General features: G+C 47.3%; 1 protein-coding gene across 1 annotated transcript; it reads right to left on the bottom strand.

The window, feature by feature from the left end:
* Positions 1-49,635: 49,635 nt before the first annotated feature.
* C17H16orf78 (chromosome 17 C16orf78 homolog) lies at positions 49,636-66,602 on the bottom strand. Its single transcript, XM_028477528.1, has 5 exons — positions 66,453-66,602; positions 62,544-62,657; positions 61,876-62,011; positions 52,183-52,435; positions 49,636-49,783 (listed from the first exon to the last, which is right to left on the bottom strand). Exons 1-5 carry the CDS (start codon positions 66,600-66,602, stop codon positions 49,636-49,638), a joined length of 801 nt encoding a protein of 266 aa, XP_028333329.1.
* Between the last annotated feature and the right edge of the window lie 4,963 nt (positions 66,603-71,565).

Raw genomic sequence — 71,565 nt, 5'->3', positions numbered from 1 at the left:
TGGCCTGAAACTGATGTTGCTAATGAATGGTTTGATCGGATTCTGCCAGGTCACACGGCCTAAGGCCATAAAAGGGCCTTTATGATAAAGGACTTTAGGATAAAGGGCAATAATGATACATGTTTACCTGTTTTTTGCTCTCACCTGATATGGCAGGGCTCCCAGAACCCTGTCAAACTGTCACTCGATTGTTTTGGGGACTCTCCAGACTTGTCTCACGTGGGCTCATAAACAAACCTGTCAGCTACCAAGTGACGTGGGACAGGCCTCTCCATTATGCTTTGGGTCATCTGCCTGAGAAGCTGTTTGGAGTGACCCAGCCCTGCATCTGGAAGCCCTGCTGTCCAGTCCCTTGTTCTCTGTGCCTGCACTGGCTTCTATCCCTTTTAGGCACCATGGTGTCTGCTGAACACATCTTAGACCCTCTGCTGGGCCCAGCCACCTCGATTAGTCCATTCCGTCTGCTGGTGCCACAGCTGCCTCTGAGCCTCATGTCTCTAATGCCGATTGGCTGAGCTCAAGCTGCCAAAGCATCCCCACATTTTGGAGTCCTCCCAGCCCCGAGCTGCAGTGAGGCATGCTTTTCTCCCCCAATCTCTGCTGCTCTCTGTCATTGGTCTTGGTGTCTTCTGAGTTTCCATAAAAACCATTCTTTCCATTTTTGTTGACAGCTTTTCTCTCTCCCGATTTGGAACGTGAATCTAGGGGGCATAGTCAGGAGAAAAATCTACAAGCCAGACACTAGAATCCTGGCCCCCTCACTGCCTCATGCTTGAACCTTGGCTGTAAGTCTAAGCTGGGTTCTGGTTCTCCCTTTAGAAGGAATTCTAAGGACTTCTCTGGTGGTCCAGTGGTTAAGACTCCATACTTCCATTGCAGGGGGTACGGATGCGATCCCTGGTCGGGGAAATAAGATCCCGCATGCCAGGCAGTGTGGCCTAAATAAATAAATAAATAAATAAATAAATAGAAGGAATTCTATTCAAGGGGCTTCTCAAATCATCATTCAGGTGGACTTCTGGTCTACCCCAAACCCAGCTATGTCCAGTTTCCATTAGGAGACATGATTCAGGTTCAAGCTGTCCCTTCAAGATCCCTATCTAGCTTGCATCATTGCCCATTCCTACCATGCCTTGTGCAGGCCCTTTCCATCTCTTTATGCTACCATCATCCTCAGGCTGGCTGTGTGGACTTGCAGGTAGAGATGATTACCCCCCGAGAAAGAAGAAGGTGTCCCCCACCACATCTACCCCACAGCACCAGGCCCTGGTGAAGACAGTGAAAACTCATGAAAATCTCCCTCCACACTTTTGCATACTTGTATTAGTTTCCTGAGTCTGCTGTAACAAATTACTACAAGCTTAGTGACTTAAATCAGCAGGAATTTATTCTTGCAGTTCTGGAGGCCAGAAGTCTAGAATCAAAGTTTTAGAAGGGCTGCGCTCCCTCCGAAAGCTCTAGGGAACAATCCGTTCCATGCCTCTTCCAGCTTCTGGTGGCCCCAGGTGTTCCTTGACTTATGGCCACATCGCTCCACTGTCTGCCTCTGTGGTCACATGGCTTCCTCCTCTCCTCTGTGTGTCTCTCAAAAAGACACTAGACCTTGCATTTAGGTGCACCTGACTAATCCAGGATGCTCCCGTCATCTTAAGATCCTTAACTTCATTATGTCTGCAAAGAGCCTTTTCCCAAATAAGGTTGATTAACAGATTCCAGGGGTGGGGGGATGTGGACATATCTATTGGAAGGCCACAATTCAACCCACTCTAATGTCCTTTAGCTGTGTCAGCAGTTGTGTCACCACAAGGGTGGTGGGGAAACTGCCCTTGTAGACAAACCAGACACCTGAGCATCTAACAAAGGGGAATCCATGTGACACCCTGGAGATGAAGCCACCACCCGGCCATGCAGAGCCTGCTTGGAGGAGGAAGATTTAGGTCTGCTTTGGGGTTTACTTCTAACGTTCTCTCCCGTTCATTTCCCCACTGTCCCATTTGGTCTTGATTACCTGAATTTTTCTGTGATTGCAGAATTCTGTCGTTGTGCCTTGTCCAACATCTGAAACAGCAAGTGACCTGCCAGGTATTGAAAAGGAAAAAGTTTCTGGAGGACCCACCTGGGGCTAGAAGCCTTGAAATGCTGTGGGTCTGGGGCTTGTGAAGGGAAGCTGCAATGGGGGAGGGCTGGGTGAAGGCAGGGACTGGCCCCAAAGGCCAGAGATGGTCTCCTGAGCCAGACTCCCAGCCCTCGGGGGTAGGGGGAGATGGTATGTGTGTGGGCGCACATGAGTTGCCCACCCTGGGCACTTGGGGTCCTCTCGGGCCCCAACTGAGAAACCCCTATTACAGCCTTTCCCGAGCCCCCAGGCCTGAAAGCTCGAGGCCCAGGGAGAATAAAACAGCCTGGGCAAAAAGGCTCCAAGGCAGTTCAAAGACAGAGAGAGACTGGAGATGAAGTTTTCAAGCCACATCCAAGGGGAGGGCTTTTCATCTGCCAGGCTTTGAATCGGGAATCAAGGCAGCAAAGTTACTACCAGGTTAAAGTTTAAATGGCACAGAAAGGGGAGACGGGAAGATGAAACAACGGCCGTCTGGCCAGGGGAACAAAGCCGGAACCCAGCCTGGGCACCCGGCCGCAGAGGTGCTGAGTTGCAGCAGTCCCAGCAAGGAGGGGCCGTGACGCTGCCATTGTTCAGATTAAGAAGGAAAGTAATTGAAAGGAAAGGTGAGCCAAGGAGAGGCAGCCTGTGCGTGCGACTGCCTGGATCGTTAGAAAATAATTTAAAGGGAACAGGCCTATCAAGCAGTTTCTCTTATGGAAATGCCATCATTGAAGAGAAAGGAAGGGGAGGGTGGGGGAAGCCTTTTCATTCTTTGAAAAAGAGTGAGTTTTTTTCCACTCACCAAGTGCAGACTTGAAATCTCTTTAGTTTGCAAACTTGCTTTACTCCCTAACTGCCTGGGCTCCGGGTGGGTTGGGGAGGGTGTCTTCTGGTCTTCTCCAGAACCTTGGGGGTTTGGGGAGCTGGGAATTTTGGAGGGACCACATGGCTGCATCTGTACAGGCATTTCATTCCAAGACAGACTTCCTGATTCCTTGGGAAGCTTAGCCCTTTGTGCAGCCTTCTCCCTGGTTCTGAACGCTCCCCTTGCATCTGAATTGCCCCTAGTGTACTGCTGCTTAACTGGCTACCAACTCTGACTTCTTGAAGTTAAGGACAGGTGAGTTAGTATCCTCCCCCAGAGGACACAGGTGTACCTTACACCCACACTTTTCTAGATGAAACTTCCCTGTCTCCATTATCTGACTGGACACAAGAGGAACCTCCCTGATAATGGTGTTTCAGCCTGCTGGAGCTAAAACACATTAAAAAATGTCAACATTCATCAAGCACCTATTCTGTGCCAGATAAAGTTTAGTGAGTAAGACACAGATCTTTATGTTTAGGAACCTATAGTCTAACAGGGGAGGTGTGCAAATAAACAATAACAATACAGACTGATAAGAACTATGACAGAGGAAGCATTGTAGCAGGAGTGCTTAATCTGGTCTGTGGGCCATCAGGGAAGGCTGCCTGAAGAAGCATATTTGAGTGGCGTTGTGAAGATTCACTTGCTGTTAGTAAGGAACTTCTACTTCCAGCCAAGATGGAGTAATATGCACTAAATCTACTTCCTGCCTGAAACAATCAAAAGATGGTTTGCAAGACATTGGACATTAAGAAATGAAGGACAGTTTTCCCTGAGAGATGGGAACCAAATGTGGTGAGCGCCATGATTGCTCCAGCTTATTGCCTTGAGAGAGTTTCCAGGCTATGGCACAGGAGGGGGAACCTGGAGAAGACTGGTAGACTCCCTCTGCTGAGGAGACAGAGCTGAGAATCTGGAAGCCAAGGTGGCTGGAGTTTGCAGGAGAGACAATCTGAAAGGAGAAAGTGGCACAGAGAACTCAAGATCTGCAGGGAGCCCTCCTCAAGTATTTAGCAGAACATCAATCAGCACATACATGTGGGAAAGGTAACTGAAGCCTAGGAATGAACCATCCAAAGGGTCAGAGTGAAGAGTGCTCTAACTGTGCCCAGAGTAAGGCACAAGATTATTTATAGGAACACAAAAACATCCACCATACAAAAAGATAAAATTTATTATGTCTGGCATCCCTTTACAAATGACCAGCCGTGTAAAGAAGCAGGAAAATATGACCCAGGATGAAGAGAAAAATGACTCAATCAAAACTGACCTAGAACTGGTGCAGGTGTTAGAATTATCAGGTAAGGATATTAAAACAGTTCTGATGATATTCCATATATTCAAAAACTTAATTAGAGACATGGAAGACGTGAAAAAGACCTAGATCAAGCTACTAGAAACGAAGACTACACTTACTGAGACTGAAAAGTATGCTGGATGGGATTAAGGGAGGAGGTTACACGTTGCAGAATAAAAGTTTAGTGAACTTAAAGAGAGCAATAGAAACTTTCTAAAAGGAAAGAAAGAGAGAAAAAAATAGTAAAGACAGTAAATAGCATAAATGAGTTGTGGGATAGTATTCAGTGGCCTAAAATACATGTAATTAGAGTTCCTTAAGGAGGTGGGTGCAGTAAACACAGATGAAGTAATAGTAGCTAAAATTTCCCAAAATTTTATGACAACTATAAACCCACAGATCCAAACAGCTCAATGAACTCCAAGCACAAGAAGCATGAAGAAAACTACACCAAGGCACATCATAACCAAATTATTCAAAATCACTCTTAAAGAGAAAAATTTTAGAGCCAAAGAAAAAAACACATTATGTATAGAGGATTACAGCAGATTTCTCACCAGAAACAATGCAAATGAGAAGACAGTGGAGCAACATCTTTAAAACATTGAAAGACTGTCAACTCAATTCTCTACCTAGTGAAAATATTTTTCAAAAATGAAGACAAAATAGAGAGAAGATTCTGAATATATGGTGGAGTAGGAAGCACCAGGAATCTGTTTCTCTACCTGGACAATAATTACATTGACAGAATCTGTCTGATGTAATTATTTTGGAATTGTGCAGTCTATTGAAAGCTTGCAACTTCCAAGGGAAGGCTCTGGTGGTAAACTGCAGTTAGTTTTGGTCAGTTTCAGCTTGTAGCATGGTAGCAGCTCTCTACCTCTCATCCCCATGCAGCCATGCTTGTATTCCTGGAGCAGCTTGAATGCAGCTTGTGGGAGTCAGGATGGGCAAAAAAGACCTATCCTCCAAATATAGGGAATCTGTGCTCTGATTGATTGCTGATTGGTGCTTTTAATCACAGGGAGGCAGACAAAGAGGTGGGCATTTTTGTTGCACCATCATCCATTGTGATAAGCACCTTCCCCTCCAGCTGAAGTGACTTCCAGGGGCTTTAAAGGGCCAACACACTTTCCTCCTTCATTTTTCTCTTTTTCCTTTTTTTGGAGCCAGACATTAAATTCTAGGACATTTATAAGCAACTGCACACATAGGGAAAATTAGAAAGTGACCACATACGGTTAGGGAAAGACATAGGCTCAGAAAATACCTGGGAAGACCTTAAGTTTTCACCTCAGGCTGATCCTTGGTACAGATAGAGTCTACTATTTAAAAAAAAAAAACTAAACAAAAAACCCAGTAAACAAAATAATGACAAAGCAAATCCTGAGGACAGGAGAGAATCTGATTTCTAGAGTTACTACATTATTAGATTTAAACATCCACTTTTCAACATAAACATTACAAGGTAAACAAAGAAATAGGAAAGTATGATCTGTTCAATGGAAAAAAATAACTCACCAGAAACTGTCCTTGACAAAGATATGAAGGCAGATCTACTAGACAAAGAGTTTAAAACAACTGTCATGAAGACGTTCAAAGAACTAAAGGAAGATGTGGAAAAAGTCAAGAAAACGATGTATAAACAAAGTAGAAATATCAAAAAGAGACAGAAAACCTAAAAAGGAAACAAAAAGAAATTCTGAAGCTGAAAAACACAATAACTGAAATGAGAAATTCACTAGAGGGGCTCAAAGGCATATCTGAGGAGGTAGAAGAAAGAATCAGCAAACCTGAAGATAGGACAATGGAAATGATCAAATCTGAGGAACTGAAAGAGTGAAGAAAAGTGAACAGAGCCTAGAGGACCTGTGGAGCACCATCAAACAGATCAACATACATACGATACACACTGTTGGCGGGAGTCCCAGAAGGAAGAGAGAGGGAGAGGGGCAGAAAGAATATTTGAAGAAATAAGGGCTGAAAACGTCTCCAATTTAATGAGAGATATGAATATAAACATCCAAGAAGCTCAACAAACTCCAAGTAAGATGAACTCAAAGAGACCCACAGCAGGCACACTGTATTTAAACTTTCAAAAACCAAAGACAAAGAGAGAATCTAGAAAGCAAACAGACAGAGGTGAATCATCACATACAAAGGATCCTCAATAAGAATTTAAGCAGATTTCTCATCAGAAACTTTGGATGCCAAAAACAGTGGAACAATCTATTCAAAGTGCTAAAAGAAAAACTGTCAGCTGAGAATCTTATATCCAGCCAAACTGTCCTTCAAAAGTGAGGGAGAAATTTATACATTCCCTGATGAACAAAAAGTGAGGGAGTTTCTTTCCACTAGGCCTGCCCTGCAAGAAATGCTCAAGGGAGTCCTGCAAGGAGTAATGAAGGACACTAGACAGTAACTTGAAGCCATATGGAGAAACAAAGATCTTAGTAAAGGGTAAATACATGGGAAATTGTAAAAGCTAGTATTACTTTTTATAACTACTTTTTGCTTTATATTTTATTTAAGACATTAATGCATTAAAAAAACAAAGGTAGCATTATCATAACTTTGGTTTGTAACTCCATATTTTGTATTCTATGTGACTTAAAAGACTAACACATTTAAAATAATTATTAGTTTATGTTTTGGGGCACACAATGTTTAAAGATGTAATTTTGTGACATCAGTAACCATAAAGGGTGGGGATGGAGTTAAAAAGTAGCAGAGTTTTTGTATGTTATTGAAGTTAAAGGTGGTATAATTTCAAACTGGAGTGTTAACTAGAGTGTTAAAGCTTTAAGGTGTTAAATGGAATCCCTATGGTAACCACAAAGAAAATAGCTATAGAATATACACAAAAGGAAATAAGAAAGGAGTTCAAACATTTTACTACAAAAAATCAATTAAACATGAAAGAACAGTAATGCAGGAAATGAGGGACCAACCCCCCCCAAACTATAAGGCATACAGAAAACAAAAAGCAAAACCACAGAAGTCCCTCTTGTCAGTGATTACTTTAAATATGAATAAATTAAACTCTCCAGTTAAAAGACAGAGATTGGCAAAATGGATAAAAACACATGTTTCAACTATATGCTGTCTACAGGAGACTCACTTTAGATCCAAAGACAAAAAAATAGATTGAAAGTGAAAAAATGGAAATAAAAAATATTCCATGCAAACAGAAGGGAAAGAGAGCAGGGGTGGCTATACTAACACTGGACAAAATAGATTTAAAACAAAAAAGGTTATAAGAGAGAAAGAAGTACATTATATATTAAGAGGTTGAACATAGATATAACATTTACAAACATTTATGTACCTAATGACAAACCATCAAAATATATGAAGAAAAAACTGATAGAATTTAGGGGAGAAATAGACAGCTCTACAATAAGAGTTGGAGTCTACAATACCCAACTCTCAATAATGGATAGGACAACCAGATTGAAGATAAATAAGGGAACACGGGACTTAAACAACACGATAAACGAACTAGATAAAACTGACATACACAGAACACTCAAGCCAACAACAACAACAACAACAACAGCATATATATTCTTCTCAAGTGCACATGGGACATTTTCCAGGATAGACCATATGTTAGACCACAAATTAAGTCCAATAGATTTTAAATGATAGATATTATACAGGGTATCTTCTTCCACCACAACAGGACGAAGTCAGAAATCAATAACAGAAGTAAAACTGGAAAATCCACGAATTTGTGGAAATTAAACAACACACTCTTAAACAACCAATGGATCAAAGAAGAAATCACAGGGGAAATTAAAAAATATAGAGAGACAAATGAAAATGAAAACACAACATACCAAAACTTATGGAACACAGTGAAAGCAGTGTTAAGGGGGGAAATTTATAGCTACAAACACTTGCATTAAAAAAAAAAAGAAACTAGACAGATCTCAAATCAACAAACAACTTAACTTTACAACTTAAGGGACTAAAAAAAACAAGAACAAACTAAACTCAGCAGAAGGAAGGAAATAATAAAGATTAGAGCAAAGATAAACTGAAAAACAGAAAAACAACAGAGAAAATCAATGAAACCACAAGTTGGTTCTTTGAGAAGATCAACAAAATTGATAAAGCTTTATTCTGATTGACTAAGAAAAAAGAGAGAAGACTCAAATTACTAAAATCAGAAATGAAAATGGGGACATTACTACTGATTTTACAGAAATAAAAAGGATTATAAGAAAGAACAATTGTACACCAACAAATTGGATTATCTAGATGAAAAGGAAAAATTCCTAGGGCTACAAACCTACCAAGACTAAATCACAAAGAAATAGAAAATCTGAATAGACCTATAATTGGTAAGGAGATTGAATCAGTAATCAGAAATCTCCTGGCAAATAAAAGCCCTGGACTTGGTGCTTCACTGGTGAATTATACCAAATGTTTAAGGAAGAACTAATAGCAATATTTCTCAAACTTTTCCAAAATACTGAAGAGGCGGGAACATTTCCTAACTCTCTCTATAAGGCTGGTATTACTTTGATACCCAAACCAGACAGTCACTACAAGAAAACTACAGACCAATATTCCTTATGAATATTTATGCAAAAACCTCAACAAAATACTAGCAAGTCAAATGCAGTAGCATATCAAAAGGACTATAACCAAGTGGCATTTATACCTGGAGCTGCAAGGATGAGCCAACATATGACAATAGATCAGTGTGATACACCACATTAACAGAATGAAGGAAAAAACACATGATCCTCTCAACTGATGTAGAAAAAACACTTAACAAAACTCAACACCATTTCTTGATAAAAACATTCAGTAACCTACGAATAGAAGGAAACCACCTCAACAAAATAAAAGCCAGATCTGAAAATGATCACCTTATGAGACACAGAAAAAGCATTTGATAAAATTTAATATCCTTTCCTGATAAAAATCTCTTAACAAATTACAAATAGAAGGCAACTTCTTTATCTTGAAAAACTTACAGCTAACATCATATTTAATGATGAAAGACAATGCATTCCTCCTAAAATAAGGAGCAAGACAAGGATGTACACTCTCACTGCTTCTATTCAATACTGTACTGGAGGCTCTAGCAGTGAAATAGTGGGGAAAGAATGAAAAAGAAAGAAAGAAAGGGGGGAAGATGGGGAGAGAGAGAGAGAGAGAGAGAGAGAGAGAGAACAGGAGGATCTATATTGAAAAAGAAGTAAAAATATCTTTATTGCAAATGATATAGTTGTATATATAGAAAATCTGATGGAATCTATAAAACAAGTACTGGAATTAATAAAGATGTTTAGAAGGGTTGCAGGAAACAAGATCAATACACAAAAATCAATTGTATTTTTGTATACTAGCAAGGAACAATAAGAAATTAAAATTAAAAATACCATTTATAGTAATACCAAAAAATATGAAACAGAAATCCATCTGACAAAAGGTATGCAAGAGCTGTACATTGAAAACCACAAAACACTGCTGAGAGAAATTAAAGAAGTAAATAAATAGAGAGATATGTCTTGTTTACAGGTCAGAAGACTCAGTATTTTTAGAATGTCAAATCTTCCCAAATTTATCTACAGGTTCAAAGCAATCCTGATTAAAATCCTGCAGACTTTTTTGTTGAAACTAACAAGGCAATTCTAAAATTCATTTGGAAAAGCAAAGGGAGGACACAGAACAGCCAAAACAACTTTGCAAAAGACAAAGTTGGGGAGTATGATGACCTGATTTCAAGGCTTACAGAAAAGCCACAGTAATGAAGAGAGTGTGATACTGGTGTAAAGATCAAGAGATGAATGAAACAGACAAACCAGAAATAGGGCTCTTTCCATATATGTGGAAAACTGGTTTTTGACTAAGGTGCAAAGGTAGAGAAAAGATAGTTGTTTCAACAAATAGTGTTGAAACAGTTGGATATCCATATGCAAAAAATGAGCTCTGATTCATACCTCTCATCATATACAAAGTTTAACACAAAATGGATCATAAACCTAAATGTAGAAAATGTAGCAGAAAATTTGTGAGCTTGGGTTTGGCAAAGATTTCTCAGAAATGACATCAAAACCATGATGTCTAAAAGCACACACTCGATAAATCGGACTTTAAATTAAAAACCTCTGTGCTTTGAAAAAACACCATTAAAAGAAGGAACAAAATAAAATCATATATATGATAAAGGATTTGTTTCTAGAATATATAAAGAACTTTCAAAATTTAATAATAAGAACACTAATAAACCAATAGAAAATGGCAAATGATTCGAATGGACACTTTACCAAGGAAGATGCATGGATGGCAAATAAGCCAAAGAAAAGATGCTCAGCACCATTTGTCATTAGAGAAATGCAAATTCACTACCACCAATCATCTATTAGAATGTTTAAAATGAACAAGGCTGACCATACCAAGTGCTGGTGAGGATGTGGAAAAACTAGAACTCCCTTCTATTGCTGATTTGAAAAACTGTTTAGTGATTTCTTAAAAATTTAAACATGTGCCTGTCATAATATCCAGCCCCTCTACTCTAAGAGATTTATCATGGGGAATGAAAGCATAGGTCCAACCAAAAACTTGTACATGAATGTCCATTGCAGCTTTATTTTTAATATCAATAGACTGGCAGCAAACAGCCGGGTGAAGGGATAAACAAAGTATGGTATATCCATACAATGGAATATTCCTTAGCAGTAGAAAGAAATGAGCTACTGATACACACAACAGAATCTCAAAATAATCATGCCAAGTGAAAGAAGCCAGACATAAAAGAGTATATATCATATGATTCAATGTATGTGAAACTCTAGAAACAGCAAACTCATCTACAGAGACAGAAAGCTGATCAGTGGTTGCCTGGGTACCGGGGCAAGGGTGAGTAGGAGGAATTAGAGAGTCAAGAGGAAACTTGGGGGATGATGGACAGGTTCACTACCTTGACTGTGGTGATGGTTTCAGAGGCATATACATGGGTCAAATCTTGACACAATGTACACTTTAAATGTGTGTGGTTTTTTGCATTTAAATTATTTCTCAATATCATTGTTTTTTTTTTTAAAAAAGGAGGTAGTGGGCTTCCCTGGTGGTGCAGTGGTTGAGAGTCCGCCTGCCGATGCGGGGGACACGGGTTCGTGGAAAAAAGAAAAATAAAGAAGGTAGTGAGGGAGAAAGAAGGGGAAAATGCTCCGGGCAGAGGTGACAGCTTGTGTAAAGCCTGGAGATGAGAACGAGAGGGCTACTACGAAGTGAAAAGGGTTCAGCATGGCTGGAGAACGGGGTAGGAGACGTGAAGCGATTATTGGTTCCTTGTTATCTGCTTCTAATACATTCTGTGCCTCACTCAAGAATCTCTGGGAAGCTTCAGACAGTTCCCAGTCCTGGCCCACTGTGCTCCGGCCTTTTCTGCTTCTTACACATTCTCGTGACACTTGGCCACTCTGTGGAGATGTTCAAATAAGCCCCATCCTGGAAGTCAGAGCTCAGAAGAGTTAGGCAGGGCCTGAAGGAAGGAGGCTATCAGCTGAAAGAAGACGATGGGAGGTGCCCGGGTCAGGAGGCCAGAGGCGGGAGGGCATGGCCTGAGAGGTCAGGGAGATGGGTCCCAGATCACGTCCCATTGTGGCTTCAGAACTTCTTCTCCAGCCCAGGGAGGACCTACGTCAATTCACGAAAGCCGATGTGCGGCAAATTCATTTAACAAGTCCAGTTTGCTGAATGAGCTGTTAGACATACCTCTTAGACATGGTCTAGCAGAGTTCTCTGTAGCAATTCCAAGTCCAAAGGGGTGCGTGGTGGAGGGGGTGGGACAGGCGCTCAGCAAGCAGTGTTTAGCACAGCTGGTGCGTTTGCATGAGAGTGACAGAAGCGGGGCGAAGACTGGAGTGGGGGAACTGAAACTCCCGGAGCACCCCTCCGTTGCTAGGTCGGCTGGCCACTCGGTGAACTGGTCTTCTGCAACCTGGTTTCTGCAAATCAGCCCTTGGCTCCTGGAGGAAGTGGCCCGCACTGATGTGATTCTCTGAGGGAGAGCAGACATCCAGACCTTGTTCACAGCCCACAGCTGAAGCCAGAAGATGTTCTGGGAGGTTCTGGGTTTGGGGTGCTCTCTGGAGCCCACTGTGGGCCTGCACTCGGCCCGAGGCAGATGGAGGCAAAAAAGGACAAGGCAGGGTCCTCCATGGGAATGAGAAGACAGGAAGAGTCAACATGCAGCACGGCCAGCAAACAAGATGGTCTAAAGATGAACCACAGTGTGGCGATATGGGGATTCAGCTGAGGGAGAGACTGGGCCAGAGGGCAGCAGGCCCCTACAAGTGGCTTTCTGGGGGGACAGGATTGAAATGGGTCTACAAGACGAACTTAGATTTGGATCAGGATACGAAAAGAAGATGTTTCAGGCAGAGGGCAAGTTCCCAAGCTGAGGGTAAGGGACAAGACATACAATGGCCAGCATGTTCCAGATCATGTCAGAAGGGAGTAGAACTACAGAATATGAAAACCACCCCTTGATAAGTGGTATGCCGCCAGTCTGGAAATGCCTACTGTGGTTGAGATTATGGGTGGCAGGGTTTGCATGTTCGTCAATCTGTTTTCTTCTGATATTCCACCACGACTGTATATTAGTTGTGCATTTCAAAAATGTGATGAATCTGCAAACTAACAAAACTAGCTGGTTTCCCTTCAGTCTAATAATCCCAAGACCTGCCAGGGACAATAGCTTGAAGACAGACCACTCTCTCTGAGAGATGGAAGCCCAGGGGTGTCCAGCCTCCATCTGTCTGTGAGGACTCCTAGGGGCCTTGGATGCTCCTACCAGGCCATGGGCTTGACTGGATGTAGGCCAGGGGCAGGAGAACCTGCTCTGGCTGGCGTTGCTAGGTGCCAGGCGCACCTGAGCAGGCGGGCAGGTGTGACAGTTGCCCTGGACCACATGGAGCTGGCTGTACCTTGTGCGCGCACAACAGTCCCACCCCGCCTCCCCTCCCCAAACCTCCCTCTGCTTCCTGGCTAGCTCAGGTGTGGTGCATCTGTGGCCCGTTGGCAGCTTTCTGCCCGCAGTGCTGGGGAGCTGTCAGGTTAAGAGCTGGCTTTCTCCATTTGATCCCACGTGTGAGCTGTTTTATTTCCCTCTCTCTCCTTTACATGGCTTCGGTGTGCTTTTATAAATATTTCACTAGCCTTGCTAAAGTCTATTTCATCTCTCTCTTAAATTTATTAAATATAAATGCAGCAACAACTCTACCATAAGTCTCTCTTTGCTGTCAAAATCTCAGGCTCCTGTGGAAGTAAATATAATTTGCTTTGTTTACCCTGGGTAATTTGGAGCCCTATCTGTTGTATCAACACTTCCAGTGCCCCCCAAGTCTCCCTGCTTTCATTAGTGGGGGGTCTGCCATATCCCCGTGTAGGACACAGGGACACGGTTCCCACTTTGAAGATGGCATGACAAAGAACCAGTAGGGGCTGTTCTCTGAGACTTGCATGGTCTTGGTCCCTTGGTCTCCCAATGGCACCCTCGATGAATAAGGGGGAGTCTGTACTTGTCACCCCAGACCTGAGTGGGCCTGGAGGTCTGTTTGAGTGGGGCCTCGCCCCTGGCCTCTCTTGGAGAATAGGCCCATCTGCCGCAGCTGGTGACCTGGCCAAAAAAGATGCAGACAGCTGTGAAATGATGAAGGGTATGGACACCCCTCCCACCCCCGGACCTGCAATCAAAAGAACCTGGGGCAAGGCAGGGATTTTGGTCCCCCAAAGCCAGCCACAAGCCCCCTGCCACTTCCTTTGTTCTTTGTTAATTGCAAAATAAACACAACCCTGCCCACCGACCGGGAAAAGAGATTTCTGCCAATCGGGGTCACCAGCAGGCAATGGGCAGGGGCTGCCTCTGGTTCTGGCGCTTGACCTCCGTTGGCTACATGTGATTTCTCGGAGGACACCAGGGCCTGAGAGAATCGCGGTGTCAGATTTGGGAAGCGCCCAACCCTAAACAGGGCTTGCTGGGTCAGGTAAGGGGAATGAGTGAAGTGGGAGTCCCAGTGGATGGGCAGGCACCTATTGGCATCTGAGATCAGCGAGAAGAGTTTCCTCTTTCACAAAGAAATGTGCCTTTTCCCATTTTTTATTTAATAAGAAAGGTCCTCTCAGTCCATCCTGTGTTTCTCTGCTTTCAGTGGTGACATTGGTGCAGAGAGTGTTGCATTTCCTTTGCCTATAAGGAAATGCAAAGGAACCCCGGCTCCTGACTCCCAGCCTGGAACCTTCCACCAGACTTGCCGAGTTGAAGGCAGGTGATGACAAGGCTCTGATGACTTGGGCTGGGGAGACAGGTCAGGATGCTCCTAGGAGTTCAGATCCGTGCTGAAGCTCTCCATAGCTCCAGAACACCGGTTCCCACCTTGCCTGTGCCCTGGGGTCTCTGAGGCTATCCTGCAGATTCCAGAGGAGGAGGGCTGAGTGGGCTCAGAGACTCTCTGCTTCCATGTCCCATTCACACTCCGCAAGGTAAGAGAACGTTTACCCCCGGGAGGGGAAAGGAGTATGTTCCAGGGGCCAATTTAAGACCTCTGCGAGTCCCTCCTGCTTATCAACATATTAAAATCTACTCAGCTTACATTGAATGTAATTATTTCCAAAATTATTTTGCTTAAAAATATTAAAAGGGTTTGGAATCTTGCTTGTGAAATTATTAGTAATTTTGATTTTACAGTTTTCTTCTCATATTTTAGAGTCAATGCCCTTTTTTTTGCCTTCTCGGGTCTCAAGCATGTTTAATGGCCCCTGAAACACCTGTTGACTCCGCTCCTTATGGGGTATACCCAGCTGAGCCCCTGGGTCTGGGATGGCAGAGCCACAGTTGGGGGTTTCGGTGGGGGCAGGGGAGAAGCCCCTTGCCCTAGAACTGATCCCTTCTTTCATTCCGCCTTCCCTGAAATGTCTCCAGGGAGCACACCCTGGCGGACCCCTGCCAGCCTCCCCTCCCTGGCTGGGTGGGGGGCTTCGAGCCCCTGGAGGTGAATGACAGGGCAGCGGCCGGCTCTCTGTGGCAATTGCATGAGAGCTGTCAGTCGTGGGGCTGGGGCCTTCCTGCCTCACCATTGGGAGCGAGACTATTTTAGGCTCTCGCTGCTTCTCTTCTGTTCCAGGGAGGGAAGGATGGAGGGCAGGCGGTGGAGGAAGGCGGAGCCTGTGTCTCTGCTTCCGCCAGGTGTTTCAGAGGCAAACTTTTCCTGCTTCTGCCGCCCACTGCTGGTGGGATGGGTTTGTCACGTCGGCATAACTTTTTTTGATATGCGTTTTACTTTTCTGGAGTTAAAAAAAAAAAAAAAAAAAAAAGCCCAGTTGCATTCGACTCAAGGTTAGGAAAGTTGCCATAGTAGGCAAGATCTGTACATTTTACCAAGTGAAATTTACCTTGAAAATCCTGTAAATCAGTAGGACCTGGCGGCTCCTGAGAATTTAACTGATTTTGTTTCTTGGGCATGTTAGCAGTGACTTCTGTCCCCCTGGGGCAGTGGGGACAAATGAAGAGTGACGGTGTAAGTAAAGGCCCCTCTGTCTGTCTACCTTTCTGTTCCTCTCTTTGGGTAAGTCGATGGTTTATATGAGTCAATTTTATTGCTCCACACAATACTTTATTTTGTCAAAATGCTCTCCCACCCACCGAACCAAACGTTTTTACACCCCCCACCCTCGGGAGGTCGGCAGGACTGAACTGATAGCTCTATTCTTCATACAAGGCCACTGAGGCGGGGAGAAGAGACGCCCTTCCTGGGTTGCATTCTGAGTCGCTGGGACTTGAAGCAGTGTCTCTGGCCCCTGTGTGGGCTCCTCCCACTCCCCCATAGCACCTTGGCCTGGGTTCCCTGTTCCCTGTGGACGAGGCCTGGGAAAAGCTCCTTGGTCAACTTTTTAGAGCTGGGATCTCCCCCAGCTGCAGCTTGAGGAACTCTGATGGCTCTGGGCAGTGGCTCTCACCTGGGAGGAATTTTGCCTCTCAGGGGACATTTGGTCATGTATAGAAACATTTTTGGTTCTCACGGCTGGGGGTTGCTACTGGCATCTAGGGGGCAGAGGCTGTTAAAAATCTGCAACACAGCACAAGCCCCTCCTCCCCCACGTTAGAGAGCGATCAGGCCCTGAGTACCAATCGTGGCAGGTGAAGCTCTGCCTTAGGGAATAAATCCCGTGTGGTTAGTAACAATAGCCACACACTTACCGCCTTCTCCTGTGAACTCAATCCACGACGCACAGTGAGCATTTATTGAGCGCCTGCAGCATGCACGGTGCCTTCCTGACTCTGCCACCTCCACCTCCATCAACTCGTTACAACCTCGTAAGATGTGATAAGACGAGTGATTCCCTCCATGGGACCGATGAGGAAATTAGGGTTTAAGAGGGCGTCACAGTTGGGTTTCCTCAGGTGCATTGGTAGCTTGTGGGATCAGTACTTGTAGGGAATGAGGGAAGCAAGGCTAGGCAGAAGTAGAAACCGGGCCATGACACAATCACAGCAAAGGCCTCAGATGGTCCTGCTGGGAGCCCTAGAGCAGGTGTGGGCCTTCAGAGATGCTCCCAGTTGGGGTGACAAGTCCAGGCCCGTATACCGCCCGCTCCCACAACATCAGCCAATAAGTGCGGGCTACCCCAGGGGGGCGGCGTCCATACGTGAGGTGTCTCTTTTGGCCCAGGCAACACCCTGAGATGGCCCAGCAGAGAGCAAAGCGCCAACACTCCTAGTAGCCAGTTGCTGAGTGTTCGGCCCTGGAGGGGGCACAGGCACTCGGGCATCCACTGTGAGGGCCCGAGCTCTTGCCCAGGCTGCTCCGGAGCCGAGTTGCCGCCCCTGCCTCACTGTGGTATTGGGAGCTCATGGGAGACCAAGGTCTCCTAACTCAGGGCCTTCCATTCCCAGCAGGGTATCAGCCTTTCTTGACCCTGTAAGTCACAAATCGGCAACACCAAGACGTGTTTTGTCGTGTAGACACTATAGCCCTAACTATCTTTGTTTGGTTGCCACCGTCCTTAAATAAGGAGACTTCACATACAGTCCTGAGTTTCTACTTTTCACGGAAACATTGGCAGATCTTTCAAAGCCGGGCCGCGGTCCTGCTGTGCAGCTGGGGGCTGGCCTGGGCAACAGTGGTCCCTTTACCAAGTGGGCGTCTCGCCATTCCACTGTCCCACACCTGACCCACGACCCCGGTTTCCTCACTTGTGTCACGACTCTTCCTGTCTACACAGGCTGCTGTCGGAGCTGACTTCTGGGCAAGTGCTGGTTGTTGCTTCCCTTAACCCGTCTTCCCCGACAGATGGAGCATTGGGTTTTGTCTGTTCTACGACCTCAGGACCTTAGGGCCCTTGGCTCTGCCCGTTTCCCATTGTGGTTTTTAAAGCAAATCTCCAAAATCACAGAGAAAGCTTCTGGATGAAAACCAACAGGATGGAAATTGGCCCTTTGTCCTGGGACACCCCCGCCCTTCTGGCTGGCCCTGAGGCTGCAGGCACCAAAGCCGGGCCCTACTCCAGCACATGGCTCCCTCTTCAAGGGGGCTTTGGTTTCCGTGGGCGACTCCATTGTTCCGAGCCAGCCCCATTTTTTAGGACCACGGGACGAGGACGCTGACAGGCTTCTGAGCGCGTTCGCGATCGTGTGAGGTAACAGCTTCATTACTCGGTGATGAGTGACCCATATTCCTAACATGATTTCCCTGCTGTAACTCAAATTGAGTTCATGTTATTCTAATGATATCAGTTGACCTTGAGAATTAGACCAAGAAGCCTGGGGTTATTCTTCCAACTTCCACTGCAGATTCTTGTGATGTGTTTGGAAGCACAATCTGCTCCTCATTGCCCTGAAGTGGGCAGGGGAAAAATAGAAAACAAAGGTCCCGAACGGCGCTGATTTTTAGAAAATGCATCTGGGCAATTTCAGACCACGGGAGGCTCCTTCTCTCTCGGTCCCGCTCCCGCCGCAGCACCCAGCTGGCGTCTTGTCCGCACCCATGTACTGCGGGCTACAGACTCGCCTGGGCCTCCTCTGCCCCTGCCTCTTCCCCAGGGCCTGGGTCTCCCCGGCCAGGAAGAGCCCTCAGCTAGGTCTGATCGGGCGTCCTGCCCCAGCCTCTCCCTGCCCACCCACCCTGCCAGGTCATTCTCCCCAGACCACAGCGGGCGTGCTGCCACCTCTCCAGCTCCCTCACTAGCTCCCCGTTGCCTGCTGGTAAAGCCCAAGCTCCTTAGCCTGACATTCAAGGCCCTCAATTCTAGCCCATCTACCTCCCATCCTCCCAGCCAATAGTACCCTGAAGCACATGGCACAGAATGTCTACGTGCCTGCATATGCACCGGGTTCTTATACCTCTATACCCTTGTTCAGCTGTCCTTTCCTTCTGAAACAACCTTGATAACCTCTCTCATCGTATCTGTACGAGCCCAAATCTCACTCTTTTTTGCGTTTACTTGTTTATTCAATCTTTCTGGAGCTCTGACTCTGTTCTGGATAGTGGGGTTTAATCTGGGGAGAAAAGAGGGAGAGAGTGACCAAGACTACAGATAAAGCATAGCCATGAAATGCCCAGTGCTCAGCTTTGGAGGAAATAAATAGTGTGACGTCCTGGGCGTCCTGGGGAGGGGGTCTCCTTTACTGAGGGGGCTCAGGGAAGGCCTGAGAAGGGTGAGAAGGAAGCAGCCCTGCAGAAAAATGAGGGAAATGGAACCCAGGCCCAGAGCCCCGGAGAGAGAAAGGGCGAGGCTGTTGTAGGAACCGACATGGTCAGTTTCCCTGTCATCCTGAGGCGGGGACAGCTCTGCACAGAGGGCACCTGTGTCCCTGCAGGTGGGCTGGAGGGCGGTATAGGAGTAAGAGCCCAAACTCCAGGGTTGAACGACTGGGTTCAAATCCACACTGGGTGGCTGTGTGACCTTGGCAATTGTCTGATCTCTCCGTGCCACAATTTCCTCATCTGTAAAATGAGGATTCATTATAAGGAGTCAATGAATTCAGATTTGTAAACTGCTTAGAATTTTGCGTGTGTGTATACATTCACATGAATAGTCAAAGCACTTTTACCTATTTTATTTAGGTTTTCATTTTTTTCGAATTGTAACAGAACAAAAAATAATTGGAAACCAGTGAGTACTTGTTCTTAGAATGGAACAGAACAAAATAAAGAGCATGGATGGACCCTCAGAAAATCTGAGCTGACCCACCCTTCCGGAGCCCAGGCTCACTCTCTGGGTGGTGAGGAGGTGAGGGTCCTGCCTAGAATTTCCCAAGCTTCTCCTCCACGTGTCCCTCACAGAGGGAGGAAAACCACTGAGAAGACCCCTAAAATATGCCCCCTTCTCGGACGGAATGGCCAAGCCCCCATCTGGGAGGAGAGGAGAGCGGTTTCTCCAGGGCTGGTGGGGAGCGTGCGATAAGCCAGGATACAGTGTGGCTGGAATCTTCGCCCTTGTGGAGCGGGAGTGTGAAATTAAACGCTCAGACCTGGAAACCCCGTGTCTCCCGAGGATTCCACTCTGTTGGAAGACAGCTCCTCTCCCAGCACAAAGGAGCAGGAAGCAGCCCGGGGGGGCGCTGGAAGAAAAGGCTGTCTTGGGATGAAGGAAGAGACATGATTGTTAGGGGAAGAGATGAGAAGAGATGCGTGGAGGGAGAGAGGAACGGAGTCCAAAAGAGATAGAGTGATAAACAGGGAGAGACAGAGACACAGACAAAGAGATGGGGACAGAGACTGGGAGGCAGGGGGGCAGAGAGACAGAGACAGAGACAGACAGAAAGAAACTGAGAAAAAAAGGCCTTGAGACAGAGAAAGGGAGAGATAGAGGAGAAATACTAGAGATGAATACAGACCAAGGAGGGAAGGTCAAGGGTGAAAAGTTCTGATGGGTCTCTTTGCCTCCTATCATTTGTGTGAAATAAAGCACACACCCCCCTTCCAAGCTTGTGTTTGGGGTAAGTTCCCTCTTTCACTGCCGCATCCAGCACCCTCCCCCGGCTCACGCCTGCACATACATGTGCCCCAACACACTCATCACACCCAGAGTCCCACTCCTGTCCCCCCAAACCCGGGATCATGTGCCCCTGGGTTTCCTGTCCTCCTTTGCACCATCTGTATTTGAAATGCTTTTGCTCCAGTCTGGAGAGCAGGTGCCGTCTTCTTAAAGAGGCTTTGCATTTCTTATTTTGATTTTAACAAACAGCAAGAACTCGGGTCCTGGAGTCTTTCCACTTGCCTTCGTCGCCCTCTTCGCTGAGGTTTGCGTGCAACCTCGGCTGAGACTGTCCTCAGCAGGGCCCGCTGGGCCGGCTCAGCTGCTACCGCCGCCTACATTTTCCTCCCGTTTCCAGCTCCTGGAATTATTGTGGCAGATTTAGCCTGAGGCTGGTTCTATGGGGAGCTCAGAACCTGGGGTGTCACAGTGAGGCTCAGCCAGATAAGAGGCAGTGGGGGATCGCTATAAGCTAAAACCGTGGAATCAGCCCTTCCCTCCAGCTTTCTTGAGGTAGGCATGCCTAGGCCCCTCTGCCACCCCTCACTCCCCCTACCCCATTCTTTACGTTGGCTGTTAAATCGGGATGCAGCGGGTGGGGCCGGGGGGCACTTTGTTTGCTCCGGACTGGCCTCTGCCAGGCTCGGAAATGTCAGATCTGGGGGGAATCAGATCACAATAACGATCACCAATATTGATGTTTCCTTACTGTAAGCTGAAGGCTCCACGTGCACCATTTTGTTTAATCCTCACCGTAACCCATGGGATGGGTACCATTCCTATCCCCATTTTACAGATGCAGAAACTGAGGCTCAGAAAGGTAGAGCCATTTGCCCAAAGTGACCTTGCTCTGATTCTGAAATGTGTGCTCCTAGATAGTCTGCGTTACGATGAGTTCTGCTTCTGTTGGGGCTTCCTTGCTCAGTGAACACCAGCAGGAAGGTTTGGGAACCCGTCGTTAAAGGACAGCACAGCCTCCAGGTGCTCCTGGTTCCAAGTGCTGGGCTGTTTGTTAAAAGTGCGCTTTTTCAAAGTGTGTTCATGCCGTTACCTTACTCCGTCTCCATGAAATACGTGCTAGTGGTTCATGTTCTCTGTCCATTTGAAAGAGGGGGAGCCTGAGGCTCAGAAAGGGCCACCCTCTGAGCGGAAGGAAAAGCCTGGGCCTGAACAACAGCTCCTGTGTCCAGACCTGTGAGAGGTGGTCTTCTCTGTGTTGAGGCAGATATCTTCCCTCCCCAAAACCTTTTTCTTTCTTTTAAGAAACATGTTTCTGGGCTTCCCTGGTGGCGCAGTGGTTGAGAATCCGCCTGTCGATGCAGGGGACACGGGTTCGTGCCCCGGTCCGGGAAGATCCCACATGCCGCGGAGCGGCTGGGCCCGTGAGCCACGGCCGCTGAGCCTGCGCGTCCGGAGCCTGTGCTCCGCAACGGGAGAGGCCACAGCAGTGAGAGGCCCGCGTACCGCAAAAAAAAAAAAAAAAAAAAAAAAAAACATGTTTCTAAGACTCCTGACTGGACCATGCTGGGGGCGGGCCTCCATGGTGGTGGTGGGGACGCTGGCTTCTGCGTTTGGGCTGAACTTGAACTCATTTCCTCTTCCCGGTTTGAAGGCAGCGACTTGGCACGTGTTGTCCTGGGATCTGACCCCCACCGCCTCCCCAACACTCCTCCAGCCTCTCCTCGTTCCTTCCCACTTGCCTGTGATGCCTCAGATTAAGACGTCTCCTTTCCCAAGAGATGATCTATACCAGACCCCCGAGATAAACTGCCTTACCATCCTCATCTTTCCCTTTGAACTCTTCCGAGTGTTAAATGATACATGTGTGTGATCATTTGTTCAGTATCTGACTCTCCTGCCAAAGTAGAGCCCCGTGAGGTCAGGGGCCATGCTGTGTCCTCACTGTGGATCCCCCCCGCTGGGCCTGGCCTGTATGGATTTACCAGTCGAATGAGCTGCAGTCCTGCCGGGCGGATCTCTGTCAGCGACGGGTGAATGTGGGTGGCACAGAGGTTGGGGGGAGGCAGCGCCATTGGAAGGAGGCGGCGGCTCTGAGAAGGGTCAGGAGGAAGCATCGGGAGGGCGGAAAGCAGAGCCTTGGAGTGTGTGTCCGCGTCTGGGCTCAGCGGACACGCCCGGCTGGTCAGAGCGAGAGGCCAGAGCCGGGCAAGGCTGGCTGGATGTTGTCCACGCATCAGCCAGGTTTTTATTTGCTTAGTTTCCAACTGAATGGTGAGCTCCTTGGGGAAAGAAGCTGGTTTTATTTGACATGGAATCCTTAATGCAAGGCACAGGGTAAGTCGCTGAAGGAGAAGTAACAGCGAAAACAGCGGATTCCAGTCCAACAGTTGGTCAGTACATGGTTACCAACAGAGATCAACTGTTCAACCAGGTCTCGACCCAGCTGCGAGGAAGGGTACAATCTGCGAGCCGGTGGCTGGCTCTGGGCAGCCCAGCACCTGGTTTGATGGAACGGATCGGATACTTTGGCATCCAATCTGGGCTGTCTCCATGATGCCAAAACAATCAATCACTTCGGGTGACAAAGGAAACGGAATGGCCAAGTCCATTTACAGGGCTGTGTAGACTGAACATCTGGTCACTGTTTTCCTCTTTTGCCTTTTCATTGTATTGGGTGTCACATACACAGCTCAGGTGAGGTGAAGGCAATGTGCCACTGCCTTTCCTCTAGTGGAAATGAAGAGCGGAAGTTCTCCCGGGACAACTCTGATTGGGCCACATGGTACCGCTGGGTGCTCCTGACACTTTTCTGGTAATCCTCCCTGAAGCATCTGTAACAGCCTGTCTTACGGGTCAGGAGCCAAGTCACATGACGGTGTGGTCCAGCTAAGACCTGGAGCTGGTTCTTCTGACTCTAAGTCCTAGCCCCTTCCATCACAACCCATATCTTGGGGTGCCAAGTGTTTAAAATTATCTGGTTAGATATCAGGCTAAAATGATGGTGTAAATTACATCTCCATGACCAATGAATCTATCACCCACTCAAGTCCTAAGGTGTTTTCTGTGCTCATACATGTGCACAAGTGAATTGGTCGAGAGTGGACCAGGTGGACATAGACCACCTGGGTTGGAATCCCAGTTCAACCACTTAGAAGCTGTATAGCCTAACTTCCCTGTGCTTTCCTTTCCTAACATGTAAAAGGGGACTCATCATAGCTTATCCAATGGATTGCTGTCAAGGTTAAATGAGACAAGCCATGCTGTGTTGCCCACAGAAAACACTCAACACATTTGGCTCTTAACTTGGGGCCCAGTACCATACACACACTGGGGATGCAGCACCGGGCCACCTGCCCACAAAGAACCTGCCATCAGTCCAGAGGAGGACTCGCACGCGTGACTAGCCTTCTCCAGGCGTTTGTGTGTGTGTGGTCATGTAAGTCAGGATACTCGGAGGTATTTTGTTACAGTGATTATGACGCGATTTGGGATGCTGTGGGTAGCTCACCAACCCGCAGGAACCACGACCTGAAAGTATGGAAAGAGTAGTAACTAGGGATGGAAACCTGAATTCACAGATGGGTTGAAAACCAGACATTGTAGAAAATGGTTAATTTTTAATAAACTCGTTCAGACATACATTTAATAAGTTCCACGTGTCGGTTGCCATGTGGCAGACACACTGGAAATGCCAGGGTGGCAGGGGAAGCTCACGATCAGAAAGGAGAGAAGGACATGAGGCGTGTCATTAGCCTTCAGTGGGGTGAGTGCAGTGTTGGAGATTTGCATGGGGAACTTGGAGGATGGGTGTCCAATCCACCAGTGTGTGTGTGTGTGTGTGTGTGTGTGTGTGTGTGTGTGTGTGTGTGTGTTGGTGGTAGTGATGACAAGGGAGGTCTTCCTGGAGGAGATGATATCTGGGTGGAGTGTTAAAAAGCAAGTAGGGGGGCTTCCCTGGTGGCGCAGTGGTTGAGAGTCCGCCTGACGATGCGGGGGACGCGGCTTCGTGCCCCGGTCCGGGAGGATCCCACGTGCCGCGGAGCGGCTGGGGCCCGTGAGCCACGGCCGCTGAGCCTGCGCGTCCGGAGCCTGTGCTCCGCAGCGGGAGGGGCCGCAACAGTGAGAGGCCCGCGTACCGCAAAATAAATAAATAAATAAATAAAGCAAGTAGGACTTACTCAGGGCACAGGTGGGAGGATGCTGGTTCAAAACAGTCCAGATAGAGGGGGAGCAGGACTGGAGGCAATGGGACAAGTTCCCAGCATGTGCAGTCGTGAGGGTGGGGTGAGTGAGGGGGACCTTATGGGTCTTGGTGAGGAGTTCACATTATGTCGCAGGCAATGGGAACCTTGGCAGATATAAGCAGATCAGCCTGGCCAGAGGTGTACTTTTGATAGTTAGTTCTCGCACCATTGCCAAAAGGAGTTCTGGTCTGGGCTGGGTAGCAGAAGGTGGGATTTGGGGGAATGGTAGAGATTATCAGAGGTCATGGGAACAGTGGTTGGTGGCTGGCACCAAGGAAGTGACAGTAGAACAAATAGGAGGGGAGGAGGGGATGGATTGGGGACATCAAATGTGCTATGTTATTCAATTGCTGGGATGTACCAAAGAAGAGTGGGACGTCAAGGACAGCTTGGGGAGTAAATGGACAAAGGAGCTACCAGTGGAGATCTCAAGTGGGGAGAAGGGGTAGGTTTAGGGGTACCTGTGAAACATCCAGGGAGATATACTCAGTTTAGAAGACTAAACTTCTGAGAATGAAGCTTGGGGGATGGATCTGGGCTGAAGATATGGACGCAGGAGTCTTTGGAGAGACAGTGAAATCAGGGAGCGTGGAGAGCAAGAAAAACAGTAGGCCAAACACAGAACCGTGGGGACACCAATATTTTTAGCGCGGGCAGAGGAAGAGGGGAGAAGAGAGTAAAAGAAGGTGCAGAGAGAGTGGTAGGTGGGAAACGGAAAGAGAGCGGTGCTATAGAAGCCGTGGGAATTCTGTATCAGTCAGGTTGTGCTACGTTCTGCCGTAGCTGGAACAAACAAGCCCCAATCTCAGTGGCTTTTGCCAAAACAAGATTTACAGCATAAGCTACTTGATCATCTCAAGTCAGCTACTGGCCTCTGCCAGGACCCAGGTGGATGGTATAGCCTTCAACATCACCAGTCTCAAGGCAGAGATAAAAGGGGACATTGCAACCGTGAACTGCCTCTTGAAACTTTCACTCCAAAGTGACAGATATCAGTCCTGTTCAGATTTCATTGACCAGAGTCAGTCCCAGACCAAGCCTGAGGTCAACACCGCCAGGAAGTATAATCCTCCCCAGAATGAAGGCACAGATATCCTGAACAATGATACACTTGACCACAGATAGTTTCGAGAAGGAAGGAAGGATCCACTGTGTAAAACACAGCCGAGAGAGCCAGGATGATGAAAAATCAAGGGCACTGTCCGGATTTGGCAGTCAGTGGCTCTCCACTACAGGAAAGCAGCCAGGGCAAAGACAGCAAGTGTCAGCTGGTCTTTTGAGAAGTTCCCAGTGTGAAGAAGGGTAGTGGCTGGAAAGAAATGCTGAACAAAGGAGATGGGTTTCATCTGTTCTCCTGATTCTGTGTTTTCTCTCAAACCAGACACATACATGTGGCGGATGGCAAAAGTGGCCACAAATTCTTCCCCTGTTTCATATTTACAAAAATCATCTGAAGTTTCATATCCTTGCCAATCTTGTAGCTCCTCCCACAAGAAGGGGAGTTTTTCTCCGTCTCTTGAATCAGGCTGGCTTGTAACTTGCTGTCTTCAGCGGGACAAGAGCAAACCTGACACAAGAGCTTGAAAAGCACTTTTCCTCTCTCCCTGCTCTTGGAACCCAGAGACACCTGTGCATGAGCCTGGGCTAGCCTGCTGGGTGATGAAAGACCTGTAGTCCGGCTGTCCCTTTCTCTACTCCACGTTGCCCCAGCCAGGGGCCAATTAACCTCCAGGAGCCTCCACCCTGCCGACCTGAAGCTGACCACAGACACACGATGGAGCCCAGCTGAAATCAGAGGGCCTGCCCAGCTGAGTCCAGCCCAGAGTGCCAATTTATGGAATCATGAGCTAAATAAATGGTTATTTTAAGTCACTAAGTCTTGGGGTGGTTTGTTATGCAAAAAAAGCTAAATGATAACACTCTGTGTATGATGGTAACCGCTTTAGGGTAGGAAGCACATGTTATTTGCTTTTGTTTCTTTTAACCCCTAAACTGGAGCTCGGCGTGTAGTAGGTGCTTAATAAGTGTTTACGGAAAGAATGAGCGAGTGCATCCCATTTACAAACACACCACCAGGCTATGGGCTTTGGGTGATAAGGATGTGTCGATGTAGGTTCAACAACCGTAACAAATGTACTAGTTTGGTGTGGGACATGGACGGCTGGGGAGGGTGTGCGTGTGTGGGGCAGGGGGGATATGGGAACTCTCTACTCTGCTTAGTTTTGCTGGGGACCTGAAATTGCTCTAAAAATAAAGTTTATTAATTAAACACACACACACGTACACACACACATCACCAGAGCTTCCGGCTGGGTGTTGGGAGCTGGATGGAGTAAGCAATCGACTAAGTCTCCACTTTATTTATGGGTAAAGACAGAACCAGACAGACCCAGGTCTTCCGTCCCAGCGCAGAGCCCTGGTCGACCTCGACCTCCATCTCTATATTTAACTTCTGTCCAGTCCTCTCGGCAAGGGTACCAAGGTGGCACGCACTCATGGTGAAGAGGTGATGAACATGAATATTTTATCTTCTCTCCATCTCGTCAAAACCCACAATATTGCTTTCCATAAATCATTTCCACTCTAGCACTCTGTTTGGGGGTGCGCGTGCCTTTATGTATTTAGTCTTTGCTTTGGTCTCTGGGCTGCCTTTATGAACAGCCTTGCACTCAGAGACCCTTCAGGGCAGCGACACGCTGATGGTAAGTGGGCGGCTGCTTAACTTGGGCAACTTCCCATCAACTTCATTGCTTTTACATGAAAATAATCATTTCAGCTGGGGCGGTGGGGGCTGAAAGTGAGCCTCTTAGTTGCACCCACCCTTTAGCTGTCTTCTCAGAGATTGATTCTGGGGCTTTCTTAGCATAATACATGCCAGGGTCTGTAAAGGCGGAAAGCGGCGGCCCTCTTAACCAGAGCCAATTGATGCGTTTCTCCTGTTAAATTTACTGGTCTTTGGGGAGTTGCTTGCTCATTAAATACACCAAATACAAAATCTCTTAATACAGTATTATCTAGGTAATATAGAAGACTTCCCCAGTGTGAGCCCAGAGAGATGGAATCGTCAAAGCTTTTCGGAGGCCACCTCGTAAAGCTCGCATTTCTCCTCTTAAGCATCCACTGTGCGCCTCTGAGATTCAGGGTGTCCTACTCTGCCTACTCTTGTCCAATCCATCAACCTCATTGCCTTGTCCCAACCCCATCATGGTCCAGGTCAAAGTGTGGCAAGAGCTATGGCAGCTCCCAGAATCGTAGCAAAGGTAACGTCAGATCTCCTCAATGACTTTAAAACTGAGGAGTAGGAAATGATTTAGAAGCAGCCACCCTTTAGCCAGGTGTCGGCTCTGGCTTCAGGTAGTGGCGAGAGGATTCATTGGTGCTGGGAGTGGGGGAGAGGACAGTGGCTGGCTAGTCCCACCCCAGATGCTCTGGGACCCCAACCCTAGGGAGAATGTGGGGCATGCTCTCCTGAGTTAGACCCCGGCCGCAGCCAGCTGAATTCTGCTTCCAGGGGGACATGGTGGCGGCGCGACCAGGACCACTCCCCCGGGTGGTCCTTACTTGATGTGAGATCTTTACCAAGTCAATTCCCAAGTTCTGACTGTCAGTTTCTCTCTGAGTAAAATCAGGTTAAAAATGCCTTTCCCTCTTCACAAGTTTGGTTCAAAAAAAAAAAAAAAAAAGATTCCATCACTTTCCTAAAAGGATATGGGTCAGCTAACAGCACAGGAAGTCTCAGATAATTTTAACAGAACAGAGATGGAAGGGAAAGCCCAGAGCGAAGGGGAGGAAGGGGAGCCTGCACATGCTTAGTCAGGGGAGGCACAGGGGCACTACAGGCTGTGTGAGCAGAGGACCGGCCAGTGCCGGCGGAGGGGATGTTACCAGGTCTTCTTGGTACACGGCACACACATTTGCCTGCCTATAACACTAATATCCCTGCCCGCCTCCTCCTTCCTTTCAGACGCCAGTTTTGCTTCAGGCACTGTACTCACCGACTGGGGATGGGGATCTTAACCTCCATTGTGCCAGGGACCCCCTTGGCAGTCTCGGAATGACGCTTTTAAATGCGTAAAATAGAAGATAGAACCTTGCAAGGGCAGCCAATTATATTAAAATCCAGTTATTAAAATATCTTAAACATTGCTATTTAGTGCTGTGCTTTGTTGGCACATTATGTAATACTCACGGCAGGTCTAATGATGACTGTCTTTTGAAGCAGTGGTGAGCAGAAACGCTATTTTGATGTATCTGTAGTAACTCTGACATGATTAGAAAAATGCCTTGCTTTCTTTTGGTGACAAAGTCACAGGGACTGATCACACGATTGTAATTTGTGGCCTACATTTGTAATTTAAGGGATGGTAGAGTTTAGAGGTTAGTAAAAATAAAAATGTCATTTTTTTTTCCATCCACGCTCACAAACTCCAAGGAATTGAGCCTCAGTCTCCTCCTGTTGAAGGGTGGGTCATAGTACCAGCCTCAAGGGCTGTTAGGAGATTTGAGAACAAACTAACTGCAGGTAGGAGCCCTGATCTGGAGGAACCCAGATGAGTCTGGGTTCCTCGCCTCCCCTCTGAATCTTGTTTCTGCAAGTTGACCATCACCCCTGGCGCCTTCTGAGTCCCCGCACTCACTGCTCAACCGCGGTGGGCAATGCCATCAACAGCCTTCTAAACTGCTCACCTCTCCAGGTGTGCCAGGACCTATCGGGATGTTCAGCCGTCCTCGGGATACAGGCTTCCTGCCTTTGGTAAATCCATCTGGAGGGAGGAGCAGCGTCCTGGAATTTAAGGATGGATAGGCATGAACCCAGGTGCACGTCTTGTCCTGTGACCAGATTAGGCTTTCCAGAAAGTGGAAGGGATGCCCTTCTCATTTCAAAACCTTTCTGTGATTCGCATCTCACTCAGCAATACACAGCAGCCTCTCTCCTCACTTATACTTTCCCTGCTGCCTTTCACAGTCATTTCAGCCACAGGGCCTTTGCACCTGCCATCCCTCTGCCTGGCACACCATCCATGCACGTGTCTCATGCCTTGTTCCTTCTTTAGTTTTCTTCCTGGTCTGTATTGCTCTTTGAAATTACTGTGTTCACTTTTCTCTAGGGTGTGATCCACCTCCCCAGCAGTGACGTGTGCCCCACGAGGGCCGGGACCCTGTCTCTTGCTTGCTACCCTCTCAGCGCCTGCCACTGAGCCTCGAGTGTAGCTGGTGCCTGAAAATATTTGTTGACTGTGAAAAGGCATTTTGGAGAAGAACTGAATAAGAACTGGGTCTTAGACAATAGTAAGAAATTATTGTTAATTTGACTGAGTGTGATAGTGGTATCGAGGTTAGGGTGAAAAAAAAAAAAAGAGGCTGAAGTATTTATGGGTAAAATGACAGCCTGGGATTTGCTTTAAAATAGTCCAGTTTAAGGAAAAAGTGGGAGTTGATGAAGCACAAATGGCCAAATGTTGAGAACTGTTAAAATTAGAAAATGAGTACATTTGGGTTAATTACATTCTTCTCTCTTTCGGGTGGGTTTGAACAGCTCCATGATGAAGAGCTAAACATATTTGTCGACCTCATGGGCGAGTGAACAAATAGTGTATAGGATGTACTTAGTCCAGAGCCTAGCACGTAACACATACTTACTAATATTAGCTTGTAAAATTATCCATAAAAATGATGAGGGAACAGATAAGAAAGTGCACTGGAGACTGGAACACAGTGAACTCGGAGGGGGGATTACAGATACTGTTGTTGCTTATGTTCTTGAAAAGCAGCCCTCTGACGGCCGCACCCACACCGGGGCCTGGGCAGGCGGTGTTAAGCGCATCTTGTGCCTGCAGCCATTTCACCCCCCGCGGCGCGGCTCCCGAGGGAATGTGTTGCTGCTGGGCTGAGCCCCGGGCCAGGCTGAGCAGACTTTGAGGGTCCCTGCCCACCCGGGGAGTCAGGCACCCCGGAGGGAGTGGCATGTCCTGCTTGTGGTCAGATGTGCAGAGGGGCCCCCGGTGGCTCTCAGTGGGGGCAGGGCTGCCAGCAAGACAGGACTGGATCCATCACCTGGAGTGTCCTGCAGGTCGGAGCTGCGGGCGCAGGATCTGTGCTCCAGGAGCTGGGCAGAGGGCAGGGGCCTGGCTGCACAGCCCACCTGGCTCAGGGCCCCCTCCTCTTTGTGGATGTCCTGCCCGGCAGCAGAGCACTGATGGTTACGAGCCCAGGTCTTGAGACCAACAGCGCTGGGGGCGGGGGACATCAGCTCTGCCACCTATCAGCTCTGCAAACTTGGGCAAGCCACTTACCTTCTCTGAGCCTGTTTCCTAGTCTAGGAAATGGGGCTAATGATAGTCCCCACTTAATCAGGCACCGTGCTTAAGTGAGGTAATGTGTGTGCCATGCCGGGGGTAGTACCTGGCCCATCCTAGGAGTCCACAGACAGTAGCTATTCATTATTGCTGGCTTGGGGTGGGGGGTGGACCTTCACAGATATTCCTCAAATGATCAAATCTGGCCTGTAGTCCACTGTCTCCCTAGAGCGGCAGAGGGTTGGTTTTTACTGATAAAATTTGGGAGCAGTTACCAGGAGAAGGTTGAAGGATGCCGGGGCACTGCTCTCCAGCTGGCTCATCCTCCAGCCCCTTCTGGCCAACTCTCCCTTGTCGTAATGGACAGCTTTGGCCCTGTAAGACGCACAGCAGAGACACCCTTCTGCACGAGTACTGTTTTTAAAAAAAATTTATTTATTTAATTAATTAATTTTTGGGGCTGCGTTGGGTCTTCGTTGCTGCATGCAGGCTTTCTCTAGTTGTGGCCAACGGGGCTACTCTTCGTTGTGGTGCGTAGGCTTCTCATTGCAATGGCTTCTTTTGTTGCAGAGCACAGGGTCTAGGCATGCAGGCTTCAGTAGTTGTGGCCCGTGGGCTCAGTGGTTGTGGCGCATGGGCTTAGTTGTTCCGCGGCATGTGGGATCTTCCCGGACCAGGGCTCGAACCCGTGTCCCCTGCATTGGCAGGCGGATTCTTAACCACTGCACCACCAGGGAAGTCCCACGAGTACTACTTTTTGAGTGCTTAATCCACAATGGCGTTGGGCTAGGTGCTTCATATGTGTGATCTTATTGAATTCTCCCTTAAACTTAGATATTTGTATTATCCCCATTTTAGAAAGGAAGAAACTGAGGCTGCTGGAGGTGAAATAACTTTTCCTGGTAGAACCAAGACTTGACCGTAGATAAATCAACTATATCTCAATATAAAATAAAAATTACATTAAAAACTTTTTTTAAAAAGAGACTTGACCATAGAGTCTGAGCGATCAACCACTTGTTCTCTTTCCTCTGGGCTAACTTACAGGGGAGACTCTGTGCCTGGGGTTGGGTGGGGGGGTCCACCCTACAGGGCCTTGGATAGGTGAAAGCATGAAAGTAGCCTCACCTTGGCACCTTTTTCTTGGAGGGGAAAGAGGACTGATCCAGACAAATAAAAGAACTCCTGCCTCACCCCCTGGAAAATAATGTTATCCTAAGGTACAGTGGGCCTGGCTAAAAGCATAAACTGGTTTGTGAGTAAACATCAGATGATGCACCCTTCTGGGGTTCAAGTAAGAGCAGGTATAGGATGGTTAGGTCTGGGGACGTCCCAGGACAAGCATTAGCCCAGCAGTTCCAAGCTCAGCTCCCACTTCTAACTATTAGAGCCTCCATTGCCCTGGCCGACATGATCAGTTCAGTGTCATTGTCATCCAAGCCAAGGACTCAGAGACAATCAAGGGGTGTTTGCTTGAGTTTGACCTGGAAGTGGCACTGGGTCTCCCTCCTGCTGGGCTCAAAGACAGGAGGGATACATTTGAAGCAGCTACAGCTCCCTTGCCATCTGACAGGAGAACCTGCCAGAGAACAAAGCCCACAAAGGCAGAAGAGCTGAGAGATGGGAAAAGATCACCCAGGTCCTGATAACACTATTAAGCTCCTGGATCAAGCTGTATCTGAAGGCAAACCGGCCTTGGGCTTGTCAGTTAATAAGAGCTGGTGCATTACTCATTTAGCTTAACCACTTTGGGTTCTGGTTTTTGTCACTTGCAACCAAAGGATTCCTAACTTCTCCAACATATGCCATAGAAGTTTGAAAACCCATCTGTGCGGGCCATGGGGAGCCACTGCCCGTTTTTCAGCTGAGGAGTGGCAAGCCCTGAGCCTCACTTTAGACAATGTCTAGAGGTGCTTCTAGAATGAGGAGAGAGCAAGCTGGCTGCACCCACCCTGGCCATGCTCTGCGTCCGTCTCTGCCTGTTGCCTCCATCGGCCGAGGAGAGTGATGCTCTGAGCATCTATCCACCGTGGTGCTGGCTTCACTCACAAGCATCTTCTCTTGAGAAAATGAGCTTCGCATCAAAGTGGCATGGCTGCTTTCCTTAAACAAAACAGCCCTTCCCTCCCCACTGCCTTGCAGAGGCAAGAAAACTCATTTAACCACCTGCAAGTTTCCATCCATGGTCCTGTGTCATTACGGGAACGCTTTGATGGGGCCGGGCGGGAATGGGGGAGATGCCTTCCACCATTACAATTAACTCGTTAGGGACAGTGACACCCAGCCAGGGCCCTGCCTTCTTGGGGTGTGGGGTGGATGTGATGAAAGGCTGGGCCCACAGTGGGAGTCTGCGGAGTGGCCAGGCCCTGGCGTCTCAGGAGGAGACCATCGAGTGGAGGTCCAGCTCCTCGCTGGCTCTGCGAACACACCCGTCGCTGCCTTAGTGCAAACGGCCGGCCCTGCTGCACCACGCGTGCCACCAGGCACCAAACGCTGTCCTTTGTGGCTTAACCAGGAGGCTAAAAGCCTAGCATTTGGCATCAGACAGCTTCACCGCTGGGCTGCCATTAACTCACGCCACTTTCCTGAGCCTGGTCCTTATCTGTAAACTGGGGTTGAGGATGCCTGTAGAGGGGGTAGCAAGCAGTGTGTGTGGCCTCTGTGTTGGCCACTGCTCTCTTTATTAAAGAGGAGCTGCTTCCACCCAGGAGTCCTGGGAGAGCAACGTGGCAAATATCGCCACCAAAATCTTGGTGAAAAAGCTCAGGGTCCTAGGGCCTGGGCTTGGGCTCCTTCCCTTAGCAGGGCTGTCCCCACTGCTGGGGAGGGGGAGTGATCGTAGAGCATCTCCCAACCCCTTCCCGTCCCTTTGACTCACAGACTCAGGGACAGCCTGGGACTTAAGGCCTGGGAGGGTCCTTGGGGTCCTCAAGGTCCATCCTCATCACTCCCAGCCAATGCTGGCTCCTGGAATCTCTCAACCCTGCCTTGAAACACACAGGTTTGGGGCCCATAGAAAGTCCAGTCCCTGTGATTCCTGAACATTCAGGGTCCGGGGGGTTGATTATCATCTTTGCATCACTCCGGGACAGTCTTACCATGACTCTCTCCTCTTCACCATCAGTGCCTCCAGGCAGGCACCTGAGAAGTAAAGTTAAGCCCACCCTCTCCATAGATTGGGCTCTCTGCCCTCTTTCCGACAGCCCTAAGGCTCAGTGTCTGAGCAGACGTGGGCTTTAGAGGAACGTGGGTCCTCCATCCTTGCTCGTGTGGACAGTTCTCTTGGCACCTCGTAGAGAGTTGGGGGGATCGGCAGGGAGGGAGCTGAGTGTTCATGCCTCTCTGGCCTCAGCAGCACCAAAGCAGCACAGGTCACGCGCTCTCTCCCTTTCCTCGGCCACTATCTGCGGGCACTCTCGCGACAGCCTCCTGCTCTACTCCCCGGTCCCTGCCCATCTCTCTCCACAAGGCTGGCTCCCACCTGGGTCTCCCCCTCGTGCCCGGAAACCTCGCCCCTCTAGCCCCATTTTCCAGGTCCCTCACCGGGGCCTTTGCACACACTGTTCCCTCCACCTGGAGCACGCTGACCCTTAGTCTATCTCCGGAGGCCTCTCCTGGCTTCCTCAACCCCAGTTTGAAGCAGGGGCCCCTCCCACCCACCCTCAGCATGCCCTGAGCTATTCCTCCCCGTGTTATCTCTTGTTATTTCTCCCCTGCATCCTCCCAGCCCCCAAGAGGCCTCACAAGGGCAGGGGCTCTGCTTTGCTCCTACTTGTATCCCCCGCTTCTAGGTAGAACTTGGTACAGGGAGGCCCCTGCCTGGCCTGCACTGCCAGGTAACGGGGCAGACCCCTAGTGAAGGCCCAGCATCTGGGTGAACCATATCAGCTTCTCTGTAGCGCACAATGGCACCTAATAATTAACTCTCCAATTAGGCCCATAATAAAGGCTTAATCTGGGGCTCGTTGGTAATGAGGCTATTCACAGCTGGCCTTTCATCCTGGGCCCAGGCCCCTGCTCTACAGCTCCCGCCTTGCTGTGCGGCAGAGCCACCCCCTTGTTAACCGGGCCTCGGCCCTCTCCCCACCCTGTGCCTCGGAGCCCGGAGCCCGGAGCCCGGGGCTGTGCATCTCACAGGGAAGCCCCGGCCTGGCTGCTTCTCGGCGAGGCGGGGACCAGCTGCTGGGAAAGCACGCCTGGTAAGCAGGAGGCCCCCCTCATTACGGAGAAGCACCAACTGGCTCAGCCCACGAAAGCCGTCAGGTCTGTGAACGTTAAGACTTAATTGGCTCATGGACACTGAAAGAATGGAGGGGCTTCTCCAGGGAGCGGTCCTCTCCTCGCTTCTCTCTCCCCTGCTGGATAATGACAGAACCTGGGAATGATTAGAGAGGGGAGATGGGCTCCCCTCTTGGGGGCCCGTGATGGGTTCCACCTCCATGTAGAGCACGTGCCCTACCCGGTGCCTTGCTTCCTCCCTGACTTTTCAGAGGTGATTTTTAATTGCATTTTCCCAGGTAGAGTCAGAACGTCGAGATGGGGATGCAAGTGGGCCAGTTCCAGCCACTTGCCCAGCATCCCTTGTTAGTGGGGCGCACTTACCCTGTGGGGCTTGAGTTCTTAGTAAATCTGTGGGCGGGGTCAGCATGAAGAGGAAACAGTAGCACAAAGCTTCACTGGCTTGGCCCTGGCCTCCAGGCTCAGCGAGGGTGTGCCTGCCCCTGCGGACCTCACCTCGGCCCACTCCCTGCCCACTCCCTGCCCACTCCCTGCCCACTCGCCCCAGCCTCGTCCCCCACGCTGACCCCGCTCCCCTCCAAGCTTGCCCAGATCATCCACGTCAGGTCTTCACTCTTGGCAGCTCCCCTTCCTGCAAAACACAACCCCTAGATCTTTGCACAGCCTTGTCATTTGTATGTTGCTACCAGTGACTCGGACCACCCACCCTGTACAATGTCAAGTACACCCTCCAGAGGCACCCCCCCCAGTTCACCCTCATGCTCTCAACATATCTTATTCACATGTGTATTCATCAAGCATCTACCTCTCCTCACTGAGATGTGATTGAGGACCCGTATGTCTGTTCACTGTTCACTGTCTAGCACCGTGCCTGGTACCTAAATATTTGTGGAAGGACAGAACAGAACTTCTCCTTATCGACCTGCGAATGTTCTCTTGGCCCTGCAGGTCTGGTGGAAAGCCTCGCCTTGCCTCGTCGGGAACAGACCCCTCCGAGGACTTTGCCATTGACAGTGGTGGCTTCTTGAAGTCACCTCCATTTCCAAGCTGGCCCAGTGGGGCCAGGATAACGAAGCTGCTTTAACATAAATAATTTGCTTCCGAGGTGTAAGAAATGGGGAATATTTTTAGAAGGCCTGCCCTCCTAGGGGAAGTAAATGACTTATGAAAACGGGATTTTTCAAAGTGGCCTTCAAGAGAAAAGGGAGCCGCGTGTGATGGCCAAAATGGAATTCTATGAATTAGCGCGACTCATTATTCTGGCCGTGTGCACACAGACACACACACACACACACACACACACACGCACACGCACACGCACACACACAGGCACACACACAGGCACACACGCTTGCTCGCTCGCTCACTCACTTTTCCCCTGCCTTCCATTTCATGGTCTTGGCTCGAATCTGAGATAAAACCGCTGCAGCCCCCTCCCCTGGCCCTCAGCAGCGGCCTGTCTGATTGGATGCCTCCCACAGCCCTGAAGACCAGAGCTTCAAGGAGGAAGCTGTCGGGGACACGCTGAGCCCTCGCCTCTTAAAGTGCGCGCCGTAAGTTACCTTGAAATGTTATTTAAAAAAAAAAAAAAAGTATTTTAGGTTCAACAGACACTTGGGGTCCTGTTAACAACTCATTTAAGGAGAAAGTGGGGGGAAGGCATTCAGATCAAGGCTTCTTTGACAACATGAACCTCCTTACTTTGAATTCTTACAGTGTGGATGGGATGAAAGATTTCGTGGAGGCGCAGACGGGCAAGTGCACGGGTGAGAAAGGACAGATGATAGCTGCGACGGAGACGCGGGCATCTTGGGATGGGCTTTGTCTGGCCAATAATGGAGAACAGATTTTGGAGGGAGGGGGGAGTGGGAGGCCCAGAAAACCAAGACACAAAAACCACTTTTGTGGCCATTGTGTTTCCACTGGAGTCTTGATCTACGGAAGACGTGCTGTTTGGGGAACTAATAAGGCAACCAGCTCCTTTGATGAGGCACGTTCTGAAAACCAAGGTCTAGAGGAGTCATCCATTGCTGACTCCCTGGGGCCTTTCTCCCCTTGTGTACAAAGTCTGGCCTCCAAGGGGGCATGGATCTGTCTTCTGCCCATTGCCCCTGAAGCCCCAGACAACCAGCTCTGGGCTCCTTGTCTAGAAGGTCATGGTGGCTTTCCATTGTCCATAGGCTCAACTTCTAAATCCCAGGCTAGCAACCAAGGTCCACCATGGGTTGGCTCCACTCTGCCTTTCTTCCCAGTCCACACACCTACCTAAGACTTCTCCCACCATGCCCACGTCCTTCTTTATTCCACTTCATTCTTCCCTCTCCCACGGAAGACCCCCTTCTCTGAGTAGTCTCTTCCCCACTTGTCCATCCAAGGTCTATGCGTCCTAGCAGACCTGACTCCCAGGAACCTTCTGAGGCTAGGCCAACCTCATGAAACTCCTTGGTGAGTTCTCACACACTGATTCCATATGCATTCGACCCACTTCATTGACTGTTAGTCTAGTCTACTCTCCCCAATGGACTGTCAGCTTCCTAGGGGCAAGGATTCCACCTCGTAGGCAGCAGCACATGGCACAGGGCCCACAGAGTGGGCACAAGAAGCTTTGGCCTCTTCTAAACTCTGACCCAAGAAGCTTTGGTCTCTTCTAAACTGTGTGAAGTGGCCAGGCTGTGGGCTGGAAAATGCAGAGGATATGGGCTCACCACCTCCTCCTGGGGATCTTCCATGCCTGAGGCTGGCAGGCAGGACTCAAGAGGAGCTGCCACCATATTGCTATCACCCTCTGCTAACCAGTCTCGAGGATGGGTGGTCCCTGGGGCAAGGCCAAAACTTTCAGCTTCTCAACATTGTCTCAACTCTTTCTGTTCTGTAACAGTTCACTCAATCAATAAAGAATTGTTAAGTGGCCCACTATGGGCCAGACACTGGAGATTCAGTGGCGGATATGCCAAGATACCGTCCCCATTCTCTTAAGACTTACAGGCCATGAATCAAGAACCACATAAAGGCTTGATTACAACTTTGATAAATACAGTGAAGGGTAGGTGCAGGCTGCTCTAGGAGTGCTTAGATGGACCCAGCAATTGCTTCTCAAGGACTTTGTTTTACATCTGGTGGGGTCTAAGCTGACTGCACAGCTGTGGTAGCAGTGGAGAGCCCTGAGTTGCCTTGATGGACCACTTGATGGGATGCTAAGTGTAGGGAGGCTGATGGAAGAAGGTCGGTTCTCACTGAGGGTCCGTGGTGAGACTGAGCACATGTGGAGAAGTATCTTCAAGCAGGGATTGTTATGAATGTGGAGGTTATCAGAGCAGGAATTAGCTGTCCTTCCAACCAAGGCCAGAGAAGTTCTGACATTCTCTGATGCTAAGTACCTTCTTCTCTTTAAAATGAGGGCCTTCTTTTCAACAAGCTCCCAAGTGCCATGTCCTTCAAAGCCTCACTAACATCACCCTAGGGGCAACCGATCACTCCCTCACCGCTTCTAGTTCACTTCCTTGATTTTTCTACTAATGAAACTAGTGAGCTGCCTTGTATCATGGCTTCTTCTGCAAATGTTTATCCACTCTATCTCACAGTGAATTCCAGGAGAATTAGAATTATATCTAGTTCTACTTTGGGTAGCAAGGATCCTAGGTGAGGGCATAAAACAGGTGAAACAAGTATCTGGCATGCATGTCACCACCTCCTAAATCAGTGGCCATGGCAGACATTATTAATCGATCCTGACTAATTTCATTTACTCTCATTTCTGCTGTACTTAAGCAGGATTTAAAAGTACCTCCTCACAAGTATCTTCCCTGGTCACCCTCTGAAGGAGGTCACCCCTTCCCCAATTGTTTTCTATGAATAAACCCATTCTTTTCTTTACAAAGCTTATCACACTTAGCAATTAAGTATTTTTGAACTTATTTAAGGCCTGTTTCTCCAACTAACCTGCAAGCTCCATGTAGTGGAATTATGTCTGGTTTTGCTCATCACAGAATCTCACAGCTGAGCAGTCTTTGTCACATAGGAAGATCTCAGTAAATGTTTGCTGCAAGTTGACTGAATGCTTTAGGCCACGAATGATTTAAAGAGAGAACGGGGCTTCCGCGACAAAATACATGGGATGAGTCCTGACTCTGCAACTTCTTAACTGGCTGTGTTTGTCAAGCCCTGCCCTTCTCCATGCCAGTGCCCAGAGTTGTTTAAGTGTTTAAGTTGTTTAAGGCCTTACCCTCCACCTCAGAGGTTTCTGCAGATCTGGGACAAATCCTGTCCCTCCAAGCTTGGTGGCCACGGGAATTGTTCCTGAATCTGAGAGTTGGTTAATACTTTGGAGCTAGTGGGCTGGTGTTCAGTGTGGGCCCAGGAGACATGTGCCGGGAGTGGGCAGAGCTGCAGCCCCTACCCTCCTGCCTGGGTCCCTGGTGGCAGCCCCTGCAGCTCCCGGGACCCTGTGGGGAGGGGCCCTCGGCTCCCAGGCGCTGGGCTCTGCCGGCAGGAAGCATGGACTTGACTCTGGCCCTTGACTATTTAGGATGTGGTAGTGCCATCGCTGCCTGCATCTTAATTTCCTCTCCTCCTCTTCCTCCTCCTTCACCTCCCTTCTGCCATGGTGGGGGGTGGCGAGAAGGCCACTGTGTACCCCCTTTCGTTGCTTCTACAGCTGGGGCCAGATGGCCCCCTCCCCTCTGGAGATGTGAGGCCCTCCTGAGCCTGTTTCTCTGCAGACTCGCCCTGCTCTGACCAGCGAAGCCTGCCTAATGTGTCCTGGGGGAGGCGGATGCCTTAGGAAAAGCGGCTCCCCTGGCCCTGCTGAAGCTATATCCCACTGGCCTGCAGCCAGTGGGAATTTGTATGTGTGTTTTGGGGGATGACGTGGGGGGATCGGGGATGGCCCCGTGGGTTGGTAGGGCCCTGACTGGCTGCCCACAGCCCCACCCACCCAGTTCTCAGTTGGGGTGGAGGTAAGTGCCCATTAAGAGTCCAGCCTTTCTTTTGGAATGGCAGGCCTGTGATCTCTCCCCGAGGGGCCAGTTAGCTGGGGAAAGTGGATACTTCCAGCAGAGAATCCAAGCAGAAAGCCAAGGCAGGCCTGGGAGCGGGTCTCCCACAGGTAGGCAGCCCTTGGGTCATTTCAAAGGCTTTCTCTTCAGCAGAACTGACTCCACTCACTTCCCACCTCCTGTCTTTGCCTGGACTGCCCTCCTCCCATCTCTGCCTGGTGAGCTTCTATTTATGCTCAGGGTCCAACTCAAATGTCGTCTTCTCTGGGGGGCCCTCCTTGACTCCTCCAGCCAAGGTTACTTGCTGCCTCTTTGGGTTCCTACTCTCCTCTTCGTTCCTCTTTCCATTGTTTGTGCTCTTGGAGAAGAAGTTAAAAGCCGAGAATTCTTTGGGCCCGGCTCCCTGCATCTCTCCCCGCCCTCACCCCTCCCCCGACACCTTTCCGGAGGAGACCAGCTCCTGGTCACCTGTGGCCAGGCCAGGAGCAGCAGGTATCTGCAGCAAGCCAGCCAGCCTGCCTTGGCCTGGAAGCCTGGGCTCTTTGAGGTGAGCATGGGGGTGAGAAGAAAGCATAGGTGGGGGAAAGAGTGCCAGCACAGCCGCGATGCACAGATACCTTTGTTGTTGACAGTGGCTTGGAGGTGCTGGGCCCTTCCTGGGAGAGATGGCAGTGCGACCCGTCTCAGGAGGCAGGATTGTAGCCATGGGGCCTCCCAGCAGAAACCCTTGAACCAGCTTGGTGCAGAGCCAGTGGAGCTGACTGTTAGTTAAGCTTCTGTGGGCTGTGACCCATAGTGATTCAGCAGTGACCAGTGTAGACTGACACCAGACGCCGGGAATCCTGCACTCCCCATGTACTGCTCTGGGTAATGTCCTGGGCCCCTGGGGCTGTGAGGAAGGGAACCCCACAGACGACTGAAATGGAATCTCCCACCAGACCAGCATGACAGGAGCACAAAACTTAATCCACAAAAAGGGTTCATAGTAATCTAATTTAGGAACATGTGTCATTTCTTTCACACCCAAGTTTGTGGAATAAGACTCAAAGGTACTAGAATGTCAGCTCCATGGTGGAGGGAATTTTTCTTTTTCTTTACTCATTATTGTATTACAGAGCCTAGTACATTGCCTGACACACAGTGGGCACTCAATAAATATTAATGTATAAAGGCACTAGTGGAAAATAATTAATGGGGCGCCCACTAAGTGCTAGAAACTTATGGAAACTTCCCTGAGATTCTTTTCACAACACCCTAGAAACTTGGTATTCTCAGCCACTTTTTCTTTTCCTTCCTTCCTTCCTAATCCCATTCCAGCTGTCCTAATGCATTTATACATGTTCTTATAAGCAATGCACTGTTTATACATACATATTTTTAGTCTGTATGAAGGTTATCGTGTCACATCTCATCCTGTTTCCACCTTTTCCACCCACCACGTTTTGCCATCCACCTTCCCACGCATGGACGGCCTCCAGCACTTATCGACCTCTGTCAACACTGAGTGAACGTCCTCAAATGTATCTCCCGTGACAGAACTTCTTTGGAATATACACCCAGGAGTAGAATTGCCGGTCACTGCAACGTCTGTGTGTAACTTCACCAAGAAAGGCCGCAGTGAACTACACTACCTACAGCAAGGTTTGAAGCTTCCTGCATTTCCATATCTGGGCCCACTTTGGCATTCCCCAGCTAACTAGTATTTTCCTGTCTCATTAGATATAGAGTAATACCTCATTGTTGTTTTAAATTGCATTTCTTGCCTTCATCTGTGGGGAAGAATGGAAGCTTCAGAGAAGCGATGTGCCCAGAGGCCGTCAGCTGGTGTGTGAGCAGCTGGGCTTCACCCACCCACTCTGGGCTCAAGCTGGTGCCAGGGTCCAACTGCCCCTCGTGGGCTGAGGGCTCTACCAGCTGCCGGGTCAGACTTGTGCAGGTGCAGGCCTTCCGCTGTGATCGAGCCCCACCTTGTGGTGCGGAGAGGGAACTGCCGCTGTGGAGGGGACGGGAGAGGACAGGAGGGGAGGGGACCTGAACTGCCTCACTTTTGAGGCTCTCCTTGATTTCTATTTTTCAAAATTTTTAAATTGAGATATAACTGACACACATTATACTAGTTTCAGGTGTACAATGTAATTTTTTCTTGTGATGAGAATTTTCAACTCTCTTAGCAACCCCCAAATATACAGCACCCCATCCTCAACCATAGTTACCATGCTATACACGAATCCCCAGCACTTATTTATCTTATGACTGGAAGTCTGAACCCCTGTCACCTTCACCTTGCAGGTGCAGGGGACCTGAACCGTCTCCATTTTGAGGCTCTTATTGTTTTTAGCAAACAAAACCAGAACTCTCTTACAAAAACATCTAGTGTACTGTTTCTTAAAGGGACTTTAATTAAAAAGTACAATATACCTGCATAAAAGACACAAATCCCAAGTGTACAGCTCAGTGAATTTTCAGCAGTGAACATCTGTGTAACCAGCACTCCAGGTGCACCCTCCAGCCCCTCCTGCCACTATCCTGACTCCTAAGGCCGGAGATTCCTTTGCTGGGTTGACTGCTGTATACATGGAACCGTATACAGCTGTTGCCTTGTCTTTCTTGCTGTTTTTGCACAATATCATTTGTGTGGTTCATTCATCCATATCTGTTCATTCTCTCTTTTATACAGTATTCCGTTATATGAATATACCGCAAGTTATCCTTTCCACTGCTGATGGATATTTGTGCTGATTCCAGAACTTGGCTATATTGAATAAAGCTGCTATGAACATTCTAGTACAGAGTTTTGGTGCACATATGCATGCAGTTCTGTTAAGTATGTGTCTAGGAATGAAAATACTGGACCACGGGTAGGGTGTATATTCGACTTTTGTAGATATTGCCAGTTTTCCAAAGTGGTTGTGCTAAGTTACCATGCCAGTGGCAGTGTGAGTGCTGGTTGGTCTGCATTCTCACCTACCCTTGGTACTGTCACCAGGGGTATTAGTGGTACTGCATAGTATTTTTAGTGGGTATTAGTGGTACTGCATAGTATTTTTAATTTGCAATCCTGATGGCTAATGAAATTTCTTATGGTTACTGGTCACTTGGCTGATTTCTGTGAATTGTCTATGTAAGACTTTTGGCCATTTTTCTGTTGAGTTGCCTACTTTTTTCTTATTGGTTCATAGGAGTTAAAAAGTATGTCATCTGGATATGAGCACTTTCTCAGAAATATTTTCTCCCACTTGGGTCACTTGCCTTTTCACTCTCTTAGTGATGTCTTTTCATGAGCAGAAGTCTCTGCTTTTACTATAATATAATTTATTAATATTTTCTCTTATTATTTTGTGTTCTATCGAAAATTTTTTGCCTATGCCAAAAATTTTCAATTTTCTATTGAAATTTTTTTTGCCTAAGATCATGGAGATTGTCTTCTTTTCTTCTAAAAGCTTTCACAGTCTGCACCCATCTGGAACTGATTTTTGCATCTGGTGGGAGGCAGAGGATCAATATTTTTTTCCATATGGATATTTAATGGACCAGCCTGATTTATGGAAAAGATCATCTTTTCCCCACTGCACTGCTGTGTCACCTTTGTCATCAACCAGGGGATGGTACCTGTGTGAATCTGTTCCTGGTATATATGGCTGTTTCTTTCAGAAAAGGCAATGTAGTGGTACCATGCACGGGGTCATTTTAGAGTTTATAAACTCCTAGAGTACAGTGTGCAGCAGGTGGGGCTGTCTGCCAGTGGACCCTGGCTTGAGCTTGCTGACAAACTTCTCCCTCTCTTCATTATCTTGAGGCTCCCCATGGGCTCACTTGCCCACAAAGTCAGGAAGCTGACTTGGATGCTCTAGTTCCTGTGAGGTCTCTGGACCCCCAGAGAGCACCCATGTGGCCGCAGCAGCTGAGGTGAGTGGGGCAAAGTCTCTTCCCAGCATTCATTCTCCCTCCCTTTTCCCAACTGTGCTGGGCCACAGGGAAGCCTGCACCTGGCTCTGCAGGAGCATCTGGGGTCTGAGAGGTGGGGTTCTCACAGCAATTCACTGCTCGAGGGTCTGGGAGCCCCAAGCAGTCCCTTGAGGATGTGGCATTCAGCACAGCAGGGGCTGGGCCTGACCTCCTGCTAAGATTACTTCACTTTGTGTAGAGGGTTGCATGTTGATAAGCAAGTCCAGCAACCAGGGTCTGGGGACACGGGGGCAATCTCTTGGAGGCCCTGGCTCTCTGAGTGTCCCAGCAGAGTGACAGCTCTGCTCGTGGGGCCACCAGCCTGGGACCCAAACTCTGGATCGTCCACTGGACAGTGTGGGCAGCAGGGCGTGGTGGGAGGGCCAGGTCAGGGAGTGGGTCAGGAGCGTGGGTTCCAGAGCCAACTCTGGCATGAGCTCAAAGGCCTCCTGGGAAACTCTCCGCCCCTCTCTGGGCCTCCAACTCCTCGTTTTTGGTCTCTCTGTGTTATGGGTTGCATTGTGTCCCCAAAAGGATATGTTGAAGTCCTCCCCCCATGGAACCTGGGAATGGGACCTCATTTGGAAATAGGGGCTTTGCAGATATAATCAGGCTAAGATGAGGTTGTACCATGGGCCTTTATTTAATCTGATTAGTGTGTGTCCTTACAGGAAGAACAGAGACACACAGAGAAGACAAGCATGTGAAGATGAGGGCAGAGATTGGAGTGATGCTTCCACGTGCCCAGGAACACCTGGGGCACCAGAAGCTGGACGAGGACGGGGGAGGATCCTCCTCTAGAGGCGTCAGAAGGAACATGGCCCTACCAACACCTTGATTTGGGACTTCTGCCCTCGGAAACTGTGAGAAAACCAAGGTCCGTTGTTCTCAGCCAGTCAGTATGTGGTACTTTTTGCAGCAGCCCTAGGAAGTAAATACAGCCTGCGTCTGGGCTTGCCCCTCCCATCTGTCCTTCATCACATCACTCTCCTTGGGATTACCTGTCAGTAGTGACCCATCGCGACCACTGGAGCAGCATCACAGATGCTGACCGCGTCTCCCACCCAACCAGCCCCAGCTGAATCCCTGGCTGCTGCCTCCCTCCCCCCGGCACCCCACCAGCTCACTTTAGGCACACCCAACAGTCACTCTGGCCAAAGGATGACTCAAGTGTTATCCTTGACTCCTCTCCCTCATGCCTGCCTCCAATTTAGTGACAAATTCTATCAACTCTACCTCTAAAGTGTATTCTCAGTTCTTTGCTTCCACCATGATCATAGTATTTTAAGCCTCCAACTGCTCTTTCTTGAACTACATGACAGCCTCTTGTGCTGGGTTGATTGCAAAAATGGCCATAATCCTTTATTCCCCCTTACATCCAGGCCCTTGGCAATTGACTTTGCAGTGCCTTCCTTCTATAGGCAGTCTACTTCTCCACCCTGGACTCTGAGCTGACCTTGGGACTTGCTTCGGCCATTGAGAACTACATGCAGTGATGGTGTACCGGTTTTGAACCTAGGTCTCAGGAGACCTTGTGCACTTCCTTGAATGCTGCCACCACCATGAGCACCAGCCCAGGCTAGCCGGTTAGAGGATGACGTGCACGGATCAGAGATTAGACATCTCGGGCAAGGCTATTGTAGACCAGCAAACCCTCAGTGAAGTCACTAGCTAACCCACCAACACATGAGCCCAGACTAGATTGGCTAAGCCTGGCCCGGATCAGAATGGTTTGATTGACCAGAGGTCTCATGAGGAACTATGTTCTTTAAACTATGTTTTGGAGTAATTTGTTACACAGCCATAGCTAACTGATACACCTCCTTAACTAGTCACCAGGCTGTCCCTTCCCCTCTCACAATATGTTCTCTTCTCAGAAGCCAGAGTGATCTCTCCTCTATTTATCACCCTCCAGTGGTTTCCTGTTGCAACTGAATGACTCCAAACTCATAGTCTTCAAGGCCTGACTGATCCCCTGCCTCCTCAGTCTGCTTCAGCCACAGTGACCATCCTCTCAGTCCCATGAATGTGCCTTTTTTCTTGCTGTGCCCTCTGCTGGAGCAGACCCTCCTATATCTGCACTTGGCTGCCTCCTCCTCAGCCACATATTAACTCAAATATTTCCTCAGGGAGGCCTGCCCTGACCACTCTAGCTAAAGACATCCTCCCCAACCTCTGCCCAGTCCCTTCCTTTCATTGCATCCTGGTTTTATTTTCTCATCAGTTGCTGAATATATTGGTGTTGAGGAGCATAGTAACTCCTTTAACTAGAATATAAGTTCCAGGAAAGCAGCAATCATGTGTTTTTCTGTTTACTGCTCTACCCCCAGTATTTATAACAGTTCCTGGCATATAGTAAGTGCTCAATAAAGATTTGTTAAATGAATGAATAACAAGCCCAAGGGGAAAAAAAAATAAAAAACCCTTGTGGCATAGCTTACAGATCCTTTGCAAGCATATGATTTCCTGCCACTGTTCTCGTCAATTCTCCACCCCATGCAGATGGAACTACCTGCAGGTTCCCCATCATACTGCCCCGGCCTCTAAGCTTTTGCACACACTTTTCCTTTGGTCTGCTCTTCCTTCCCGTACAAAAACGCTGGGGACTGTTTATTCTCAAAAGTTTTACATCAGAAGTTTCGCCCTTCAAGAAGCTTTTCTCAAAAATATTGGGGTTAGCAGATGCAAACTATTATATATAGAGTGGATAAACAACAAGTTCCTACTTTATAGCACAGGGAACTATATTCAATATCCTGTGATAAACCATAATGGAGACGAATATAAAAAAGAAAGTACATATATGTACACATATATATCACTTTGCTGAATCATTTTGCTGTACAGCAGAAATTAACATAACATTGTGAATCAACTATACTTCAATTTAAAAAGAAAAGAAGCTTTTCTGTCTCTCCACTCCCAGCCCACGGTGCGGTCCTCCTCCCCCAGGTCTCCCAGGCCCTCCACACGCTCTCTGCACTTCACTGATTTACTGGTTACTCCTCTGTCTTCAGGACCATATGGCCCAAGCCAGCAGGACCAGGCCTTCTTAACTACTGAGTCCCTGGCCCAACCATAGGGCCTGGTGGGGCTCAGTAAATATGTGATATGATCAGAAGCAGATAAGCTAGGTGAGCTGAAGGTCTGCTCTTTCCCCAGTCCAGACCTGTGAGGGTCAGAGAGAACGTGGGCCGTGATGGATTTAAGGAGCTGGGTGGTGCAGTGGAGATAATTGCTGGAGTGTTAGAATCACAAACGTCGTGCTCTGCATCACCCGACCACTCCACCTGGCGAGGAGAGCGCCAGATTAGAGGTTGGAAAGGTGGCACCTCTCCTGGCTCCTCTGTGACACCAGAAGGGCTGGGCTTCCCTCTCCCTGAGCACCTCCCCGCATCTGGGTCTCCTAGTGAGTTGTGGAGAAAAAGCTGATGTAAAACTCCAGCCCTGCAGAAAAGGACCCAGCAGTCTCGGTGAACCATAAGGGGATACAGCAAGCCTGCCATACAATATAATTGGTGGGGGGAGAGAAAACGAATGCATGAATGGAATTTATAGTCACCTTAGAGTCAATCCTTCTTACCAGAAAGAACTCAGTCTTTGGCACCTTATTAGAAAACTGGGCTAGATCCAGCCTTCATCAATGCACTTTAAGAGGGATGTGGAAAGGACACTGGAGAAACAAGCAAATGGAATTATATGACAGAAAACTGAAAAAACAAGTATGAAGTTGGAAAGGCTAAATGGTCATTGTCATATCACACAGCTGCTCTTAGTGATGTTATCTGACGTTTAACTTCTCAGGGCCATTTCATCGGTGCATTTTTTCCTCAGTACGCATCCTCCCTGAATATGAATATTTATTAGACAAAGGAGACTGATTTCTCCTCCCTTTCCACTGTGGCTCAAAGGAGAGAAAATGGGCTCAAACTGCAGCAAGAGAGAGGCAGATTAGATAGGCAAAAAGACTTCCTGGAGGTGAGAACACTCAGTGCAGGAAAGAGGTTGGCAGTGACTCATGCAGACCGCTGAGTCGGTGGGACGAAGTGAATGCCTCTGAAGATGGTTTTAGGTTTTGATTTTGAATGCGACAATACCGACAAAGTGCCTGACACTTGGTGATGCTCAGGAAATACCTTTCTTTCCCCTTTTTGAAGAGCTGGTTCTCCCCAAGAACAGGTATTTGCTGGAGAGAGGCACTATCACCTAGTCGTTCACAGCTGGTTTCTTGAGATTCTAGCTGTGGGCTCTGTCTAAACGTCGCCGGGGTGCCGTGCTCCGGGCACACGTCCCTGAGCTGCCCGCAACCCTAAGGGGCTCTGCCTCCCCTTAGTGGTGACTTGAGTGGGTGCATGGGGGCATTGGAAACCTCCACACTTTGACTCCCAAGGGCAATGACTCTCAGGGGAGAGAGCCACTCACCTCAGAGGGGTCACTTTGGAGCCTCGAGATGGCGCATGGAGATTTAAAAAGCATATGCGGTGGGAGGCAGTGGAATCCCTGCCCTTTTCGTATATGGAGGCAGAAAGTAAAACCTGGTTAGCGGGGCCCAGCTGGACCAGCGGCTACACCTCGTCCCCTGGGGGTGTTCACTAGCCCTTGAGGGCCCAGGGACCATTTAATTTTTGGACTTACCACGAAGGGCACGGGTTTGGAATCAGCAGCTTTTCAACAGGGCTTGACTCAACATCGATAGGCCCAGTTTTAAGGACCCCACCTGGGGAAGCCGGGGCTGGGAAATCTGCTCCTCGTCCTCCCCAGGAACTAGGGAAACAGCTCACATGTTTATCGAGCTCTTGTGTGTCAATGTCTGTGCTTCATGCTTCACATGGAAGCTCTCGTTTCCTCTTCTCAGCATCCCTGCTCAGCAGGTTCCATCATTAGCCCCATTTTACAGATGAGGAAACAAAGGCACAGAGAAGGAAGGTAACTTGCCAAAAGTCACACAGCTAGTAAGTGGGGCAGTTGGGATTTGAACTTACTTGAAGTGCTTACAGGGACCTCCACTGGCGGTTGCTGCGTTGAGAGGAAGGCAGCATCTCCGAACCGTCGGGCAGGATTTGCCAGAAGCTCCGTCAGGCAAGAACGGGAGACTAAGGTGAGGACACTCTTCCCATCCCAGCCCTGCGGCTTCTCGCCTGTGTGACTCTGAGCCAGTTCCTTGCCCTCTGTGACTTCTCTGAGTAAAATCCTTGTTTACCTGAGTTGACAGAGTCCTCCCCCTCCTGTTCTCCCGATCAGCTCCCCACCCTACACACAAGAGGGCCAGCTCCCCGCAGAGCCGTGTCCGCCACAGGAGGTAGTGGGGATGGTTGGGCAAGACCTGGGGTGTATGTGTCCCCAGCAGCCCCTCAATACTTTGTCCCTCCTGCAATCCCTCTGGAGACTCTGGGCTCCCATTTCTCACTTCTCCTAAGACTTCCTTTCTAAGAAGGCTCTTCCAAGGAGTGTCCTTTGGGGGGTGGGGAGGAAACCTATAGTTTCTCCTGCGTTGGTTTTGACTTGGATGACGAGGACAAAACACTACGTCAGTGCAATGATCCAAGCAGTCTAGCCTTGTTTCCTGATCGCTACTGTCGAAAGGGGACGCCCCAGGTCTGAAGAGCCAGGTGTGGTGTGCCAGAGGGTGGCATCTGGTGGCCGAGGGTCGAACAGCAGAGGGGGCTTGAGGTGGCCGGGGAGAGGAGCTATTTAGAGGGCTACACTGATGTTTCGGTTGAGCACCTTTTTAGCATCTATCTCTTCTTCGACCACATGGGGGTGGATGTCCACATTCATTCCTGCATCCTTGCACAGCTTGAGCAAAGTTCGAATGTTGTTCTTGGACAACCTCAGGTATCTGTGCGAGACAAGGCCAAAGAGGTCAGTTGAGGGTGGAGTCACTGCAGGTGCAAACTTCATTGAAAAGAGCTTAGAGTTAAACAGCGTCAGTGTAAGGGACTGGCCCTCCAGACATTTCTGGAGCTGACAGAGGTCTCATAAAAGACTGGGACACCCCACAGACTTGGTGGGTGTTTTTATTGGTATAACTCTTTTGGAAATCAATTTGGCAACATATATGCCAAGCACCTACTGCCCCACCCCCCAAAAAACCAGGCTTATTATTTTTGACTCAGTAATTTCACTCAGGTCCTCAACTTATCCCAAGAAGAGAATTCAATGGAAAGAAAAGCTACATAAACAAAAGTGTTTATTTTGGGGTTATCAACAATAGGAAAATAGGAAATTCCATCAACAGAGGAATGGTCAAGCAAAAAATGGAATATCCATTTCAAGGACTCTTCTGCTAGTGTTAAGATGTCATTAGGAAGAAGAAGATGCAATATGGCTGCGACGTTATTGCCAAATGGGGAGAAAAAACCAGGATGCAAATTGTTAGGTGTTTTCTCTCATCACTGCCATGTGTGTATAATCTGAGTGAGGCCAAGGACTGGGGGAAATCCAGGACAGTAGAAATAAAGGCTGAGAAAATTGTAGGAATAGATGTGAGTATTTTTAATAGTATTCAAACAATTACAATTTTCAATTAAAAAATTAAAACGCTGTTTTAAAATATTAGCTAAAGCCCCACCATTCTGACTTGTACTGAAGAATAGGACTGATGCCATCTATGTGATTTAGACAGTATCTCTGCCATCATATCCCTTATTCCACCATCAACTTTGACCTTGCTCCCAGCTTTAGTATAAGGAGGGAGGCCCCTGATTCAGGCTGCATTCTGGTTGGTTAATTTGCTACAGATGGTGGGGGAGGAGCTGCATATTGATAGAACCTGGCTTTTCTACCCATTGGGAATGGTCTCCCTACTCTTTTCTTTTTTTCTTCTTTCTTTTTTTTGGGGGGCCATACCTGTGGCCCGCAGGATCTTAGTTCCCCAACCACGGGTTGAACCCAGGCCCTTGGCAGTGAAAGCCTGAAATCCTAACCAGTAGGCCACCAGGGAACTTCCCTTCTCTTTGAAGATCTGCCCAGAGCTTCCCTATTCTTACAGGCAGCTCAGACCTCACTCACCAGCCCCTATACCTGTACTACCTTTCCCCGACGGCTCCGGTCGGTCAGCCCCACCCTTCCCTGACCAGCCCAGCCCCAGGGGGCAATCTCACACATATCTACCTGTGGACACTCACTAAGATTGCAAAGGACAATTTCATCCTTTTCTTGGGTGTTTTTCTAATGGCTTGTTAATTGCCATCTCTCCAAATAGTCTCTCCCCCTACCCTGTCGAAGTCTCTTTTCTCCCCACCATGGAGCCCAGGTGGGCTGTCTTTGGCCAGAGTCAATTAAAACCACTTTATCAATTTGAAACCCATAGCCAAAGTCATCCAGCTGTGGAGGTGGCATAAGCCAGAAGCCGCCTCTAGTCGAGGAGACTGCCTGTCCATCTTTCACCAGTTAGCCATTCCAGCCCTCCAGCCCCCAGCCAGTCAGCCAGCAGAGCAGGACTGTGCGATGGGGCCCTCGGATGCCAGGCATCTGAGGCCGTCTGAAACCTACGGGGGAGTTCGCTGCTGTGAACTCTACAAGGCTGACTACCTTAGTCTCTTGTCCTATTTCCTCCTTTGCCAAAGTTTCTGAGTGCTGTCAGTTACATCTTTACAGTAAAGAATAACACTGGGCTGGGGAGGGATGCTTGGATTTGGGGGCAGAAACCAAGCTGTTTGGTGCTGCTGAAAACCAGCGGGTCTTGATAAGTATGACAAAGAACAAGCAAGAAGTGAGACCCCTTGGTAAGAGCAGTAAATACCAAATGGTTTCATACTTTGTTCATGGTCCCTTTGGAGTCTAAATCCCCAAACATACAGCAGGTAGCCCTGGGAATGGCGGCTACTGTCACCAGCAATTCAACACCATAGTGTAAAGGATCTTGGGGGAGTTTCCTGTTAAAACAAGGCTACAAACAACTCATTCTTTCCTTTGTGAATAATATTCATGGTTTCTTTTGTGAAACGAATAGAAATTTTGGAAAGGTTGTGTATGTGTCCAAAGGCGTGGCATCAAAATGGCAGCACCTAAATGTCATGTCCGTTCAGGAGATGATCCTCTAGCGAGCGAGGCTGTTCAGAAACCCAACGGCTTCAGCCCTGGAGCAGCCCTCTGGGACTCAAAGACAGAGCCCGGACCTGCTGCAGCCACCCTCCCTTGCTCTGGGCTCAGCCCAGGTGTATGAACCACCGACAGTCGTGAGCAAAGCCTGGTCTTGCAGAATGCGCCCAGCCCCACCTGCGCAGGGCTGCTCACCGGCAGCTCAGCACCTCCTCCGGTTTCAGCAACCTCACCGTCTCCATCTTGGGCTCGCTGCCTTTCTCCATGAGGCTCTTCAGCTTTCGCTCGTAGGAGGTGTAGGGCGTCTTGCCAACCCAATCTCGCAAGAGGGTCGACCTCCGTGGGGCAAAGATAGCATCCTGTAACATGGGTTCTATGATGCTTTGTCGATGGTATGGTGTTGAGCGCTGAGTGGACTCTTGGGTGATTTCATCCTTGATGTCTAAGTCTGAAATTGGACAGATGTCACCAGGGAGTTCGATCCTGGTAGGGGTGAGAAGTAGGGTGGACAGGAAGGGGATGAGGCCTGGAAGGCTGAAAGGGCTTCAAACATTAGAGACATGAGGTCTTTTTCAAGGCTTTGGCAGGTTCTCCTTCTTAGCCTTTGTTTAATCCCCATTCATCTTTTTCTCCCTCCTTTCCCCCCATCTCCTCAACTCATTCCCTTTCTCTCCTTTCATTCATTTCCTTCTCTCAATCTTCTCTCCCTCCCCAGAGAAAATTCACCTAAAGTGAACGTTAGCCTAAAGGGGAGTTAGGGGAAGGTATCAGAGGAGATCAACTTTAAGCTGGATTTTTAAAGGACAAATAGTTTATCAGATGAAAAAGGGAAGAACAGCATGCACAAAGACACACATATATGAAATGAAATAGTGAGGGTCTGATGTTACCCAAATATGGGGTTTGCACTGAGTGAAATACTGTTGGGACTAGAGCTTGGAGACCTTAATTATTTTCTTGTTAAATATACTCCTCTGTATTTTATAGATTTTTACTTGTGCGAGTGGAATATTTTCTTTTCATTTCTATTTCTAACTGGTGTGACTAGTATAGAGAAAACACTACTGTTTAAAATTTTTTTTCTAGTACACCAACAACCATACCAGATTTTATTATTTTTTGACTAGAATTTCTTGAGTTTTGTAGAAAGGCAATCATATCAGGAGAAAAATGAAAATATATCCCTCCTAATATTTATAAAAATTATGTACTCTTCTTGACATGTTGCATTGGATAGACCCTCCAAAACAATGTCAATATGATAATAGCAGTCATGCCTCATTTTGTTCCTGATTTTAATTAAAGTGATTCAGCATTTCATCATTTAGAATGATATTTGCCACTATTTTTGGAATATGTTTTATAATATTTAGCAGCTTTACCCTTGGTTTACATAGAGTTTTTATTAGTAATAATTGCTTGATTCTATTTATTGCTTTTTTATCATCTACTGATCATATGGTTTTCCTTTAATTTATTGATGTAATAAATTATGTTATTAGATATCTTGATATGGATTAACCTAACCATTCATAACGTAACCTGCTATAATAAATCCCACCTGGTCACGGTTTATTATTCATTTCATACGTGGATATATTTGCTATATTTTCATACATTAAGTCTATTTGCTAAAATTTTTAAAATCATTTTAAAATCATCTATTATTGTGAGATTTCTCTGCTTTTTTGCCTAATCTTTTAAGTTTAAGGTTATGATGGCTTGTCAAATTAATGCACAAATGTCTATATTTTATATGGCCTGCAATAGTTGAAGTAACATTGGGATTATTTGCTTTTTAAATGTTAGGTAGAACTTGGTGTGAAATCATTTGTCCTGGTGCCTTTTTTAGCGGGAAAATGTCTACCATCTTTCAATTTTTACCTCAGAATTTGCTCTATTCAACTTTTCTACTCTTTACTATGTCCATTTTGATAATTTACAGTCTGATAGGAAATTATTCATTTATGCTGGATTTTCAAATGTATTGTGTAGATGTGCATATAGTATTCTATTATAATTCATTTAATGTATTTCTTATCTTTGCTTATGCATCCTTTCTCATATAAAATCTTGTATATTTTTGACTCTTTTGACAAGGCTCATGATAACTTCATACTATTTGTCACTTGGTTTTTTAAAAAGCTAGCTTTGGATTTTTCCTTTTAACTACTTTTAATCTTGTATTTCATTAACCTTAGCTGGTATTTAATGTGTTAATTCTCTCTTTTTCATATTAATTATTTCTTCTATATCATTAAATTAATAAAAGTGTTAATTTTTTAATTTGTTTTATACAGACAAGAATCATTACTTTTAGTTTTTGCTGTAAATTTTCTTCTGGGCATAGATTTTGCCTTCATCCCATGGATTTTGGTATGAAACAGACTTATTTTCAATAGCTGTTTTCTTTGAAATAAGGGTATTTTAGGAGTGTTTCTTAATTTCTGTTGAGATTATCTTTTAATTTTAATTTTATTTCTAATTATTGCTTTAGGATACTGTAGGTGGCCCTAAAATCTTTACTATTTTGAATGTTAATGTTTTCTTTTGGTGAATATGCAGATGATTTTTAGAAATATTCTTTGGCCATATAAAAATGTGTGTTCTCTGTTCAACTATAAAGTTATGGTTTGTTAATTACATTGTTAGATTCTTCTAGGCACTTACTGTAATTGTCTCTTTGATCTGTCTATTGGGTTCTGAAAGAGGTATTTTGCAGTCTCCTACTATAACTTTATTTTTGTCAGATTCTCTTTGCATTTCTAAACGTTTATCTATTTAACTACTATTTTTTGGTTGTGTGTAGGTTTATTGTTATTATTTGTTCTCTTTAACATTTTACAATATCCCTCTTTTACCCTGTTGTTTCTTTTAGCCTTAAATCCACCTCATATGTTTGCATTGCTTGTTATCTCTTTGCCTATCTTTTTTTCATTCTTTCCATATCACGTGATTTTAAGTGTGTATCTAGAATTTGACTTTTAAACCAATTATTTCCTAATTTGGTGCCTCTGCTCTCTTCTAGGGCATTTTCTATAGATGAATGGATAAATGGCTGAGAAAGTCCCTAAATATTTCTGAATTTGCAAGTATCATTCATTCACCCCGACGGTAACTTATATACGGGCTGAGGATAGGATTATGAGATTATAAGTCTTTGCTCTCAGTAGTCTATAGGTGTTCATTTCACTTCTAGATTGATGCTAATCTGACTCTTTTTCCTTTGTAAGTAAGTTGTTCTTCCTGTAAGCTTGCAAGATTTCATAAATAAAATTCAGTAATTTTACCAGGATATGTCTGGGGAAGTCTAGACCTTCTATAATTACATCAATGGAGGGACAGTGGCTTGGAGAGAAGCTTTGACTTGCCCAAGGTCTCATAATGAGTCAGTGGCTGAACTGGAATCTTTATGTCCAGTATGGCTCTCTAAACTGACAGCTGGCCCCTAATAGAGTGATAGGGTCAGGTAGTGTTAGCAGTCTGTTTGTGCATGGTGGAAATTGGTCCTATGTTCCAGGAGAATCCTGGGCTACACATCTTCATTGACACAAATTGAAATCCCTTGGAGAAAGGGCCATAGCCTTTCCTGAGACATCTGATCCTCTTCTGGGTCAAGGTAGGTCTCACGTAGGAAAGAAGAGTAGTAATAGAAAATGTGATGATAATTTTACGTATTAGCTAACATTTATTGCATAACTTATGTGCCAGGCAGTGTTCTAAAGCCTTTCTAGGGAGGGGGGCAACTACAGTCTCACAACCATGTCACATCCATTGAACAAATGGGAAAGTGGAGGATTGGAGAGATTAAGTCACGTGTCCAAGATGCCATAGACAGTGGTGGATCCAGGAAAATGTGAACCCAGGTTGTCAGTGCCTTTTTCTGGGAACCTGTCCTGGCTACCCTCTTGGACAAAATGTCCCATGTTCCTGAGTCCATGGCTGAACAGATAAGTTAGATTTCTGGTGAGCTATGTTTGGGACTCCAGGGACTACTCTGTACTCATAGAGACAGAGTTGGTAAAACTGCCCTCCAACTCTCTGCATTAGGAATGCACCCTTGCCTGTCATGGACAGAATGCTCTGAGCATAGTGGGCAAGGAGAGAAAGCCAAATGAGTTCCATTTTCTTAGTCTAGATGCTCAGACTTTGTCAAGGTTTACTTTGGAAATGTGTTCCCAGTGTTTTCCCAGCATCTTTTAATGGCCCTTAGCCAGAGTCACCTTTTAAAAATTCAAATCTAACTTGGTAGCTTCCTTCCTAAAATTTTTCAATGACTTGTCATTGCACTCAATCAGGTTTGTGCTTTGGAAAAGCCAATGTGAGACTTCTGCTTTCAGCCAAGATAGGGTAACAGGGACTGGATTTACCCTTCCATCTTAAGCAGCTATAAAGTGGGGCCTGATACATGAAACAGGCTTTTTCAGACATTGGACAACAGGTAACTCAGGGCAGTGGCCCTTGAGAAAAGGAAGAGGTGAGTCCCATGGGAGCCCCAGCTGAGAGCTGGGAGATGCTTCCAGGTTGAAGTGCAGGGAGGGGAAAACCTAGATAGTATCTAGCAGTTTCCCTGAGTTGGGGAGAGAGAATAGACAATTTAAATGGGCCAAGGGAGCTAGAATTCACAGGGCAGAGTAACAGGAGAAAACTGCATGGAGAGATGCAGAGATCTGCAAAAGCTTCTCTCAGCTGAATACTAGTTATGCAGGAGAGGAAACTACACAGATAGAACTGGTAGACAAGACCACTAAAACAGCTATTATGACTGTATAGCTCTGTACGTTCAACAAAGCTTGAGCATGCTAAGGTGAGACACAAAAGGCTGAAAATGACCCAAATTGAAATTTTAGACATGAAAACTACAATGTCTAGTATGAAAAATACATTGGGTGGGATTAATAGCAGATTAGGTATTGTAGAAGGAAAAATCAGTGAATTTGAAGACATAGAGACAGACACCATACAAAATGAAACACAGAGAGAAAAGACTGGGAAAAAACCCTACTGAGTTGCAGAACTTCAAATATGTGTAATTGTGGTGCCTGAAGGAGAGGAGGAGAGTGGAGGAGTGAAAATATATTCGAAGAAATAATGGTCCAAAATTTTTCAAATATGATGGAAACTATAAACCAAGAATCTCAACAAACCCCAGACACAAACACAAACACAAGAAACATGAAGCAAACGACGTCAAGACACATCATAATCAAGATGCTTGAAAACTTCCAAAGAAGTCAGAGGAAAAAGATACATTACAGGGAACACATAAATAAAGATGGCAGCCAACTTCTCACTGGTGACAATGCAAGCTAGAAGGTAGAGCACAACTTTAAAGCATTGAAGAAAAAGCTTGTCAGCCTAGCATTCTACACTCAGCAAAAGTACCTTTCAGAAACAAAAGTGAAATAAAGACCTTTTCAGATATATAAAAGCTGAAGGAATTTGTCACCAACAAGCCCACACCATAAGAACTGTTGAAGGAAGACCTTTAGGCAGAAGGAAATGACTCCAGGCAGAAAGCTGGACCTATGTAAAGCAATGAAGAGCACTAGAAATGTTAACTATGGATAAACATTGAAGTCTCTCTAAAAGATACTTGCTTAAAGCAAGAGTACTAACGTATTGTGGGGTTTATAATAACTTATGGAGAAATACAATGAATGGCAATAATAGCCTGAGGGTTGGGAGAGGAGAAATGGAAGTATACTCTAGTAAGTTCCTTATGTTCTACGTGAGTGATTCAGACTATGAGGTGAAGGTAGGCTGTGATATGTCAAAGATGAATCCTGTCAACCCTAAAGCAACTACTAAGATTGCACAACAAAGAGTTATAGTTCACAAGCCAACAAAGAAGATAAAATGGAATCACAAAAACTACTCAGCCCAAAAGAAGGCAGAAAAACAGGAAGGGGAGGGCAAAGAATAGATGGAATAAATTAGGAACAAATACCAACATGGTAGGTTTAAACTCAACCATATCAATGATTACATTCATTGTAAATGGTCTAAATATCCCAATGCGAAGATTGAAATTGTCAGACTGGATTGAAAATAATGCAAAGCCCAATCATCTGCTGCCTCTAAGAAACTCCCTTTAAATATAAAGATCCAAATAAATTAGAAAGGCCAGTTTGGTAGCCATAGAGGAGGAAAGTTATTGGAGGTTCTTAGGGTGGAACAGGATCGGGGTTAAACTAAAATAATAGTAGTTAAAGTGGAGAGGAAGTGAAAGAGATGAAAGTTATGAAGGAGGTACAATCTCCAGGACCCAGTAACAGGTCATAAAAGGTTGTGGAGGGAGACAGCTTCTGACTTGGGCCACTGTGCTGGGCCAGTGCTAGCCCATGCGATGGCCCCCGTGAAGGGGAGGTATTCGGGTTTGCGGAGCCTGAGGGACATCCAAGCTAACACTGGGAGCAGGCATGTAGATGCAACTCAGGAGAAAAGGCTGTCTGTATATTTGGATTTGGAATTCACTAGACAGTGGTTAAAGCCACTCCTTTGGATAGAATCAGCCAGGAAACTTGTATAATGGGATGAGAATGGCAGCACTGATCAGTGGGGAACTCAGAGGGGAAATTTAGGTCTGGGAAGGGGGAAAGAAGGGAAGGTTGGTTAGTAGCAAGTTAGAAATATATGAGGTTAATAAATTTAAGTGGAAATTATGTGTGGGTCAGAGAAGACTTATGGAAATCAGATGAAGCCGGGGAAAGAGGCCCACCAAATGGGACTATTTTGCACCCTTTATTCACAGAAGTGCGGTGACCCAAGACCGCAGCTTCAGCTTAGCCATATGGATCTCTTGCTGCCTTGGGTCTGGGTTGGGCTGACCTAGAGGCTGTACTGGGAGGAGGACAAGGAGTCAACATTTATGGGTGAGCCCTCAGAGGGGACCAAGAGAGGGTGGTGAAAGAGGAAAGAAAGTAGAAGAAAGTGTGCTCAGGGAATTCAAGGGAGGAGAGGCAATGGAGGAGAAGGGAGTGGCAGCAGGCTGTTGCATCCGGAATGTGCCAGATGGTAATCAGTGGAGGGACAGGGGCATTTCAGCAGTTTAAAGGGAGTGAGTGGGAGTTTTTGTGAAAATTAGGTGAGGTGACAAAGGCGAAACAAAGCAAAAGTATCCCCCATGGATGTTGTCACCGTTGTTTCTATTAGCTTCGGTGTTCTGGAGCCAGGGACAGTTAATATCATTCATTCAGAACACTCACAATGTTTTGCAGATCCTGATTTTGTGGCCATCACAACACTGAAAACACAGAAGAGCAGGCGTGGTTGTGATCGCACAGGCTGAGTTGTCACATTCCAGTCCCAAAGGCGGTGGGGAATGTTTGATGGTCATGCCCACCAGGTCACACAGAACCATGACGTGGAGAGTGGAAAGAGCTTACTCTTCCGACAGGGAACTTGGGACACACAGGGGATCTGGTTCTTGAAAATGATGCTAATGATTTGGGTGCTGAGTGGGGCTGAGGGAGGTTAGAAACAGATGTTCTGGTCTAGAATACTTTTCCTTGATCTACACTTATCCCCTCTTAGACTCCTGCGTTAGCCCTTAACTGCCTCTACGCCCTTCCTAGAGGCTGCTTTGTCTTGATCTTCTCTCCCAAACCAGACCCTGCCCACTCATTTCAGGCTTCCTGACAGCCTTCACAGTAAATTCCCCTTGCTGTGCCCAGGCTCAGCCCTGACTCAGTCCTGGGTGCCACACCTGGATGCCCAGGTGGTTCCTGGATGCCTCTGAACAGCTGCTGCACTTGAGGGGGCATGAGCACCTGCTGACCCCCCGTGGCCATTGGTTGTATTACATTAGGAGAGGGAAGACTGCTCTCCAACAGGGTGGTTTTGGGCAGGACAGGGCTGGGCAGATGCAGGGGGAACTGCAGAAGACCAAATAGCTGGTGAGTCAGCCTGCCCTGCTGGCATCCTTGTTCAATGAAATGAAAAAAATGAAATCGACTTGCATGAGAGTTTCTCTTAGGGAAGGAACTGCCTTTGTTTAGGAAAATATCTTGATAGATTACATTGAGTGTGGAATGAGACAGTGAAACAAAGGAAACAAAGTGATCCCTTGATGTAAGAAGCCAATGGGAATGTGCGGGACAAGGAAGGCAGAGGATGGAATGGAGGGGAGAGGAAAGAGAGAAGACGCGGGAGAGCTGGGCAGAACCAGGACTAGAGTGAGACAAATGAGGTACCCAGGGGACAAAATTTAAGGAGGTGCTTGCTCTCAGGCTCATGAAAGTGCAGGGTTGGCACCTGAGAGAGAGCACCTCCTTAAATCTTGTGACTTGGGTGCCTGGCTTGTCGGACTCTAGCCCTAGTCTTGGGGTTTTGAGGAACACATCTGGAGGCCACCCCTGCAGGAAATGTAGCCAGGGAAATCTCCTGGTGGCAGGGGACAAAGGGCTTTGAAGAACAAGAGGGGATCATAATCGACTTCTAATATGTTTGCTGTGTAAGTCTGTGATGTAATTATTTCCCTTTGTTGCCCAAAACCTTCAGTAAAGTCTGCTTATACATAAAGGCTTCATGTGAAAGGTTTGGGGAGAAGAGAAGGAGATGTGTTCTGTGTTTGGGTTGGCAGAGAGCAGGGAGAAGGAAACAGCCCCTGGAAGTGTGACCTACAGATGCTCAGGGTCCCAGCAGGACCAGGACACTGAGAGTGACGGGAAACTTGGGGAAGGTGTGGGGCTTCCCATAGGACATAAGTCAATCTCTTTCTAGTTTTTAAATAAACTTGTTATTTTGGAGTACTTTAAGATTTACAGAAGGGTTGCAAAGATGGTACAGAGTTCCTATACACCCTTCACTCAGTTTCCCCTAATGTTAACATCTTACATAAGCAGGGAACAAGCAATTAACATGGGCACATTACAGAGCTGTTTTGGGTCTCACCAGTTTTTCCACTGAAGAGCTATTTTAGGATTCAGTCCAGGATCCTGCCTTGCATTTAGAGCCAATCATATTTAATTCTGACAGGCAAGTAACTACAGTTTGGTCACAATGACTTTTTCAATGAAAAAGAAAAAAAGAGCTTTTCTTGGGCACAATGAGGGCAGTTTGTACAGGAGAATGAGCCCCTGCTTGAAGGCTCTTGCCCCTCTTCCTCTGGGCTAATTGGAATCCCTTCCAGATTTCTTTTTTACCATACACCTCCATCCCAAGGGGCCAGGCACAATAAATGCATCTGTTTTTCCAACACAGCCCACCAGAGAACGTTAGCAAAATGTTCACTTAGAAATAACCATGTGCTAACATTTATTGAGCACCTACTCTGTATCAGGCTAAGCATGTTCCATGCCTCAACCCATAACTATACTGTGAGGCAGGTCATGTCGCGTTTCATTTTATGGTTGTGAAAACTAGACCCCAGAGTTGGAGTGGCTTGGGATTATATAACATCTCATATACAATTGTTATCGATTGGTGGGGCTGGGATTTGAACTCAGGCAGTCTTGGCAATAGGTATCTGACATAACCCAAGCCCACCTCTTCTTGGGTGCAAGCAGCACCTGGCAGATTTCAAGCCAGGAGGTATGGTACCTTCTGTAGCACCTTGACATTGTCACAGTATCTAAACTAATTAGATCATTGGGGCATGAGGTTGATGTCACCAAAATGGCTTCAGGAACCTGGGGGACATTATACAGGCTTCCTGAGAAGAGAACACCCTGGTGCCAGCTGAGCCTTGACATCCGCTCGCCTCCTGTCCAGGTCACACCCCCTTGCGCTGTGATTCCCCAAACAGTCACGTGGGGCTCCTGCATACACAGAGGTTGGGTTGACATGGATGGGGCTGCCCTAAGGATGCTGTGAGCTTTTGGTCCCTCTGATAGGAGGGCAGTTATGAGGACAGTTCTGGCATCCAGACCCAGGCGCTTCCCTTACCAGATTTCCTAGGTTCATCCTTGGGGTAGTTGCCCAGGGTCATGCTGCTGAGACGTTTTCCCTTTGCTTCCACTCTGTAGAACCTTCTGTATAGGGCGGAGGCTTCCCCGTCCTTTTTGGAGCCTTGCCCTGAGGTCTGGGGGTGGGGCTGGAGAGACATTACAGGCTAGAGAGCAGGGATCTGGCTCCGCCTCCTTCATTCCCGAAATGAGCAAGTTCAAGGGCTTGCTGAAAGGCAGGCGAGGGGGCCTAAGGAGAGTCCTGCTCTGGGTTGCTGGGACACTGGGACAGGCATGCACCCTGGTGTCTGTTCACCAACGCCTCTCTTCTGTCCCTATAGCTCAGAGAGGGGCCCTGAGGGACCTTGGAAATCATAGCCTTCGCTGGCGGTCTCCTCCTTCCAGTGGCACTCCTGAGTGATTTAGGGGAGGGAGGTGGCACCCAGGAAAGAATGAACTCTACCACAGGGGTACAAGTCTTCCCACCGGGGTGTGCAGAGTGTTGGGTGGGGGCCGGATGGGTGGAAGGGGCAGGTGATCCATTTGGGTGCTAGTGTGGGACAGGAGTGAATTTTAGAGCTTTAAATTTAAAAAAAAGGTAGCCGATCCCACGCAGGAGCAGAGGGGGTGCCCCTCCTCCACGTGGAGGCAGTGATGGGGCTGTGTCACCTGCTTAGAGAATGCCACCTGGTGGTTCCCTCCCTGCTGTTTCTGGACATTTTTGGCTTTCTTTTCTTCCTTCACAGGTGCTGCAGAGAGCGTCACCACCTTGGCTTTGTTCTTCTGAAAGAACAGGGAGAAAAACCCTGTGGCTGGCCCGCTGGGCACAGACCAGCCCTGCACCCTGCAGAGTGGAAGGTGCCACCCAGCTTTCGCACCCACTCTGGCGCTCCCGTTCCCCCTCGCAGCCCCTCTGCCTCCTGACGCCCCCGGTGTCCATATCACACCACCCCAGGGATGGCCTTCCAACCCCAGATCTGGCTGGCCCTCTCCACCTCAAAATCCATCACTATCACCCTCCACGTGAGGGCCCCATGCCCCAGCCTGGTAGGTATTCCTTCCGGCCCTCAAATGGCCTCTCTAGCCGCCATTTCCCTACCACGACTCCCAGTCTTCAAGCCCAGCCAGGGTTGCTTCCTCAGCCTAGAGCCCCTCCTCTCCTTGCCCCACTCCTACCCCATCTTGTCCGCCCAGAGCTGTGATCACAATGCCTCCTGCCTTTCTATTTCCCTGGATGCTTCCTGTCTGCCTGCTGGGAAAGGAAGGTCAGGCACATGCAAGTCCATTCAAAGCACGTGTGCTCAGCCCTGAAAGCTGCCAGGAGCACCCAGGGAAAGAGTAAGGTTCATTAGGAAGCACCAGGGCCCATCGGGGGAGGGGCCCACAGAGGCACATCTCTAAGGGGTGGGCATGGGGTGCTGGAGCCTCGTGGGGAAACTGAATCAACTAGGTCTCCTCCTGGGGTGTGCCGTGGGGTGCTGGGGTCACGGGGTGATGGCTGAGACTAGTCTCCAGGGCTGATGGCCCGGCTTGCTATCCTGCTCTATCGCTGAGTGTCTGAGCAACCTCGGGCAAGGGACGGCTCTCTCTGAGGACGGGGACGATAGCAGAACCTACTTCATAGGGTTATAGTGGGAAATAAATGAATCACTGCGCAGAAGTGCTAAGCCTTCCATGAATGGTAGCAACACTGTATGGGTGGAAGGAGGGTTTTGATAAGCCATCTGGATGTGCGGAAGGAAGCTGTCCAAGGTCCTGCTTAAGGCCATCAAAGGACGGGGTGCTACTCAACTTCGGGGTTTTGTTTGGCTTAGTGGGGGGAAGGGGCACAAGCTGGGGCCAGGGCTGATGCTGCAGGGTGATTAGAGAGAGACTAAGGCCAGCTCCCCCGGGGGTGGCCCGCCTCCCACCTTCTCCTCTCAACCCTCAGCCTCTCCTCAAGAGTCACCTGAGTAGCTACCAGCCCCCATTTTTGGAGGAAGCTGAGTGGAATGGATGTGGTGATACTACAGACCTAAGGAAACTGCAATAGCCACGATTCAGTGGCCCCTGTGGCTGAGCCTTTGAACTTCAAGGGTCTTCATGGATGGCAAATGAATCACAGAGGGCACAGCCCTCTGGGTAGCTCCATAATTGTGCTGAAGTGGAGAAAATCCTGGATTGCCAGGAGAAGGGAGAGGAGGCTGCAGACAGCACCCCTCCAACCGTCTTCACTAAAGGGTCCCCCGCCACCTGACATACGAGGTCTGCCATGGAAGCATCACCCTCTCTCTCGGGAGCGTCTTTCAAAATACAAATGCTTCTGGCAAGGGTAATGATGCTTGAAAATTTAATTGTATTTTCAAATTAAATTGTTCCCTCCCTGGGCCCAAACTTATTTACAATAAAAGCCACATATAAGGTAAAGCTGTGAAAACATTATTAGAGTATAATCTTATGAGACAAATATCATGATATTGCTTATATGTGGAATCTAAAAAAATGGTACAAATGAACTTACTTACGAAAACGAAGTAGAGTCACAGATGTAGAAAACAAACTTATGGTTACCAGGGGATAAAGAGGGGGAGGGATAAATTGGAAGATTGGGATTGACATATACACGCTACTGTATATAAAATAGATAACTAATAAGAACCTGCTATATAGCACAGGGACCTCTACTAAATACTCTGTAATGGCCAATATGGGAAAAGAATCTAAAAAAAAGAGTGGATATATGTATATGTATAACTGATTCACTTTGCTGTACTCCTGAAAATAATACAACATTGTAAATCAACTATACTCCAATAAAAATTTTAAAACAAGGAATATAATCTTAGTATGAAGAGATGGGATCAAACATATTCATCATAGAACTGAATATGATTTCTGCGAATGAGTTCTGAGAGGCCCAAAAATGGGGGGAAGGGGGAGGGCAGGTAAATCACTAACGCCTTAGAGTAAAATACGTTTGTCAGGTGTGTTTACGCGTATCTGATGGAACTGGCACTCCAGATCTCTCTGACTATAATTGATAAGTAAGCACATAACCAGAACAGGAGCTCCCCTGAAAGGCAGGGGCCGCTGAACTGGGTGAAGCAGGGGAAGGGGAGGTGGTGCTGGTGTGTGGGCCTGACAGCCCACGAGCTTGGAAACTGGATAAATCTGAGTTTGAGCCCTGGCTCGGCCCCTCACTAGCTCTGTGAGCTCAAGCAAATTATTCCTCTTCATCTCAGCTTCTTATCCTTCAGCTGGTGGTAAGAATGGTGCCTACCTTGTAGCCTTGCTGGGAACAGCTGACCAGACAACTCATGGCAGTAAGCACAGGGCCTGGCACACAGGAAACGCTTAATAGAAGTTATCATTGTTCTTAGGAATGCCATTTTCACCCATTTTTCTCTGGGAGCCAGGGGAGTCAAGATTAGGTGGCATCCTCTGCAGAGGAGACCACTTTCCAAGGACATGGCTTAATTTTCTGTAGACGATGGGCCCAGAGGGGAACTCTGGGGGAAACTGGGGCAAAATCGGTTGTCATAGTTCCTGGAGAAAGAGGAAAAGGTGGTGCTACAGACTGAATGTTTGTGTCCCCCTAAATTCTTATGCTGAAATCCTAAGTCCTTATATGATGGTGTTAGGAGGTGGGGACTTCAGGAGGTTGTTATGTCATGAGGGTGGAGCCCTCATAAATGGGACTAGGGCCTTAAAAAAGAGGCCCCTGAGAGCTCTCCTGACTCTTCCTCTTTAACAGAATATAGCAAGGACGCAGCCCTCTATGAACCATGAAGCAGGCCTTCATCAGACACCAAATCTGCTGGCACCTTGATCTGGGACTTCCCAACCTCTAGATCTGTAAGAAAGAAATTTCTGTTGTTTCTAAACCACCTGGTCTATGGTATTTGGTTGTAGCAGCCCAAATGGACTAAGACAGGCAGTTACAACTAGTTCTAATGCAGGATCGAAAGGAAGAGGTATGTTAGCAGGAGTCCCAGTGGGGATAGTGGAGGTGGAGAAAGCCGTCTGACCCTGGGACCATCATGTGGATGGAAGTACCTGGGGACAGTGGGAGAACCCATTCTGAGATCATCAAGACTCTAGAAGCTATTGCCTGTCAGCCCTTCTCCAACACTGACCAAGATGGCTTTAAGGTCCCTTCACCTCGACTAAACTAGGTAGGTTTCTTCCTGACTCTAGGACCTTGACCTCCCTTTTCCTAGAACAATTCCTTTAGACAATTTACACCTGTAAATTCTTTCTCTGCCCCTTTGAGATGTAAATCTTCTCCCAGCCTCCTGCCCAGCTTTATAATCCAGGAAGGTTTTTCTCCAGAGCTTGGGAGCCATCCCTTTGAAATGCAATCATCAGGAAAGATAGCATTCCCACCTCCCAGTCTCTGTGGGAGGGTAGGAGCCTAACTACATAGGGATAATTAGCCAACAAGAGTGGCCTGATCACATTGACAATCTCCCCCCATGTCCTCCGGTGCTTTTCTACTGGCTCACCCCAGTGCTGCAAACCCTCCCTTCACCCCATCACATCATACTGTAGTAGTCTCGAATGAAGCCTTCCTTGCAGGTTTTCTTTGACAGTACACACCTGGAGAGCTTGCTTCTTCTTCCCCTGCCTCCGCTCCAGCCACTCCAACACCCGCGCGAGGTCTGACATCCGCCTCTCCTCGGCCGTCCTCCACACATGCTTCCTCTCTGTGGGCAGGGAATCCTTCAGGTCCTCTGATTGCTCTGTCATCATGGAGCCTTGGTCATGCCTTGGGCGGAAAGGTGGCACACTCTTGCTTTGTTGAACCCTCTGCCTCTGGTTGCTGGCCTGGATGACTCAGGTGGTAAGATTTTGTCCCCTAGATGTGAACATAAATGTGAACATAAAGGGCAGCGTTAGGCCAGAGCTGCGATATTAACCTTCAGGGGTAGGAGATCCAGAGGGTGATTGTGAGGTCACTGTCAGGCTGTCCATGGGGGTCAGAGTGGAGCAATACACTGGTTTCCCCTCATGGCCACTGTCCCTCTTTAGGCACTGTCCATCACTTGGACTCTGCCACAGCCTCCTTTATGGGCTCTCCACCTCCATTTCTACAGAGATCTTATTAAAACAAAGCTCAGCTCACATATCTCCTCTTCTCCAAAACCTTCAATGACTCCTTGTAGCTTATAAAAAACAATCTAAAATTTCTTAGTCTGGGTAGGCTTTCCACAATGTGCTCTAATTAGAATGAAGATTTGTATAGCCTTAATTCGTTTTATAGTCATTGAACAGATAGTTATCAGATGCCTACTATGTGCCAGGCATGGTGCTGGATATACAACACAAGACAAAAACATAGTCAGACCTTCTAAAACTTATGGGCTAATGGGAAAGACAAAACAGCAGTCAAATAATTACCCTGTGAATCCATAATGACAAATGAAGATGAGGGCTCTGAAGGAAAGGAATATAATTCTAAGAACTAAACAAAACAAAAGAACTAGACTTGGATGGGTAGTGAGTAGATCACACTTGGGGAGTGGCTGGAGTTAAAGGGTAAGCTGGTCTCAGTGGGGCTCTGGACCAGGGGGATAAGCATGTGCAAAGGCCCTGTGGCAGGATGGAAGCAGGGAACACTTGAGGAATAGCAGAAGGCCAAGGTGGTTAGTGTACTAGGTAATGAGAAATGATGCTGGAGAGGTGGGCAGAGGCCAGGCCAGAGGGCACCTTGGAGGTCACAGGTTTGCTGAGACTGGGAAGGAAAGGGAAGCAAAGGGAAAACAATAAAGGGAATCAAACATAGGGGAGCTTCCTTTTTTGTTTTAGTAAACTTTTATTGATGGAAACTATATGCGGAAGTGTGCCAGAATCACATGTAACTAATGCTCCAGAAATTCCCCCTTAATGGCCCCTGCTAGTCACTACCTCCCTCCAAAGGTAAGCACTATTCTGACTTCTAATTTCATAGATTTCTTTTGTCTGTTGGAGTTTTATATAAATAGAATCATACACATGTAGTCTTTTGTATCTGGCTTCATTTGTTTTACAATATATTTGCAGGATTTTAGCAATGAATTCCTTAGTCTTTGTGTATGTAGAAATGCTTTTATTTTTGCCTTCATTTCTGAAGAAAAATTTGCTGGATAATAGAATTTTTGGTTAACCGTTTTTTTTCAGCACTTTGATGTGTTATTTCATTCTCTTCTGCCTTTCGTTGTTTTACGTGGGAAGTCAGATGTTAATCATATTGTTACTCTCCTGCATATATGCCATTTTTCTCTTGCAGAATTTTTCTCTGGTTTTGTCTTTCAAATGTTTGCTATGATGAGTCTAGGTGTGAATCTCTTTGTATTTATCCCACTTGAGATTTGTTGAATTTTTTGGATATGTATTTAATGTCTTTAAATACATTAAAGACATTAAATTCTGGAAGATGTTGGCCATTTTTTTTTCCATTATTTTTTTCCTGCCCTTTTCTCTATTTCTGGACTCCCATTATACATCTGTTGGCAGGCTTAATGTTGTCCCTCTGGTCTCTAAAGCTTTATTCATTTTTCTTCAATTATTCTCTTCTCTGTTCTTCAGATTGGATAATTTCTATCAGTCTATCTTCAGGTTCAATCTTCTTTCCTCTGCCATATATAATCTGATGTTGAGCCTTTCTAGTATAATTTTCATTTCAATTGTACTGTTCAAGCCCAGAATATCCCCTTTTAAAAAATAATTTCTTTCTCCTTATTTAGAATCTCTCTTTGTTGATTCATTGTTGTCATGCTTTCATTTAAAATTTGAAACATGGTTTACCTTAGTTCTTTGACCATATTTTAATAGGTATTTAAAGTCTTTCGATTCAACCTCTGGGAACACTCAGACAGTTTCTATTGACAGCTGTTTTTCTGAGTATGTGTCACACTTTCCTGTTTCTTTGTGTAACTTGTAATTTCTTTTTGTTGACAATTGGACATTAAAAAAGTATAGTAGTAACTTTGGATTCTGATTCACCCCTCTGCCCCCAAGGTTTATTGTTACTGTTTTTTCATTTGTTTATTTTTAAAATAACTTCTTCAGGCTCTGTGAATCAGACAATCCCTGTCTGGGAATCTGGGAATCCTGTCTTCCTTATGGTATGAAGCTGCTGAAGTTCTGATTAAATTTTTTGTATTCTCGTTTGTATATTTCAGTCTAGCTTCCTAAGCATTGTCTCTGTGTCTACACCTGCATATCAGATTGGACAGAGACTGTGCTCAGACACCTCAATTATCTGTCCTCTGCTGATTAGTCTGTGTGTGGGTAGGGGAGCTGTATCAGTTATCATGCTGCTACGTGACAGATCATCCCAAAGTTTAGTGGCTTAAAACAAAAGCATTTTCTACCACACAGTTTTTGTGGCTCAGGATTTTGAGTGTGCTTTAGCTGGGTCCTCTGACTCAAGCTAAAATCAAGCTGCTGGCCAGGTTGATTGGCCCAAAAGGCTTGACTGGGAAAGGATATACTTCAAAGCTCCTCATCTGGTTGTTGGCAGGACTGGGTTCCTTGCAGTCCATTGAACTGAGTTCTTTCTTTGCTGGCTGTTGGCAGAAGGCCACCCTCAGTTCTTTGTGACATGTGCCTCTCCATAGGAAAGCTTACAACATGGCAGCTTGCTTCATCAGAACAGCAAGGGAGAAGAACTAAAGAGAGAATGAGAGCAAGAAAGAAGTCAGTCCTTTAAAACCTAAACTTGGAAGTGACATCTATCACTTCTGCCATGTTTTATTTATTAGAAGCAAGTCACTAGGTCCAGACAACACCCAAAGGAAGGATTACACAGGGCACTAATCCTAGAGGTGAGGATCATTGGGAACCATTTTAGAAGCTGCCTATCCCAGGAGCACATTCAAAATTCAGGCCATTTTCACACGGTCCTTATCATTTACTTTCTACTGGGCTCTTTCTTGTCTCCTTTACACACATTCACAGCCTCAGGCCTGGCCAGGAGCCTGTGGCTTGATTGAGCCCTTTCTAGTTTCTGTGGTGCGTGCATGCAGCTTTAGCCAGAAATATATATGCCCAAACACGACTGCAACATTTGTCCAGTGGAGTTGTTGGCCTTCCTGCTTTTCTGACTTGGAGATTTTCACTTAAACCAACAAGGCTGCCAAGAGTGGGTGCTGCTCTCTGATCCAAATCCAGTGAGCCCCCTTTAACCAAACCAGAGAAACAGCCCCACCTTGGTGGAACCTCCCTTCTGACTGAACTGGGAGGAGGGGAATGGGAGCCACCTCTGGCTAGAATGCCATAGATTCTCACTGTTATTGCCCAAATTTCCAGTTTCCAAGCACAAATGCTGTTCCAACTGTTGTATGCCTTTGGTTGATGTCCAGAGTGCTGCATGGTTGTTTTGATCAATTTTGCCCAGCTTTATAATTGTGTTTTGGGGGGAGGATTCACCATATTCTCACTCAGCCAGAGGCAGAAGTCCCCTGCCAATGCACACTTTACATAACACATTTTGGAAAAACCCCCTTTGCTATCTTGCAATAAAATACACATAGTTTAAAAAATTACTATAATCCTCCAAACAACAAGAAAAGAGAAATTAAAAAAATATAGCCTTCCTTTGGGTGTATGTCAATATTTTAATGCGTGGTCTCAACTAAAATAGAAGACAAGCCTCCCCAATTTTCCAAACACCCCTGAGGGAATGGTACAACTCCACTGAAAACCAATGAAATAATCTATTGTAATCAATCAAGAATGGTTAGGATGGGTGGAAGCAGGCAGGGTACAGTCACACGGTCTGTCCCCATTCAGCAGGGGCTGTGGGCTGGGGAGGCAATGATAAGTAGGCATCAGTGCAGTGAGCAGGTGAGTGAATGAGCAAGCAAGTGAATGGACAATACCTGGCGCCTAATCTCAGGCTTCTTCATCCTAGGTTTCTCTTCCCCAAATCTTCAGTAGAGGTCACATGTTTCTAGAAGCCCTATTCTGAGGTTGAAACTGGGGTAGCAGAACTCTACTCTTGTGAACATAAGTATTAGTGCTCTAGGCCATCTGACAGCCATCACTGTCATTTTGAGAGACCAGAGGCCAGGCCACCCTGGTCCCAGAGGATCATCTCACGGGACAGGAGGGTGTTCAAATCAAGGAACGTTTACACATGTGTCTCTGGTGCCAAGCACCATGCTGGGCACTGAGGAAGGAGGACCCAGAGATTAATTAGAGTCAGTCCCTGCCCTCTTGGATCTTGTTGTTTCCTTAGGGAGACATTTACAAAGCCTGGTGGGCACTGTTGTGTCTCCCCATGCTCCCTCCACTGCTGTCCCTTGTAGTTTGGGTGAGTAAACACTGCTCCAATTTGAGGGAAGGCACCAGATTGGTCTGAGCCAATCAATATGCGGCCTTCCCCAGGCTACCATGATTGGCACAGTAGGGACCCAATCAGCATGGAATGGGGAGCTTTTGCTAGAGATGTGAGGACACAGACTCTCTGTGAATGGTGGGAAATTTGGATGTAAAGCCTGGAATGGTGGTGGTCGTTTTGTTCTGATGAGGGAGGGAAGATACCATGAGGATGAACCCCATTCAAAGAGCAGGGCAGAGCCATGAGACTCCCTGAAAAACTGAACCAGTGTCTGAGCTTTTCAGACTTTTAATGTGTAACTCAGCCTGAGTTGTGTTTCCTGTTACTTGCAATCAAAATCTTTTGTGTGATACAAATAGCTAATACAGGGGAGATGGTGCAGTAGTG

Source organism: Physeter macrocephalus, chromosome 17, assembly GCF_002837175.3.
Source record: "Physeter macrocephalus isolate SW-GA chromosome 17, ASM283717v5, whole genome shotgun sequence".
In the NCBI taxonomy this organism is placed as follows: domain Eukaryota; kingdom Metazoa; phylum Chordata; class Mammalia; order Artiodactyla; family Physeteridae; genus Physeter; species Physeter macrocephalus.
Note: the sequence above shows the minus strand (reverse complement) of the source record. Positions and strands in the feature narration are given on the sequence as shown.

Coding starts and splice junctions, on each gene's coding strand:
- C17H16orf78 (XM_028477528.1), bottom strand. CDS start 66,602: ATGACAGAGCAATCAGAGGACCTGAAGGATTCCCTGCCCACAGAGAGG. Junction 52,436..61,875: donor GGATGAACCTAGGAAATCTG/GTAAGGGAAGCG, acceptor GTCCAATTTCAG/ACTTAGACATCAAGGATGAA. Junction 49,784..52,182: donor GAGGAGGTGCTGAGCTGCCG/GTGAGCAGCCCT, acceptor TGTCTCGCACAG/ATACCTGAGGTTGTCCAAGA.